Raw genomic sequence first — 72,089 nt, forward strand, 5'->3', positions numbered from 1 at the left:
AACACAAGGGTTTGAGTCAGATCATTCACAGAAACTTACATTGATGAATCATCTTGATTTCACACAAATAAGGGGAAAATGTCTGTGTACACTATGTATTGCAAATACATTCATAATATATAAATTAATGTGTACAATTGTTACACCCAGCACGCAGAGGAAATCGTTGCCAATATATTTTCAACTAAAGCGACAAGTGATCTCTTGTCCCTGCAGGAAAAATTAGACACATCCCACCCACTAGATAAATAGTATCCTAGAAATTGGGTCACACTGTATCCCATCTCTGGTGCGTGTGTCCTGCTGGTGGGACAGGACATACACAGAGATGAAAATGGAGGAGTCTGGGGCATTAGCTGATAGGTATAATCCTATAAATGTCATTATGTCAGGCTGTTAATTAACCACTCTACAGGATGGCTCTCCTAATGTTATTATCAGTCCCAATATGTTAATGAGGAACTCTTTGCAGAGTCCACTGGGCTGGCTTTGTTATCAAATCCTGATCCAATAGCTACCTTGAAACCAAATGGATCATCCGGTTTTATTCTTATTATTAGTCTTGTAGCAATTTGATACAACTGAATGGCTTGCTAGACCATTTCAAAGGACAGTTAAGAGTCAGTTTCATTTATGTGGGACTGGTGTCAAATATAGACAGGGTAAGCACAAGTTTTCTCCCCGTAAAGGACATTAGTGAACCATTTCGGTTTTTACAAAAATCTGACAGCTTCATGGTTACTTTTATTGATACCTGTTTTTTATTCCAGATTTTGATGGCTGGTTTGGAAGTTACATTTGTAAAAATATGTCCCTTTGTGGAGGTTCCTTGCTCATACTCTGGGAATAACTCTGCAGTGGGGTTTTCAAATAGGTACAGTTCCTGGGATAGCACTACACTCTGAAAAATCCACCAACATTTTCCCCCTTTGTCTACTGGGGTAATATCAAACAATAACAACTAGACAATACTTTTGTTGCAACCCAAAGTTTAATCAATTTTAAAAATCAATATTTATGGAAAAAGAGTTTTATAATCAGATGGCGATTGTTTTATTATTGTGTCCTCACCACCTCCCCAACTGTGATCAATTAACTCAGCACAGGCCAGAGACCTTGCTATCTATAACTAGGAGCACAGCACATGGATTTTCCAGTGAACTATGGGGGAGGCAGGGTACAATTCAAAGAACAAAGAACAAAGAAAATTACAGCACAGGAACAGGCCCTTCGGCCCTCCAAGCCTGCGCCGATCCAGATCCTCTATCTAAACATGTCGCCTATTTTCTAAGGGTCTGTATCTCTTTGCTTCCTGCCCATTCATGTATCTGTCTAGATACATCTTAAAAGACACTATCGTGTTCGCATCTACCACCTCCGCTGGCAACGCGTTCCAGGCACCCACCACCCTCTGCGTAAAGAACTTTCCACGCATATCCCCCCTAAACTTTTCCCCTCTCACTTTGAACTCGTGACCCCTAGTATTTGAATCCCCCACTCTGGGAAAAAGCTTCTTGCTATCCACCCTGTCTATACCTCTCATGATTTTGTCCACCTCAATCAGGTCCCCCCTCAACCTCCGCCTTTCTAATGAAAATAATCCTAATCTACACAACCTCTCTTCATAGCTAGCGCCCTCCATACCAGGCAACATCCTGGTGAACCTCCTCTGCACCCTCTCCAAAGCATCTAAATCCTTTTGGTAACGTGGCGACCAGAACTGCACGCAGTATTCCAAATATGGCCGAACCAAAGTCCTATGCAACTGTAACATGACCTGCCAACTCTTGTACTCAATACCCCATCCGATGAAGGAAAGCATGCCGTATGCCTTCTTGACCACTCTATGTACCTGCGTTGCCACCTTCAGGGAACAATGGACCTGAACACCCAAATCTCTCTGTACGTCAATTTTCCCCAGGACTTTTCCATTTACTGTATAGTTCACTCTTGAATTGGATCTTCCAAAATGCATCACCTCGCATTTACCCTGATTGAACTCCATCTGCCATTTCTCTGCCCAACTCTCCAATCTATCTATATTCTGCTGTATTCTCTGACAGTCCCCTTCAGTATCTGCTACTCCACCAATCTTAGTGTCGTCTGCAAACTTGCTAATCAGACCACCTATACTTTCCTCCAAATCATTTATGTATATCACAAACAACAGTGGTCCCAGCACGGATCCCTGTGGAACACCACTGGTCACACGTCTCCATTTTGAGAAACTCCCTTCCACTGCTACTCTCTGTCTCCTGTTGCCCAGCCAGTTCTTTATCCATCTAGCTAGTACACCCTGGATCCCATGCGACTTCACTTTCTCCATCAACCTACCATGGGGAACCTTATCAAACGCCTTACTGAAGTCCATGTATATGACATCGACAGCCCTTCCCTCATCAATCAACGTTGTCACTTCCTCAAAGAATTCTATTAAGTTGGTAAGACATGACCTTCCCTGCACAAAACCATGTTGCCTATCACTGATAAGCCCATTTTCTTCCAAATGGGAATAGATCCTATCCCAGTATCTTCTCCAGCATCTTCCCTACCACTGACGTCAGTGACGTCAGGCTCACCGGTCTATAATTACCTGGATTATCCCTGCTACCCTTCTTAAACAAGGGGACAACATTAGCAATCCTCCAGTCCTCCGGGACCTCACCCGTGTTTAAGGATGCTGCAAACATATCTGTTAAGGCCCCAGCTATTTCCTCTCTCGCTTCCCTCAGTAACCTGGGATAGATCCCACCCGGACCTGGGGACTTGTTCACCTTAATGCCTTTTAGAACACCCAACACTTCCTCCCTCCTTATGCCGACTTGACCTCGAGTAATCAAACATCTGTCCCTAACCTCAACATCCATCATGTCCCTCTCCTCGGTGAATACCGATGCAAAGTACTCGTTTAGAATCTCACCCATTTTCTCTGACTCCACACATAACTTTCCTCCTTTGTCCTTGAGTGGGCCAATCCTTTCTCTAGTCACCCTCTTGCTCCTTATATATGAATAAAAGGCTTTGGGATTTTCCTTAACCCTGTTTGCTAAAGATATTTCATGACCCCTTTTAGCGCTCTTAATTCCTCGTTTCAGATTGGTCCTACATTCCCAATATTCTTCCAAAGCTTCGTCTTTCTTCAGCCGCCTAGACCTTATGTATGCTTCCTTTTTCCTCTTAGCTAGTCTCACAATTTCACCTGTCATCCATGGTTCCCTAATCTTGCCATTTCTATCCCTCATTTTCACAGGAACATGTCTCTCCTGCACGCTAATCAAACTCTCTTTAAAAGCCTCCCACATATCAAATGTGGATTTACCTTCAAACAGCTGCTCCCAATCTACATTTCCCAGCTCCTGCCGAATTTTGGTTTAGTTGGCCTTCCCCCAATTTAGCACTCTTCCTTTAGGACCACTCTTGTCTTTGTCCATGAGTATTCTAAAACTTACGGAATTGTGATCACTATTCCCAAAGTAGTCCCCTACTGAAACTTCAACCACCTGGCCGGGCTCATTCCCCAACACCAGGTCCAGTATGGCCCCTTCCCGAGTTGGACTATTTACATACTGTTCTAGAAAACCCTCCTGGATGCTCCTTACAAATTCTGCTCCATCTAGAACTCTAACACTAAGTGAATCCCAGTCAATGTTGGGAAAATTAAAATCCGCTATCACCACCACCCTGTTGCTCCTACATCTTTCCATAATCTGTTTACATATTTGTACCTCTATCTCACGCTCGCTGTTGGGAGGCCTGTAGTACAGCCCCAACATTGTTACCGCACCCTTCCCATTTCTGAGTTCTGCCCATATTGCCTCACAGCTCGAGTCCTCCATAGTGCCTTCCTTCAGCACAGCTGTGAATTCATCAAATAATTTGTCTAGCAAGAGCAATTTCTTGAAGACCATTTACTGGTGAGTGGGCCATAGTTTGTGTTGTGTCTAATAATAGCAAAAATGTAAAAGTGAAAATATAGTAGATTTCCAATAAATGAGTGCTCTTTCAAGTGAATCTATAAATTATTATGTGGGAGGTGCTGAACGTAAAACCAATTATGTGTGATGTGAACTGAGGAAGCAGTGGTGGGAGGAGCTGATGGTTGTGCAAGTGGTAGCATGAGACAAGAGAGTGGTATCAGTGTGGTGTGAAGAGAGGAAAGGAGAGATGGGCATGGCAGTAATGAGAAATAAGTGTTGCATGTGCCCTTGTGACTGAAGAGAGAGAATTGCTGTGGGGGAGGAGGTGAAAAGAGTTGCCCATGGCGGTTTCCCACCTGTACGTACCCTGCCCATCCCAAACAAGTCCTGAATTAAAATTGGGGCTTTACCAACAGTTTGCCCCTCATCCATTAATCTGTTTCACCACACAACATACTGCTATAGTAGCTACGGCATGATATACAGTGAGGTTTTTAATTAAGTGACAGGGCCAAGTGATGGCATGAGAACTTTAAATTCTACTGACAGTTTAACAGCCCTTGAGTAATTGAAGAAGCAAGTTTTAACAAAGCAATAATTAGATGTGAAGAACAGATCAATTTAGCAGAGCATTTCTGCACTTAAACTCCATTTAACTTAGTTTAATTGAGCATTCAGGTTGTTACAGGACATGGTGAAATATACAAAGGTGGGTTTTGTATGTTTAAAGCATAAATGTGGACTACTAAAACTTGAGATGTATTTTACTTTTAAGTTATTAGATGTTAAATAGAATACAAAGTATTTTCCCTACCTTTATCTTAAAACATGTAACAACATTTCATAATTTGAGGTGAATTTATCATTTTTGAGGAATATTTTAAGGATTAACTATTTCAGGCCTTTAATCCCCTCCCAAAATATTTAAATGTTGTATATTAGTGATTTTGAGTGTCTCCAGATAGACTCCCAGACTACTCTGAAGTGCAGGCTCCCATTGGAATGAATAGGCTGCTTTAGGAGTGTGGAGCGAATTGCCTCACCATTTTCAGCACAACAACCTAGTATAAATGTGGTGGATTGTTTTTAGAAAGGAAATTCGGGTGGTAGTCATTTGTGGGTCTAAAAAAAAAGCTCCCCCCGAGATTCCTCATACTTTCTGAACCTTCCTGTGATCTGTTCATCGAGACCCACTTGCCTCATTTCTGTGCATCTGAGGCATTGTAGCTGTGAGTTTCCTGAGTTTACACTGCTAATGCACTCTGGGTAAATTGCAGTGAGACTTATGAGGCACAGCAGCTGCTAGGGTCACCTGATAGAGAAGGAAATGAGGTGTTCCTGACATAGGAATGTCTGCAGATTTTTTTCATGGATTTTTTTTACAGCTGGGAACTACTTTTTAAAGGAGTTTCTTTTGCCATTCTGCCTACAGAAACCTAAACTTGCTTCTCACAGGATGAGACTATCGCATATTTCCAGACCGCTCCTACCCATGGTCATTGGGTTCTGAGAAGCAAGTATGATATTCCCGATGGGCATATGTTTAATGCCATTATCATGGAGGAGGAGGAGAATTGCAGGATGGAGCGAAGGCGACTCAGGCAGCATTTATGGCAAGAGACACCACAGTACTCCCTCCATCACCAGTGCACCGTGGCTGCTGTGTGTATCATCTAGCAGTTGCACTGCAACAACCCGCCAGGGCTTCTTCCATAGCACCTAGCAATTCCATCTACCACCTAGAAGGACAAGGGCTGCTGGTGCATGGGAACACCACCATCTCCAAGTTCCCTCCAAGTCACACACCAGCCTGACTTGGAAATATATTACAGTCCCTTCATTGTCACTGGGTGAAAATCTTAGAACTCCCTTCCTAACAGCACTGTGTGGGTCCCTTCATCACACGGACTGCAGTGGTTCAAGACGGCAGCTCATCACCATCTTCTCATGAGCAATTAGGGCTAGGCAATAAATGCTAGTCTTGTCAGTGATGCCGATATCCCGTGAATAAATAAATAAATACTTTCTTTCACTGAGATTTCTGTGGGACAAAGTCTACCTTTAATACCAACAGCCTTACTTTCTACTTCATCACTTTCAAGTAAAGCAACAATTTCTCAAATTGCTATTAATCATAACACACGATAACACATCAGCCCTCTTTACCCTTACCCTTTACCCAGAGAGTAGTTAGAATGTGGAAGTTGCTACCACATGGAGTGGTTGAGGTGACTAGCATTGATGCAGTTATGGGAAGCTAGCTAAGTACTTGAGTGAGATCAGAATAGAAGGACATGTTAAGTAGGATTAGATGAAGTACAGTCGGAGGAGGGTCCAGTGGAGCATAGACACTGGTATAGACTAGTTAGACCAAATGGCCTATTTCAGGGATGTAAATTCTGATACATGACTGTGCCAATCATCATCACCTGAGTGAAGATATCAGCACCATAGAAGTGTGCACTCTCTGGTCTGACTCTAACCACTATCAATAAAAAAATGCCATGTCATTACACATTCTATTTTAATATTATGGTGAATTCCAAAATGCATATAATTAGTCTATTATACCTTAACACCATGCTTACCCCTGGTGCCTAGATGTGCCTTTCCTTAAAAAAAACATATTCTTGTCCTTCTTCTAGCAGTTGCCGAAGGGCCAGGATTTCAAGAAGTGGTTGGCTGTTTATACTTGACAAAGGGATCAGAGGGACTCATGGCAGCTGGGTCCTAGCAGGGAAGCACTGCTGGCTACATCTCTGGAACATGCTCCTGGGCAGCCCAGTCTTGCCTCCTATGTTCCACTGGTACGGTGCTGTAAGGTGCGAATCCAGAAGTCTGGCATGTACTGCTATCCTGAGTGATGGACTACAGCATTCATCATTGAGTTTAATTTGGGATCAGTGGCTCCAATGATTAACAGCATGACTGGCTGTATGGTAGGTATCAGGTGCTGATGACCCTGAGACACAGTGGTCACCAAGGTCTCAAAGGCAAATTTTATGCTGCTCGCTAACCTTTCCCCTCTTGCCTCCAGAGCTGCAGTCTGTGTTTTGCTTAGGTGGAGGCACCAACTAGTTCCTGGCTATATCTATCTGGGGATCAGATTCCAATGAAGCTGCCATTTTCTCCATTGATTCCCACAACAAAGACAAAGCTTCTGTCTTCTCTTCTGCCACAAACAAGAGCTGTTGTGCTGAATGTCTCCCAATGGCCAAGTTCCCCTCTGCACCATTCGCCTTTTCATGGAGTCCAGATAATTTTCTGGGGTGGCCTTGACTAGCCCCCTACTGTGTGTCTGCTCCATTCAGCTGCCCCAGACACCACATGCAGCCCCTGTGTCTCTGTGAAAATCAGAACATGCCCCTTATTGAACTCTCAACGAGCTCTTTAACAACCTTAATTGGCCTTCATAATGCATCGTGTAGGATCTTGTGGCCGCCCTGCCCCCCAACCTGGTGAAGTTCGCCTCCATTCCTGCCCCCAGGAGGACCCCAAAAAGTCGGGTGCTTATTTTTTCTAAATCTTTTCAATTTCACAAATACTGTGACAATAATTGTCAAATCAAGCCCATTAATATATTCACATAAAGGAACATCCACTTCAGCTAAAAAAAATGTTGAAATCAGTATTGAAATAAATAAACTTCATGTAAGACAACAGCCAGGCATGCCCCAGGAAGTTTTAGAAGCTGCATCTTGGCAGCTTATTTGCTATTTATAACTTCTTTGGTTACAGACACGAGACAAACACTGGAACTCTCAGAACCCAACAGTTCAATTTTATTTTTTTCTATCTCAAGTTCATGCACAGGTTTGTATGGAAAAAAATAACTTTTGATTGATTGGAAGGTGGAACTAGAATCAATCTTATTCTGAGAGACTCCAGTCCCACCTTCTATATTCTTGTATTACCGACAATCTCCAATGTCAGGGAAAAAGCTGCCAAGCTGATACATAGGATGAAAAGCTGATGTCAGCTTGAAAAGTTGCCAGTTGGCACATATAAATTGAATTGTTCCTTTCCTCTGTCTAATGAAGATTTAAAGTTTATTGCGATTTGTTACTACTTAGTATTTTGCCACTTTATATGTAATTAATAATTAATTAGTCTAAAACTGAAAGGAGATGCGTCTCATTTTAACACAATTACACATCACTCTATGGCTCACCAGTCACTCTCAAATTTATTTATTTAGAGATACAGCACTGAAACAGGCCCTTCAGCCCACCGAGTCTGTGCTGACCAACAACCACCTATTTATACTAACCCTACAGTAATCCCATATTCCCTACCTGCACGAGGGGCAATTTACAACAGCCAATTTACCTAACACCTGCAAGTCTTTGGCAGTGGGAGCACCCGGCGAAAACCCACGCAGTCACAGGGAGAACTTGCAAACTCCACACAGACAGTACCCAGAATCGAACCCAGGCCCCTGGAGCTGTGAGGCTGCGGTGCTAACCACAGCGCCACTGTGCCGCCCTAAATACATCAAGCTGATGTTGAAAACATTATTCCCCAAAACAGAACAGACTTTGAGAAGAATATTGTTTAATCATAAACAAAAGCAAAGCTCAATGGTCCTAGAAGCCTTCATTTGTGCAATTCTTTGTGGTGATAGCAGCTGATACCCACATATCGCATATGCAGTCAGAGGCACCAGGAGCAAATCGGGCTTACGAGGCTCTTCTTAAAATAAATGGAACACAATCAAGTACTCCATATCCAGCATAGGTGTTTAAGTATAATCTTCCGTCTTTTTTTCTGTCTACTTTCACTCTGTAAGATTATTTCCTGAAATGAATGGAGTTTTATTTCCCTTTTTTTAAATAACTCTCTGAAAGTGCTCCATCACTGATTCTCTGTATTATGCAGTTTTATAGAATTCCTTTCAGTAATGCTTTATTAAATCCATTCAGCTGTGCAATATGGGGCTGAATTTAGTCAGGGCGATGGGGGTCCTGACAATGGGCCAGAAAGCCAGGGGCAACCCTACCTCGCCCATTCGTGGGATCCCCAGCCACATTTTTGGCCCATTATTTAGTTGCTGCCAGGATTCCCTTTCCTTTAAAGGTCGCAAGCCCGCCTCCAAGAGCTGTCGGCCAATTGGAGGGCTGGCAGCTTTTCAGTCTCAGCAGCTCCACTGGAAGCGGTGGCCGTTGCTGGAACTGCACCCAGCTGAGAGGATGCAGTGATGGATGCCACCCTCGCAACGAAGTGAGTGGGATCTGGAGTCGCTGGGGCCAGCCAGGCAGGCCCCAGTGAGACAGTTGGGGGGGGGGGGGGCGCGAGGTGGGGTTGGTGAGGGTGGGGGTGCTGTTTCCTGGGGGGCCCGATTAGGAGTGTTCCCCCACCGAGCCCACAGGGAGGCCACCAGGGTTCACCTCGGGGCTCCCCACGAGGTGGAGAGCCCTTCCGCAGCTGGTAAAATGCCAATAGCGGCAGGAAGGGGCCTTTAATTGGCCCAAAAAAGGCTCAATTGCTCTCTTGGTGGGAGGGCCATGATCCACCTTCCCACCCACTGGTAAAATGCTATGGCAGTGTGAAGGCAGTGGGCACTCCAGCCCCCACCTTCCCTTGCCATTTTACAGGCTCCCCCACCTCCCAGTCCATCCCTGGAGCACTGGTAAAATCCAGCCCTTGTCACATCAAGATGCAATTATGACCAGAATCTTTCACTTGTACAATTCCTCAAGACCAACACAGACCTCATTAATGGACAGGTTATTGCCTCCTTGGAAATATTGATAAGACTTGTGAGGACTTCAATTCAAAGCTATATGTTGCTACTCAACAGATGTTAGACTAATTTAAAAATACCCAACCAAAAAGACTAATGAAACCTTGAGGGATCAAAAAACCTAAAATTAGTTTAACATTCTTTAAAGAATTGATTTCCTCTTTACTCCCCACCTCAGTGTTCTTCTGTACCTATGCTGTCCCCTGCACACATGCTATTCCATTCTCTTTTATTGAGAGCATGAGAGGCTCACATTCATATCATTTCCATGGGTATTCATGATCAGCAAATGAGGGTGTGCACTTGAGTAGGACATGTATTCATCTGTGAGCTCTTTCCCCGATAGACTGTAGTCAAATCTGGAGAAGCAGCCTATGGGGGAACATCAAGTGGCATGATATTTCAATGGGATTCAAACTCAGATATACCAGTGGTTTAATGGTCCAGGGTAATAGAGAGTTATACAGCACAGAAACAGGCCCTTCGGCCCATCATGTAATGAACTGCTCCAAACAAGGTATCTTAAATAAATCTGGTTTGCAGGAATTCACATTAACATTTGCTCTGGTTTTGTACTATTTGGATATGATTTTCTGCTGTCTGTACTGTTTGGAATCAATAAGCAGGACTTTAATGTGCAGAAGAATGTAAGCTTTTGTGTGGGAAGAGCAGGGTTAAAACTGGCAAAATTGACTGTGTATCAGGAAGCTGGCTTCAACATGTTGACTCCTAGGTTTCACTGTAGTGCATTAAACTGCTTGCGAGCAGCCCCCTCAGGAAAGGCGGGTTGCTACTTAACATATATTAATCGCTCCATTAAAGTGATATTGACATGAATTTTTAATTTTAACTTTGGATCCACGGGTTTCCTAGGCGTCCTGGAACTCTCCAGTGAAAGCAAGGTAAGTACCTATCAGCAACTGTGGGAGCTGAAGCAATCCCAGGAAAATATGCCAGTACTCCTAGTTGCTTACTTAACTGCCTGTGTGAAAGGGTTTGTTCACAGTACTTGTGCAGAGAAATTGCTTTACATACTTTGGAGGATTTTCAAATACTTTGGAGGTGTCATCGATACTTCAAAGGTTTGAAGGTCTGATCTGCACTTTGGAGCTCTGATCTATCAGATCAGTATGGGTGCTGCTTATAGAAACATAGAAAAACAGGAGCAGGAATAGGCCATTCAGCCCTTCAAGCCTGCTCCGTCATTCAATACCATCATGGCTGATCATCCAAACTCAGTAACCTGTTCCCACTTTCTCCCCGTATCCCTTGATCCCATTAGCCCAAAGAACTATATCTAACTCTTTCTTGAATATATTTAATGATTTGCCTCAATTGCTTTCCGTGGTAGAGAATTCCACAGGTTCACCCTCTCTGGGTGAAGAAATCTCTCCTCGTCTGAGTCCTAAATGGCTTGCCCCTTATCTTTAGACTGTGACTCCTGGTCCTGGACTCCCCCGCCATCAGGAACATCCTTCCTGCATCTAGTCTGTCCAGTCCTGTTAGAATTTTGTAGGTTTCTATGAGATCCCCTCTCATTCTTCTAAACTCTAGCGAATACAAGCTTAATCGACCCAATCTCTCTTCATACGTCAGTCCTGCCATCCCAGGAATCAGTCTGGTGAGCCTTCACTGCACTCCCTCCATAGCAGGAACATCCTTCCTCAGATAAGGAGACTAAAACTGCACAAAATACTCCAGATGTGGTCTCACCAAGGCCTTGTATAATTGTCGAAAAACATCCTTGCTCCTGTACTCAAATCCTCTCACTGTGAAGACCAACACACCATTTACCTTCTTAGCTGCCTGCTGTACCTGCATACTTACTTTCAGTGGCTGGTGCACAAGGACACCCAGGTCTTGCTGCACCTCCCCTTTCCCAATCTATCGCTGTTCAGGTAATAAACTGCCTTTCTGTTTTTGTCACCAAAGTGGATAACCTCACATTTATCCATATTATACTGCATCTGCCATGTATTTGCCCACTCACTCAACCTGTCCAAATCACACTGGAGCTTCTCTACATCCTCCTCACAGCTCACACTCCCACCCAGCTTTGCGTCATCTGCAAACTTGGATATATTACATTTAATTCCCTCATCTATATCATTAGTATATATTGTGAATAGCTGGGGTCCTAGCACTGATCCCTGTGGTACCCCACTAGTCACTGCCTGCCACTCGGAAAAAGACCAGTTTATTCCTACTCTTTGTTTCCTGTCTGCCAACCAGTTCTCTGTCCATGTCAGTACCTTACCCCCAATCCCATGAGCTTTAATTTTGCACGCTAATCTCTTATGTGAGACCTTATCGAAAGCCTTCTGAAAGTCCAAATACAGCACATCCACTGGTTCTCCCTTATCTATTCTACTAGTTACATCCTCAAAAAATTCCAGTAGATTTGTCAAGCATGATTTCCCTTTCGTAAATCCATGTTGACTTTGTCCGATCCTGTCACTGTTTTCCAAGTGCTCTGCTATTACATCTTTTATAATGAACTCTAGCATTTTCTCCACTATTGATGTCAGGCTAACCCGCCTATAATTCCCTGCTTTCTCTCTACCTCCTTTTTTACATAGTGGGGTTACATTAGCTACCCTCCAATTCATTGGAACTGTTCCTGAGTCTATAGAATTTTGAAAAATGACCAGCAATGCATCTACTATTTCTAGGACCACTTCCTTAAGTACTGTGGGTTGTAGATTATCAGGTGCTGGAGATTTATCGGCCTTCAATCCCATCAATTTCCCGAACACCATTTCCCTACTAATTCATACAGTTCCTCCTTCTCACTAGACCCTATGTCTGTCATTTCTTTGTTCCCCATTATAAATTCCCACATTTCTGACTGTAAGGGACCCACATTTGTCTTCACTAATCTTTTTCTCTTCACAAATCTATAGAAGCTTTTACAATCAGTTTTTATGTTCTCTGCAAGCTTATTCTCATACTCTATTTTCCCCTTCTTAATCAATCCCTTTGTCCTCCTTTGCTGAATTCTAAGGTTTGCTGCTTGTTCTGGCCATTTTATATTTCTCCTCCTTGGATCTAATACTATCCCTAATTTCTTTTGTAAGCCACGGTTGAGCCACCCTTCCTGTTTTATTTTTGTGCCAGACAGGAATGAACAATTGTTGTAATTCATCCATGCATTCTTTAAATGCTAGCTATTGTCTGTCCACTGTCAACCCTTTAAGTAACATTCCTCAATCTATCATAGCCAACTCGCGCCTCACACCTTCATAGTTTCCTTTATTTCGATTCAAGACCCGAGTCTCGGAATCAACTCTCTCACTCTCCATCTTAATGAAGAATTCTATCATGTTATGGTCGCTCTTCCCCAAGGGACCCCGCACAACAAAATTGTTAACTAATCCTTTCTCATTACACAACACCCAGTCTAGGATGGCCTGCTCTCTAGTTGGTTCCTCAACATATTGGTACAAAAAACCATCACGTATGCATTCCAGGAATACCTCCTTTACAGTATTATTGGTAATTTGGTTTGCCCAATCTACACGTAGATTAAACTCACCCATAATTACAGTTGCACTCTTATTGCATGTGTCTATAATTTCCTGTTTAATGCCATCCTCTACATCACCATTGCTGTTTGGGGATCTATATACAACCCCCACCAACATTTTCTGCCCCTTGTTGTTTCTTAGCTCCACCCACACAGATTCCACATCAAGATTCTCTGCGTAATATTGTTCTTCATTATTGTATCGATTTCCTCTTTTACTAACAATGCTACTCCACGTCCTTTCCCTTTTTGCCTGTCCTTGCTAAATATTAAATACCCTTGGATGTTCAGTTCCCATTCTTGGTCACCCTGCAGCCATGTCTCTGTAATCGCAACTATATCATATCCATTTACATCTATTTGTGCGGTTAATTCACCTACCTTATTGTGAATACTTCACGCATTGAAACACAATGCCTTTAGGCTTGTCTTTTTAACATTCTTTGTCATCTTAGCATTATTTTGCACTATGACCCTATTTGTTTCTTGCCCTTGATTTCTATGCCTTACACTTTTGTCTTTTTGTTTCCTGTCTTTCGTTTCTATCCTTGTTTCCTCCTCCTCAGTCTCCCCACTCAGGTTCCCATCCCCCTGCCAGTATAGTTTAAATCCTCCCCAACAGCACCAGCAAACGTCCCTGCGAGGATATCGGTTCTGGTCCTGCCTGGGTGTAACCCGTCCCGCTTGTACAGGTGCTGCCTTAGATTGGACATCTGATAAGGACTAAGATGACTAGACACAGGAGCAGCAGCAATGACACCAGCAACAGCACTAGCAACAGTGGCAGTAGCAGCCCACAGGCAAAGGATTAGCTTTCTTGCCATGTCTGAGGAAGGCTTCGGATGTCACACCAGTGGGTAGCAGATATTTGCAGGCTGCTGCCTGCTGGTTGCAGGTTGCTACTAGCTGGACCTGGTGGTCACGCTTTACCAGTGACTTTCAAAGTCACCACTGCCCTCAACTTTTTTGCCACTGGATCCTTCCAGGACTCTGCCAGAGACATTTGCAGGGTCTCCCAGTCAGTGGCATGCAAATGCAGAAGACAGGTAACCGCTTCTTTGCCAGGGCAATTTCGCCTGGGATGATGACAGTCAGAATGAGCGAATAGTTGGATTTGCAGCTCTGGTTGGGCATCATTGACTGAACACATATGGCAATTTGGCACCCATAGATCACCCAGAATCAACTGCAAGAGCTTCCAGTCCATCAATGTGCAGCTGGTGTGCAACCACAACAAGACCTTTATGCAGGTGAGCACAAGATTCCCAGACAGCTGGCCTGATGCTTTCGTCCTGCAGCAGTCCACCCTCCCAAACTGCTTCACACCTGGAGGCAGAGACATGGGTAGAGCAGGGGCAGGAATGGATGTTGCAGGTTCCGGGATTTAGATGTTTCAGTAAGAACAGAGAAGATGGTAAAAGAGGGGGGGGGTGGCATTGTTAATCAAGGAGATTATTACAGCGACAGAAAGGACGTTTGAGGACTCGTCTACTGAGGTAGTATGGGCCGAGGTTAGAAACAGGAGAGGTGAGGTCACCCTGTTGGGAGTCTTTTATAGACCTCCGAATAGTTCCAGAGATGTAGAGGAAAGGATAGCGAAGATGATTCTCGACAGGGGCGAGAGTAACAGGGTCGTTGTTATGGGGGACTTTAACTTTCCAAATATCGACTGGAAATACTATAGTTCGAGTACTTTAGATGGGTCAGTTTTTGTCCAGTGTGTGCAGGAAGGTTTTCTGACACAGTATGTAGACAGGCCAACCAGGGGCGATGCCATATTGGATTTGGTACTGGGAAATGAACCCGGTCAGGTGTTAGATTTAGATGTAGGTGAGCACTTTGGTGATAGTGATCACAATTCGGTTAGGTTTACCTTAGCGATGGGCAGGGACAGGTATATACCGCAGGGCAAAAATTATAGCTGGGGGAAAGGAAATTATGATGCTATTAGGCAAGATTTAGGATGCGTAGGTTGGGGAAGGAAACTGCAGGGGATGGGAACAATCGAAATGTGGAGCTTATTCAAGGAGCAGCTACTGTGTGTCCTTGATAAGTATGTACCTGTGAGGCAGGGAGGAAGTTGTCGAGCGAGGGAGCCGTGGTTTACTAAAGAAGTTGAAGCGCTTGTCAAGAGGAAGAAGAAGGCTTATGTTAGAATGAGATGTGAAGGCTCAGTTAGGGCGCTTGAGAGCTACAAGCTAGCCAGGAAGGATCTAAAGGGAGGGCTAAGAAGAGCAAGGAGAGGACACAAGAAGTCATTGGCGGATAGGATCAGAGAAAACCCTAAGGCTTTCTATAGGTATGTCAGGAATAAAAGAATGACTAGAGTTAGATTAGGGCCAATCAAGGATAGTAGTGGGAAGTTGTGTGTGGAATCAGAGGAGATAGGGGAAGTGTTAAATGAATATTTTGCGTCAGTATTTACAGTAGAGAAAGAAAATGTTGTTGAGGAGAATACTGAGATTCAGGCTACTAGACTAGATGGGATTGAGGTTCACAAGGAGGAGGTGTTATCAATTTTGGAAAGTGTGAAAATAGATAAGTCCCCTGGGCCAGATGGGATTTATCCTAGGATTCTCTGGGAAGCTAGGGAGGAGATTGCAGAGCCTTTGTCCTTGATCTTTATGTCGTCATTGTCGACAGGAATAGTGCCGGAAGACTGGAGGATAGCAAATGTTGTCCCCTTGTTCAAGAAGGGGAGTAGAGACAGCCCTGGTAATTATAGACCTGTGAGCCTTACTTCGGTTGTGGGTAAAATGTTGGAAAAGGTTATAAGAGACAGGATTTATAATCATCTTGAAAAGAATAAGTTCATTAGAGATAGTCAGCACGGTTTTGTGACGGGTCGGTCGTGCCTCACAAACCTTATTGAGTTTTTCGAGAAGGTGACCAAACAGGTGGATGAGGGTAAAGCCGTGGATGTGGTCTATATGGATTTCAGTAAGGCATTTGATAAGGTTCCCCACGGTAGGCTATTGCAGAAAATACGGAAGTATGGGGTTGAAGGTGATTTAGAGCTTTGGATCAGAAATTGGCTAGCTGAAAGAAGACAGAGGGTGGTGGTTGATGACAAATGTTCATCCTGGAGTTTAGTTACTAGTGGTGTACCACAAGGATCTGTTTTGGGGCCATTGCTGTTTGTCATTTTTATAAATGACCTGGAAGAGGGTGTAGAAGGATGGGTTAGTAAATTTGCAGATGACACTAAGGTCGGTGGAGTTGTGGATAGTGCCGAAGGATGTTGTAGGGTACAGAGGGACATAGATAGGCTGCAGAGCTGGGCTGAGAGATGGCAAATGGAGTTTAATGCGGAAAAGTGTGAGGTGATTCACTTTGGAAGGAGTAACAGGAATGCAGAGTACTGGGCTAATGGGAAGATTCTTGGTAGTGTAGATGAACAGAGAGATCTTGGTGTCCAGGTGCATAAATCCCTGAAAGTTGCTACCCAGGTTAATAGGGCTGTTAAGAAGGCATATGGTGTGTTAGCTTTTATTAGTAGGGGGATCGAGTTTCGGAGCCACGAGGTCATGCTGCAGCTGTACAAAACTCTGGTGAGACCGCACCTGGAGTATTGCGTGCAGTTCTGGTCACCGCATTATAGGAAGGATGTGGAAGCTATGGAAAGGGTGCAGAGGAGATTTACTAGGATGTTGCCTGGTATGGAGGGAAGGTCTTACGAGGAAAGGCTGAGGGACTTAAGGTTGTTTTCGTTGGAGAGAAGGAGGAGGAGAGGTGACTTAATAGAGACATATAAGATAATCAGAGGGTTAGATAGGGTGGATAGTGAGCATCTTTTTCCTCGGATGGTGATGGCAAACACGAGGGGACATAGCTTCAAGTTGAGGGGTGATAGATATAGGACAGATGTGAGAGGTAGTTTCTTTACTCAGAGAGTAGTAAGGGCGTGGAACGCCCTGCCTGCAGCAGTAGTAGATTCGTCAACTTTAAGGGCGTTTAAGTGGTCATTGGATAGACATATGGATGAAAATGGAATAGTGTAGGTCAGATGGTTTCACAGGTCGGCGCAACATCGAGGGCCGAAGGGCCTGTACTGTGCTGTAATGTTCTAATTCTAATTCTAATTCAGAGTTACATGTTGGCTGTTCAGAGATGAGGGTTACCCACTTAAAACGTGGCCGATGACATCTCTCAGAAACCTGAGAAATGAGGCGCAGGAGTATTACAGTCAGTGCCAGATGATGACTGATGTGTCATCAAATGAGCCACAGCATGCTGAAGATATGTTTCAGGTGCTTGGACAGATCTGAAGGGATATTAGTGCAAACACCAGCAGGGTGTCCAGAATGGTTATGGTGTCCTGTGCTCTGCACAACATTGCTCAGCAGTGAGGTTTGGTCCTGCAGGAGGACCAAGGCAGAGAGCCCAGTGCCTCTTCGGTGGCTTCAGATGAGGAAGGCGAGAAGGTGGGGTAGGAGGAATACAAGGAGGTGGAAAGTGATGAGGGAAATGCACCCCCAGAGGTGCACATTGCTGCCCAGTATGCCCCGATTTTTGTGAGGTTCCCTTAGGTTTCAATCGTGCACCATCTCACAGTTTCATGCAAATCCCCAACCCACCAATACCGCTAACACAGAGAAATCCTGAAAACAACCAAGCATCCCTTTCACAGCACCCCGATTGGTCGGCATCAATTCATGTCTCCCATTCATCATCAGACAACTGAAAAGGCTACTTGCCAACAGTAACCAAGAATGGACAAGGAGAGGAAAGTGCTGCAAAAGAATAATATTTATGTGCATCAAATGATGAAAGAACACTTAACAGTAAAATATGTATAATATAACCATAACCATACCCTTGTGTAACTACAGATCTTTATTCATCTTTTTCCTATTGCTTCAATGTGGTGCAACCCATGTGGATTCAGCAAAAGTCGAGACGGACTGCTTACATCCTGCATAGACATTTGAGTTGCTCTTGACCAACGTCCTCTGGGTTCTGGAGACTGTGAGGGCCCTGCCAAAGACTGCTTCACCTGTACCTGTACAGGGGCAGATTCACCCTTGGAGACACAAGGCGGTATGCCAGCTATTTACTGAAGTCAATGCGGTGGGGGGTGGGTGGGAGGTGGTTGGTGGCAAGAAATGAGCAGAGTTCCCTCTTCCATGCCCCCTTACACCATCGTCTCTCGTCTGGCCCAGCTGCATTTCCCTGCTGTGCTGAAGAACACTTTGCTGCAGATTACTGGGGTGATGAAAGGCCAAGGCTAGGGCATTATTTATCCTATTGAAGGTGGTATCCACAATGTGCAAGCCCCTGTTGAAGGCCTGCAGTCAATTACCACAATTGATGCTCCATGCAGCTGGCCACTCTATCCATGGAAGAAGACATCATTGCAGTGGCCTGCGACAGCATCCCATTCGTGCTTGAGGCGAACTCCTCCAATCTCCCTGCAATCATGTACAATGTGCTAGGTATGATTGTCAGTACATCACACAGTTCCTGCTGCTCCTCACTGATTATCATTTTCATTGTTGGTCCCCAGGATACAGCACCTGAGTCAAGCAGAGCAGAGTTTGGAGAGTCCTGCACCCTCTGACGTGGACTCTCCTCTGCTGTCCCTAACTCCATCATCCACTCCTGCTCACTTGTGAAGTGAAATTCACCAGGTGAAAACCCAACACTCTCTGTCACTGGTCCCACAAAAGTACATGTATCTGAGCTGGTGCATAGTCTGCATAAGTCCTGTGCTGATGCACCTTTAGAGGGAATGACATCCTCTGAGTCGTTGTCATTGTCTGTGACCTGGACCATCTCTTGCTAGATGAGTGAAGGCCCTGTGGGAGATAAAAAGCATAAATGTGTACTGTCAAGGTAAAAATGTTTGATGTTATCGTTCTGCACATAATCATATTTTTCTCGCTGTTGACATCACATCAACATGAGTGAGTGTTGTACATTATATGCCTGTCTAGCTTTCAACTCTGTCAGCAGGTAGCTGGATTGCCCCCAGCTCCAATGGCCAAGAATGCCGAGACTTCTCTGGTCTCCAGTACCCTCTCCCTCTCCTCTATAGTTAACAATTGCAAAATGGTTGGAGGGATACCTTTCATTCTCTGTGTCTCCCTGGTGTTCTGAGTTCTTTTCTCATGCAAGGAGGGCAAGAAGTGACTTAGGAGTTAGAGTAATGGCATGTGTTCACTCGATGCCTTTGGTGAGGATGACTATGGTGGAGAGGCCTTAATTTACATAAGGATGAGGGTGTGTCAATGGTGGATGGGTAGATGGGGATATGAGCAACCACATGGACAGAGAAGGATGGGTGCACCTGGAAGGTAAGATGGTGTGAGGAGTGATGTGCTGGAGTAGGCTTGAAAAAGCAGAGTGAGGTGATTGGGATGATACACACATCAGGCTGAAGGTGACTGTGCCACTTCTCTCACCTTCTGCACCCTACTTAGATTATTAAACCACTTCCTGCATTGGATCCAGGAGTGTGGCACCACACTCCTGCAGCTGACCTCTTATGCCATTTCTAACCAAACCTCCTTAGTTTCCCTTGCAAGCTTTGACCTCCCATTTCTAGGGATCACTATCTCCCTTTGGGTCCTTACAGTCCCCTGCAGCACATCAGGGAATCATCCATGAAGCGAGGCACAGCCTTTGACCTTCTATTGCAACACTTACTTCTCTCTCCTTCCTAAATCCAGCTGCTTCAACCTTTAAATACTGGAGTTGAGATCACTTTGGGACATCATCATATTGCTAATTCGAAGGGAAACTCAGAAATCAAATGGTAATGAAATGGCCGTGTAAAATACCATTAACAGATGTGCTTCATATATTTCTGGGCTTCTCGCACCCCATTGGGAAATATCAGATTGGTTGCTGTTAAGCACTTCTCCTGTTTTCTTTTACGTTTACATCAACAATAACAACAAAAATTTGCATTTATATAGCACCTTTACTGTAATAAAATAACCCAAGGCGCTTTGCAGGAGTGCTAGCAAACAAACTTTGACACCAAGCCACAGAAGGAGATATTAGAATAAGTAACCAAATGTTTGGACAGAAAAGTAGGTTTCAGAAACATCTTAAAGGAAGAGAGAAAGGGAGGGAGGCAGAGAATATTAGGAGAGAATTCAGAGTTTAGCTGAGGCAGCTGATGACTCAGCTGGCAATGATGGAGCAAGAGGCCAAAATTAGAGAAACGCAGATATCTTGGCAGGTTGTAGGGCTGGAGAAGGTTACAGAGATAGGGAGGGGTGAGACCATGGAGGGAGTTGAAAACAAGGATGAGAATTTTAAAATGAATGCGTTGCTGGATGGGAGCCAAAGTAAGTGAGCGAGCATAGGGTTGATGGAGGAACAGGATTCAATGCGAGTTAGGATACAGCAACAGAGTTTTGAATGAACTCAAGATTACAGAAGACACAAGGTGAGAGGCCAGCCAGGAGAGCACTGGACTAGTTGAGTCCAAAGGTAACAAAGTCTTGGGTAAGGGTTTCATCAGTGAATGAACTCAATGGAAAGGCAAATCAAAAGTGGGGTTTAACAGGTGGTTAATCTGATATTGGCAGATTTACACTATAAACAAAGGTTAAAATTATCCCAATGGAATGAGATTATATACTCAGTGAAAAGATACTGAGGGTGTGGATCAACAAAAGGGGTTGAAATAAATTTCCTGAAAATGCAGGTATATAAGGTCTTATATTAATTCCTGGATTCTATGCTCCTCATTCTCAGGCTTCCTGTGTGTTCCAGCATCCTTTGTCCCAGTATCAGGAGCAGAACCTTCAGTCACCTCAGAACTACTCTCTGGAACTCACTTCCTAAACTCCTCAACCTCTCCAACATTCTGTCCTGATTTAAAAACCTTCTCATAATCTACTGTTTCTAACCATTTTCTGTCATCTCTCCTATTCTCTCTATTATAGGTCCCTGTCTGTTCCTCTTGTTACTAGTTGTAAAGTGCCTTAGGATATTTAGTACATTAAAGGAACTTTATAAATATGTAGTGTAGACCTGAAGTAGTTGATTCAAGAAGCTCAATCCACCGATCTATTCCTCAATTTATATGGCTTGATACCCTTAATAAAAACCTATTGATTTCAGTTTTGAAATTTTCATTGACAGAGCATCCACAACTGTTTGGGAGAGAGAATTACTGATCTCCTTTGTGTAAAAAGAGTTTTTTCTTTTCACTCCTGAAAGGTATGGCTCTAATTTTAAGATTATGCTGCCTTTTTCTGGATTCCCCAACTAGAGGGACTAGCTTCTCTGTATCTACTCTATCAAATCCTTTTATCATTTTAAACACCTCAAGTAGATCACCCATCAACCTTCTAAACTCAAGGGAGTACAAACCAATTTTATGCAAACTGCCCTCGTAATTTAGCCCTTTGCTCTCTGGTATCTTTCTGATGAATCTGTACGGTACCAAGGCCAAAATATCTATCGAAAACTGGAAGCAGTACTCCAGATGGGGTCAGACCATATAAATGAGACATAACTTTCTCCCCTTTGAATTCCAGCCCTCTTGGGATAAAGGCCAACATTCCATTAACCTATTCAAATTTTTTTTTAACCTCTGCACTAGTTTTCCATAATTTGTGTACCTAAACTCCAAAATCCCTTTGCTCTTTCACAATTCCTAGTCTCCTGCCATTTAGAAAATATTCCACTTTTTTTTTAACCCATAGTGGCGACCTCACACATCTCCACATTGAACTCCATCTTCAACAGTTTTGGCTACTCACTTTATCTGTTTATCTGTATCTTTTTGCTCCCATTGCACAACTTATAATGTCTCCTCACACTGCCATCTGCAAACTTGGATATACAGCTTTCTATTCCTTCATCCAAGTGAATTGGGTTCTACAATGGGCCGGTGATCAGTTCTACCAAGTTACTACCCTAATAGCAAAGTTGAAAATTACCCCAATATCTCTTTGGTTAGACAGAGGTTATTTCCATTCTATGTCTTGCTTGTTGCCCATTTAATTAAACTGCGTAATAATTTAATCTTTTTAGCAAGGTTATACAAGTAACAGAATAAAATCCCTGAAACTCCTCTGATTGCATGCTAGGCAATGATAAGGAATTTCAATTGTTCTGTGAATCACTGGATTAACAGAATACATCTGGTAGATTTGTTACTGAGCATTTAGGGAAGGCATTAGCCCTGCTTGAGATGGACTTTATAGTGCACACCCAGTGCACAGACGTAATTCAAAGTGACTGATTTATTTTAGCCAGGTTGCAACAATTGATTTGTTTAATTATTGATTTAGTATGTGTATGGAAAATCATTAAACTTGTAATTAACAGTGCAAATTATGGCTCAGCAGAAACCACTCCAGAGAGATATTCTGTTAAATTGCAAGCAGACATGATTTAAACTTGGTGCACTCGTGTTGTTCCATTTACATTTAGCGCTCTGTGCTTTCTGACTTGCTTCTGCTAAGGAGGTTTATTCCCTCTGCTTAGCTCTTTATTTATTTTGTACTGTAAGTGATTGGAAACAGTTATTCAAATGAAACTTCCATTACTGATGGCTCCTAAAATAATTTAACATTTTTCTAAATGTAGCTTTTACTTAATTTCTATAAATATATATGCACTTGATCTAATAAAAATTGACCTACAGTACAGAACTGGGTAATGACCATAACCACTAGGGAAAAACAGCATAATTTTACTATGTCCCACATTTTCTCTATAACAATAAATAACAATTAATTTGACCAAAGCACAAGTCTAATTTCTTCAATGACATCAATCCAAGGGCTATTTATTTTAAACTGAAGTTTTCTCTGCACATGGATTTGTTTTATTCCTCCTTGATTAAAATGTTGTACCATGGGAACACAATGAGCTGAATTTCCCTCCATATTACTGCCCAATTTCAGGCACTTTCAAGGCAGCCAAAGAGAAAATGATTGGTGAGGCACTTTCTTGAATCCCTTGGGATATCTCAAATATTGAGATAAATTTTATTATTGATATGTTCTCAGCCCAATTAGAAAGGAGGCATTTCTGGATCGGGTGGGCCAAGTTGACCAAGTGACTGTGGGGGAGCACTCGGGTAAGAGTGATCATCATATCATAAGGCTTAGGCTAGTAATGCAGAAAAACAAGAAATTATATAAGGTAGAACAGTTAGATTGGAAGAGGACTAATTTCAATGCAATGAAAAGGGATCTAGACAGGATAAAATGGAAGCAAAGACTGACAGGAAGAGCTGTATCGGAACAATGGGTTATTTTTAAGGAAGAGATGCTTCAGGTACAAGCTATATGCATTCCAACAAGGACAAAAGATAGGGAAACCAAAAACATGGCTCCTTGGATGACAAGGGAGGTAGAGATTTTGACAAAACAGAAAAAGAGGGTGTATGATTCATGCCAGGTGAATTCTTCAAGTGAGAATCCAGAGAAATACAATAAGTTAAGCGGGGAAATGAAGAGGAAAAATAAAACTGGCAAAGAGAGAATATGACCCTAGAATGTCAGTCAACATAAAAGGGAACCCAAAAATCTCTTACCAACATGTAAATAGTAAGTGGATAGTAAGAAGTGGAGTAGGGCCTATTAGGGACAAAGAGGGTAATAAATGCTTAGATGTACAGGGCCAGGCTAGAATGCTTAATAAGTGCTTTGTATTGGTGGTTACAAAGGAAGAGGAATCTGACAAAATATTAGTAGAAGAGGAGACAGTAGAGGCAATGGATAGGGTAAAAATTGAGAGAGGAGAAAGCACTAAAAAGGTTGGCTATGCTTAGGGTAGATAGGTCACCTGGTCCGGATGGCTTGCATCCCAGGTTGCTAAAGGAAGTGGGGATGGAGATAGCAGAAGAGTTTGCCATAATCTTCCAATCTTCCCTAGATATGGGGGAGGTGCCAGAGGATTGGAGAGTGGCAAATGTGACACATATATTGATGAAAGGATGTAAGGACAATCCTAGAAACTACAGGGCAGTTAGTTTAATATCAGTGGTGGGTAAAGTTTTAGAAACAATAATCAGGAAAAAAAATTAACAGGCACTTAGAGAGGTTTGAGTTAATTAATGATAGCCAGCACAGATTTGTAAAAGGCAGATCATGCTTGACTAATCGAATTGATTTTTTTGATGAAGTAACAGAGAAGTTTGTTGAAGGGAACACAAGAACACAAAAAATAGGAGCAGGAGTAGACCATATGGCTCATTGAGCCTGCTCCACCCTTCAGAACTATCATGGCTAATCTTAGGATTCAACTCCACTAAGTGTTACCAGCGGACAAATTAAGGACCTATAGGACAAGGAGCTTTAGGATAAGCAAATAAAGTTCGTAATTATCCTTCCTTAGATATCTTTTTACTTTTCTTCATGACAAATGCAGAATGTTACAGAAGATTTCCAAGAAAAATGAGATTTCTTTCAAGGAGTGGAACAAAAACAAGCATACAATCAATCGCGTGGGGCCTAGTAAGTAGAGCAATCAATCTCATCCAGGATACTGTCATGTGAAACAACCTGCTTCTTCATAGAATACTTCAGTGACACCATATTTATTACACATTAAAATATTGAGGGGGTAGGGTGATTTCTGATGACTCAGATGTGACCGGACTGCCTAATATCTTACAGAATTATTGAGACAGAAGGTTTCTCAGTTCCATCTCTGGTTTGTGCTGCAGCCATTAATCTCAGGTAGAAGAATCCTGCAATTGTTTTCAATTTTCTCAAGCTATGGAGAGTAAAATTGGCAGGGTTTCCCCTTTGTGCTTACTGTTCAATGAAACCTACTGGAAAGTATGTTTGTGAGCATAAGTGAGCACAGGATTGCTTTCTGATCCTCCAGTGATCAAACAATCTCATCATACTCACTACCTTTGTTCAAATGAAGTATGGCTGCTCTGGTGTGGTGCTGAAGATCTGGAGCATCCTACACCAATATGAGTCACAACCTTAAGGAAATGAGCGCTGTGTTGTATTAAGCTCAAAGTGGTACTGAGCTTTTCAGTGTTGAAAAATCCAGCACAGGAATTAGTTTATGAGGCATGGACACTGACTCCTGCTCAGCTACGTTTAGCTGCTCAGTGACATATCATCAGATACACCATCTTTTTTATTCATTCATGGGATGTGGGCATCACTGCCAAGGCGGGTATTTCTTACCCACCCCCAATTGCTCTTGAGAAAGTGGTCGTGAGCCACCTTTGTCCATGTCGTGCAGGTATATTCAAGGCTGTTAGGTAGGAAGTTCCAGGATGATGGTGGAATGGCGATATATTTCCAACTCAGGGTGGTTTGTGACTTTGAAAGAACTTACATGTGATGGTGTTTTCATGTACTTGTTGTCATTGTTCTTCTGCGCAGCAGAGGTCGTGGGTTTGGAAAGTGCTGTCGAAGAAAATGTGGTGAGTTGTTGCTGTGCATCTTGTAGATCGACACACTGTAGCCATAGAGCACTGGTACTGGAGGAATTGGAAGTTTGAGGTGGTGGATGAGGTTGCTTTGTCTTGGATGTTGTTGATCTGTTTGAGAGTTTTGGAGCTGCATTCATCCAGGCAAGCGGAGTACATTCCTGACTTGTGCCTTGAAGATGGTGGGCAGGCTTTGGGGAGTAAGGAGGTGAGTTGCTTGCCATAGAACTCCCAGCCTTGGACCTGCTCTTGTAGCCACAGTATTGATATGACTGGTGCAGTTAAGTTTCTGGTCAATGGTGACTCTCCAGGATGCTGACGGTGGGAGATTCAGCAATGGCAATGTTGTTGAATGTCAAGGGAATATGGTTAGATTCTCTCTTGTTGGAAATGGTTATTGCCTGACACCTGTATGGCATGAATGTTACTTGCCACTTATGAGTCCCAGCCTGAATGCTCTCCAAGTCTTGCTGCATGTGATAATGGATTGCTTCATTATCTGAGCAGCTGCGAATGGAACTCAACATTGTGTAATCATCAGCAAACATCCCCACTTCTGACCCTATGAAAAAGGGTAAGTCATTGATGAAGCAGCTGAAAACGTTTAGGCCTATGACATTACCCAGAGGTAATCCTACAGCGATGTCCTGGGCCTCAACAACCACAACGATCTTCTTTCGTGAGACGTATGACTCCAACCAGTGGAGAGTTTTTCCTCTGTTTCCCATTGACTCATCTCACTCACCAACTGGTATTCTGTTCTGAATACTACTGAGAGTAATGGCTCATCTGGGATCTGCAGCCAGAGCCAAGTCCATGGCACCATGGCTGAATCGACTGTACATGGGTGTAGGAGGAAAATTGCACAGGCAATGGTGATGGGGGATTTGATAGTTAGGGGAACAGACATGTGTTTTAGTAGCCGCAGACATGAATCCAGGATGGTTTGTTGGCCTCCCTGGTGCCAGAGTCAAGGATGTCACTGAGTGGTTACAGAGCATTCTGAGGGGGGAGGGTGAACAGCCAGCAGTCATGGTCCATATCGGTACCAATGACGTAGGTAGCATCATGCAGGTCCCCACCTGCTAAGAATGAGGCATATTAATTTTGTCATATGAACATTAATTTCAAACTTGCTGGGAAGAAGAGAAGGCCTGTTACAGAGGCTGCCAGACACTCAGCTGAAAAACATTTGCATACTAACAGACAACGCTTGTGGAGAGAAAAGGACCATTCCCTGACATATTCAACCCACAATGGATTTTGATCACCAGACACTGAAGGTGTAAGGAACAGCATTCCAGAGACTGCTAAGGTGATATAATCCACAAAAGCCAGGACTGGTTTAAACCAACTGGTCACATGACTAACTGCCAACTGGGTTTTTTGAACTAGCCACAGAGTTTTTGAACTCAGAAAAGACTGTTTGCTCCTGGAGTGAGAAGATCTCTCCTGTCTGCTCCCATCTCTTTCGCGCAGAACTCCAAACCCACTGAAGACACGTGAACCTCAAGAGAGAAAAGTCTCCTATATCGAACAAGATTTAAGAAGAATACTGGGCCCCAACGAAAAGCAAGACTGACCTACAATCAAGGACTCTACAGCGAGCTCTAAGAACAGTAACCAAAACCATCTTCAGATATTGCCTCAAACTTTTCCACTTTATTTCTTCTGCTTTTTTCTGTCTCTGCATGTGTGCATCGTGTATGTATGCTAGCGTGGACATGTCGTGTATCCATAGGCGAATAAAATAAATGAGTTAACAGCGCAAATAGAGATGAATAGGTATGATTTAGTGGCAATTACTGACACGTGGTTGCAGGGAAACCAGGTTCGGGAATTGAATATCCAAGGTTACTCAGTATTTCAGAAGGATAGGCAGGAAGGAAAAGGAGGAAGTGTAGCTTTGTTAGTAAAGGAAGAGATCAGTGCTGTAGTGAGAAACGATATAGGCACTGGAGATCAAGACGTAGAATCAGTCTGGGTAGAAATAAGAAATAGCAAGGGAAAGAAGTCCCTGGTGGGAGTAATCTATAGGTCTCCAAACAGTAGTTCTGCAATGGGGAACAGTATAAACCAGTAAATACTGGGGGCTTGTAAGAAAGGAATGGCAATAATCATGGGTGATTTAAATATGCATATAGACTGGATTAATCAAATTGTCAAGGGTAGCCTCGAGGGAGAGTTCGTTGAATGTATTAGAGATTGTTTTTCGGAGCAATATGTTGTGGAACCAACCATGGAGCAGGCTATTCTAGATTTGGTATTGTGTAATGAGGTGGGATTAATTAATGATTTCACAGTTAAGAATCCTCTAGGGATGAGTGATCATGGCATGCTAGAATTTCAACTTCAGTTTGAGGGCGAGAAACTGGAGTCCCACACTAGCGTTCTGGAATCAAACAAAGGTAATTACAGAGGCATGAGGACAGATTTGGCCCCAGTGGACTGGGCAGGAAGACTAAAAGGTAGGACAGTTGATGAGCAGTGGCAGGTGTTTAAGGAGATATTCAATTCCTCCCAACTAAAATATATTCCAGAGAGGAAGAAAGATTCTAAGAGGGGGAAAAACATCCATGGCTAAGCAAGGAAGTTAAGGATAACATAAAGATAAAAACTAAGGCATACCATATTGCAAAGGCCAGTGGCAGGCTGGAAGATTGGGAAACTTTTAAAGATCAACAAAAGGTTACTAAAAAGTAATAAAAAGAGCAAAGGTAAATTATGAAAGAAAACTAGCACAAAATATCAAAATGGATAGCAAAAGCTTCTATAAGTATATAAAAGGTAAGAGAGCAGCTGAAGTGAATGTTGGTCCCTTGGAGGATGAGACTGGGGAGTTAATAGAGGAACACAGAAATGGCGGAGACATTAAATCAGTATTTTGCCTCAGTTTTCACGGTGGAGGACACTAGTACCAGCCCAATAGTAACAGGTAATGCAGAGGTTATAGAAAGAGAGGAACTTAGAAAAATCATCATCACTAAGGAAAAAGTACTGAGCAAACTGTTGGGATTGAAGGCAGACAAGTCCCCAGGGCCTGATGGCTTACATCCTAGGGTCTTAAAGGAAGTGGCAACAGAGATAGTATTGCATACAGTTTTGGTCCCCTTACTTGAGGAGGGATGTAGTTGCATTGGAGGCAGTTCTGAGGAGGTTCACTAGAGTGATTCCAGGGATGAGGGGTTTGTCTTATGAAGAGAAATTGAGCAGTTTAGGCTTTTACTCTCTCGAGTTTAGAAGAATGAGAGGAGATCTAATTGAGGTATATAAGATGATTAAGGGGATTGATAAAGTAGACGCAGACAGGATGTTTCCTCTTGTGGGGCAATCTAGAACGAGAGGTCATAGTTTTAGGATAAGGGGTAGCAGATTTAAAACAGAGATGAGGAGAAATTACTTCTCTCAAAGGGTCGTGAGTCTGTGGAATTCACGACACCAGAGTGCAGTGGATGCCGCGACATTGAGTATATTTAAGGAGGAAATAGACAGATTTTTAATTAGTAAAGGGTTGAAGGGTTATGGACAAAGGGCAGGAAAGTGAAATTGAGGCCGAGATAAGATCAGCCATGATCGTATTGAATGGCGGAGCAGGCTCGAGGGGCTAAATTGCCTACTCCTGCTCTAGTTCTTATGTTCTTAACTGAATTAGAGTTTAAGTTTAATAAAGTTCAACCTTTTTTCTTTAAACCTAAGAAAAGCTGTTGGGCTAGTTTCTTTGCCTTATAATTGGAAGTTAGTGAACAAAGATTCACTAACGGGGAACTAAACAAAAAAACGGTGTGTTTAAAATTAAACCCTGTTATGGTAAGACCAGGTGAAGGCTGAGAAGGAACCCTAGACCCCCTTTCTCACTGGGTTGTAATAGTAGAAAGGAGGATAAGGACCTACAGGCAGAGTTTAGGGAGCTAGGAAAGAAACCAGCAAGCGGGACCTCAGAGGTATTTATCTCCAGATTACTCCCAATATCACGCACTAGTGAGTACAGAAATTGAAGGATAGAGCAAACAAATGTGTGGCTGGAGAGATGATGCAGGAGGGAGGGCTTTAGATTCTTGAGACATTGGAACTGATTCTGAGAGAGATGGGACCTGTACAGGCCGGACGGGTTGCACCTGAACAGAGCAGGGACCAATGTCCTTGCGGGGTGATTTTCTAGTGCTATGGGGGAGGGTTTTAACTAACTTGGCAGGGGTGTGGGAACCAGAAGGTAATATTAAAAAGTAAAATACAGATGCACAGAGAAATGGGAGAGACAGATAGCGCTGGAGTAGAAAAGAGTAGAAAAGAGATGGTGTCAGTATAAGAGGGACCGTAATAATGTCTAAATGAGGTTTAATGGGAGCATGTATATGAATACGTGGAGTGTGGTAAATAAGGTTGTTGAGCTGCAGGCACAGATATCCACATGGTAATTTGATGTTGTGGCAATAATGGTGATCTGGCTCAAAGAAGGGCAGGACTGGAAACTAAATATTTCTGGATACAAGGTGTTCAGGAAAGATATGGAAGGAAGGGCATGAGGAGGGGCAGGAACATTCAAACAAACAAATTAGGAGCAGAAGTAGGCCATTCGGCCCCTCTAACCTGCTCCGACATTCAATAAAATCATGGCTGATCTGTTTGTGTCTCGAATTCCACACTCCCATCTACCCCCAATAACCTTTGATTCCCTTGCCTAACAAGAATCTATCTACCTCCACCTTAAAAATTTTCAATGACCCCACCTCCACCACCAGAGAGTTCCAAAGTCGCACAATCCTCTGAGAGAAAGAAATTCTCCTCATCTCTGTCCTGAAAAGGCAACCCCTAATTTTAAGACAGTGCCCCCTAATTCTGGACTCACCCATACGAGGAAACATCCTTTCCACATCCAAGGAGGGGTACATTACAGAACTGGTAAGTGATGATGTCGGAGAGGAGTCAATGACAGAATCCATCTGGTTGGAGCTAAGAAACAAAAGAGGCACCATTACATTGCTGGGTGTATTCTATAGGCCATCAACTAGTGAGAAAGATATAGAGGAACAGATTTGCAAGGAAATTACAGAGAGGTGCAAGAATTATCATTATAATGGGGGACTTTAATTATCCTAATATAAACTGGGATAGTAATAGTGTAAAGGACAGGGAGAGGCAAGGGTTTCTGTGTTCAAGAGTGTGTTCAGGAGAATTTTCCACATTAATATGTTTCCAGTCCAATGAGGAAGGATTCATTGCTGGATCTGGTTCTGGGGAATGAGGTGGGTCAAGTGAATCAAATGTCAGTGGGGGAACATTTAGGGACAGTGACCATATCATCATAAAGTTTAGATTGGCTATGGAAAAGGACAAGGAGAAATCCAGAGAAAAATAATTAATTGAGAGAGGGCAAACTTTAATGGAGTGAGCACAGATCTGGCCCAAATGAATTAGAATCAAAGATTAGAAGGCAAAACTGTAACTGAACAATGGACTGCCTTGAAAGAGGAGAATACTTGGGTACAGTTAAGATACATTCCCATGAGGGAAAAATGTAGGGCAAATAGATCCAGAGCTCCCTGGATGATGAAAGAGGTAGAGAGTAAGATAAAGCAGAAAAGGGGTGCATATGACATGTCAGGTGGCTAATACAGTTGAGAACCAGGCTTAATATAGAAGGCTCAGAGAGGAAGTGAAAAAGAAAATAAGATAAGCAAAGAGACAGTATGGAGAGGAGACTAGCAGCTAACATAAAAGGGAACTTAAAAACTCTTCTATAGGCATATAAATAGCAAAAGGGTAGTAAAAGGAGGAGTGAGGCTGATTAGGGACCTAAAAGGGGATTTAAGCCTGCAAGCAAAGGATATGGCTGAGGTATTAAATGAGTACTTTACTAAGGAAGAAGAAGCTACCCAAGTCATGGTGAAAGAGGAGTGGTTGAGACACTGGATGGGATAAAACTTGCTAAAGACGAGGTACTAGATGGGCTGGCTGTACTTAAAGTTGATAAGTCACCAGGACCGGATGAGATGCATCCAAGGATACTGAGAGGAGTAAAGGTGGAAATTGTGGAGGCACTGGCCATAATCTTCCAGTCATCCTTAGAACAGGGGTGGTGTCAGAGGACTGGAGAATTGCAAATGTTACACTCTTGTTCAACATAGAGTGTAAGGATAAGCCCAGCAACTATTGGCCAGCCAGTTTGACCTCAGTGATGAGAAAGCTTTTAGAAACAATAATTCAGGTAAAATTGAGCCATTTGGACAAATGTGGATTAATTAAGGAAAGCCAGCATAGATTTGTTAAGGGCAAATCATGTTTAACTAACTTGCTTGAGTTTTCTAATGAGGTAATGGAGAGAGTTGATGAGGGTAATGCAGTTGATATGGTGTACATGGGCTTCCAAAAGGCATTTGATAACAGGTTTGTCAGCTAAGCTGAAGCACATGTAATATAAAGGACAGTGGCAGCATGGATACAAAATTGGCTGAGTGACAGGAAATAGAGAGTAATGGTGAACGATTGTTTTTCAGACTGGTGGAAGATATATAGTGGGGTTTCCCAGGGGTCAGTGCTAGGGCCCTTGCTTTTCTTGATCTATATTAATGACCTAGACTTGGGTGTACAAGGCACAATTTCAAAATTTGCAGATGACACAAAACTTGGAAGTATTGTGAACTATGAGGAGGATAGAGATAAACTTCAAGAGGACATAGACAGGTTGGTGGAATGGGCAGACAAGTGGCAGATGAAATTTAATGTAGAAAAGTGTGCAGTGATTCATTTTGGTAGGAAGAATGAGGAGAGGCAATATAAATTAAAGGGTACAATTCTAAAGGGAGTGCAGAAGCAGAGGGACCTGGGGGTATATGTGCACAAATCATTGAAGGTTGCAGGGCAAGTTGTGAAAGCAGTTAATAAAGCATACGGGATCCTGAGATTTATAAATAGGGGTATAGATTACAAGAGCAAGGAAGTTATGATAAACCTGTATCAAACAATGGCTCGACCTCAACTGGAGTATTGTGTCCAGTTCTGGGCACCACACTTTAGGAAGGATGTGAAGGCATTAGAAAGGGTGCAGAAAAGATTTATGAGAATGGTTCCAGGGATGAAGAACTTCAGTTACATGGATAGATGGGAGAAGCTGGGCCTATTCTCTTGGAGAAGAGAAGATTAAGAGGCGATTTGTTAGAGGTGTTCAAAATCATGAGGGGTCTGGACAGGGTAGATAGGGAGAAACCGTTCCCATTGGCTAAAGGATCCAGAACCAGAAGACACCGATTTAAGGTGATTGGCAAAAGAACCAATGGCGACACGAGGAAAAGCTTTTTTATGCAGCGAATGGTTAGGACCTGGAATGCTCTGCCTGAGAGTGTGGTGGAGGCAGATTCAACTGAGGCCTTCAAAAGAGAATTGGACAAATATCTGAAGAGAAAAAAATTGCAGCTTTACAGGGAGTGGGACTAGGTGAGCTGCTCTTGCAGAGAGCCAGCATAGACAAGGATGGCCAAATGGCCTCCACCTGTGCTGTAACCATTTTATGATTTATTAAATGCCACCCTTGATGTCAAGGACAGTCACTTTCACCTCACCTCTAGAATTCAGGTCTTCTGTCCATGTTTGGACCAAGGCTATATTGAGGTCTGTAGCTGAGTCTTTCAGGCGAAACACAAACAGAGCATCAGCAAGCAAGTTATTTGCTGAGTAAGTGACGCTTGATAGAACTGTCAACAACACCTTCAATCACTTTGCTGATGATTGAGAGTAGACTGATGGGCCGGTAATTGGCTGGATTGAATTTGTCCTGCTTTTTGTGGACAGGACAAATCTGGGCAATTTTCTACTCTGTCAGGTAGATCCCAGTATTGTAGCTGTACTGCAACAGCTTGATCAGAGGAGCGGTTAGTTCTGGAGAACAAGTTTTCAGCACTCCAACCGGAGTGTTGTCAGAGCCCATAGCCTTTTTTATACCCAGTGGGTTCAGGCTGTTTCTTGATTTCACATGGAGTGAATCGAGCTGACTGAGGACTGACATCTCTGATGCTGGCAAGCTCAGGAGGAGGCCAAGATAGATCATCCACTTGGCACTTTTGGCTGAAGATGGCTGAGTGGGTCCTTTTGGGCTTAAGATGCCTCCTTTATTATAAAGTACTTCCCCACCAAAGATATATTCCAAGTTAAAATGAATTGTTCCAGCTGTAACCAATGTTTTGTGCTCTTCTGTTTTACTTTACTCTCATCTGAAACATATTTTTACAGTGCCTTCCAAACCTGTGACCTCTAGCACCTGGAAGAACAAGGGCAACAGACGCATGGTCACACACCAGCCTGACACCATCACCATTCTTTCACTGTCACTGGGTCAAAATCCCTGTCTAACAGCATTGTGGGTGTACCTACACCCCAAGGACTGCAGCAGTTCAAGATGGCAGCTCAACACCACCTTCTCAAGGGCAATTAGGAATGGGCAATAAATACTGGCCTTGCCAGCGACTCTCACATCCAATGAACAAATAAAAACAAAGATTTTTTTAAGCTTGACTTGTCTTGCCTTTGTGAAAAGACTTCCATAGACAGGGAAAGGTATATCAATCTGGTTTAACAAGATCAAGTAACAACCTACATCATTCATTACATTAAATTTACTTCTTATCGCCAAATATATTTGCTTAATTTGATTAAATATTTTAAAGTAAAAGAAACTTTCCTCTGAACTCATGTGACTGCAGAAATTTTCATAAGATTAATGTAATATTTCAGATACTTTTAACCAATGGAATATTTTTATTTGCTCCATTAAAACTTATGACATCCATATTTGGGTTGGAAATATGATAGAATCATAGTATTGTCTGTCTTGCTTTGGTTTGCTAGCTGTTTAAAATGGTCACAAAGCATAAGAGGGGCCAATTTTCATTTTAGGTAAAGATCAGGCAGGCAATGGGGCAGAATCATTGCATAGCCCATCTGATGGCGCCAATGAGAGGTCTGAACCATTTTCATGGGCTGCAATTGAATACTATTGGCAAACTGCCAATGACTGAATGAATGCTGACAAACAGCTGATAAGGAGGCAGGAAAACGACTGACTCCTCCATGGAACTAAGCTGAAAATAAACCCTTAAAGGGAGAGAAGGCATGGAGGGACTGACAGAATATGTTTAGAGCATTTATGCTTCTCCTGCCCCCAGAAAAATCATTGGAATAACTAACTTGCAATGTTTCTGGAACCGTTTCCAGCCGTTGTCATAAGTCACTAAGCTAAGAACATAAAATTTCTCCGGAAAATGATTACAATCTAAACTTCATGGTGCTGAGTCCTGGTAGATGCTGGAACTGAGCAACAATTCCTGCACTGAACAAACTATGTGAATGAAACATGGAATAACAAGTTTGCTCCAAACTATTTCTATGCATTTCCAAATGTTCTCACTGCTTTATGCAGCATAATACTGCAGCAAAGTCATAAATTATAGCTTTATACCAGAAGAGGGTGCAAGTAGTCTTTGTCTTATTTTTCATCTAAATTTGAAACCTTATTATTCTTTAACTGATTAAGTCTATCACCAATTCTTCAATAGGCAAGTTCACATTCTATCTCTATTAATTCTAAATCTTTCTTTAAACCTCAGCCACCTTGGCTGATATTAGTTAACTCAATGCAGACTGGGCCATCTGGGACCATTTGGTTGAGTTATTCATTGAATAAGCGCTCTGAGCCATCAGGGAAATAAATCAATCATAGTATTCACTGCCATTCCATTAGCTGATGTACTCTTCTCCATATTATACTTCCTTCAGTGGTTTCACATAACATAAAACCTGTTTGACGTATATTGTGACGTAAGTAGCCTCTGTTTTGAGTACATATTGGAATGGCTGTTTTAATGGATTAGTGCTTCCCTCTGGTCATTCCTGTTTCTGTGGTTGGACATGACCTGGACATTAGTAGAATGGTAGCCCTCCCTGTTCACGAAGGCTGCTGTGTGATGCTTTGATGTCCTGATGGCAATATGTGTGGAGTTAATAACTTCCTGGATGTGATGGAAGCCAGTCACTTCTGCAAAAACTCAAGCTCTCTCCTTTTGATGATTGAGGTCACTGGGAAGGTGATTGACTGGTTAGTCCTGGCAAACAGGTCACTTGTTTAATACAGCCATGTACTGCAGACTGGGAGACACAGCTGACGCATCCTATAGCAGATTGAATACAGCTATTGCCAAAGAAATTATGTGCTGTAGCAACTTTGACAACTACTAGCAAAGTATAGACCTTTGGTCCAGCAGATCCTGTTGCAGGAAGCTATGGGGGTTTAAAACAGCCTATTTGGAGATGCACTGCAACTTCGGATAGACCCAAGAAAGTGACTCTTGGCCTGTGCGCCTTGTGTGTCAGGGTATGACCTCCGACAAGGACTTACCCAACTCCCGACACCCTGCACCCCCTCCCCACCTCATCTGTTCTCTTCCAATAAGGTCAGCTGCCAATCGTTACTTGTTCCTGTGCTCCTGCTCCTGCTGTTCCTGTTCCTCCATCCAAATAAAGCTGGAAATAATAGAACTCACAATAGATAGAGTTGTCTGAGGGTGAGTGAAATAATCAATTTGAGAAAAAAATGATCGGGAAGCTGGAAACTTGCCTGGCAACCTGAAGAGCACAATGACACATAAATCCTGATGAGTGCCCCTTTAACTACTGCATTAGTGCCTGAAAGAGACCAATCCCGCTAGGTTTTACTGATGTGTTGGGCATTGGATGGAAAATCTACGATTTTGTATCAAAATGCTGTTAGTGTCCTAATTATGTCATAGAACCCCTATTTGACACAATTTGGCATCCACGTCGACTCTGAAAGCTGTGTAGTTAAAATGATGGTGGCCGGAATGCATCAATAGCAAAGCAGTAAGTACTTTGCAATGATTTTAACCGTCTGCCCAGCCATTTCCCATCGGACAGGGTTAAAATCATCTCTTTACATTCAACAGTATTTTGTTACTTGTAGTAATTGGAGTGGCAGCAGGAACCATCCATCATAACTGGTTTAAGCAAAACACGCATTTGGTATCAGAATTTTTCTCCACAATTGGTGTATCATGCACATATGTTAAAAATCACACTATTTATTTCTTGAGTGTTTAATGGCACTGGGCTAGTTTAGTAACTGTGCTTGCTATAAAACAGGGGAAAAAATTAGTTTCTGCTGTTCAGTATCTTTATTTCCTTCTACTCATGTGTCTCATATTAACATTTTTGTGAATGTTTAAAGGGATCATGATTTCAATTATATTCTGGAGGAATTAACCTTTTTTTTTGTTTTCTTTAAATCCAGTAGGAACAGTCAGTGCCAATCAATAATTTCCTTTGCCTGCAGAGCTAGAGGTAGGGAGATATTACCGAAGGGGCAGATTAGAATAATTGAGGCAACGTAGCACAGATACTGACCCATCACTTGATTTTCTTTTTCTGAAATGCTGGCAAAGAGAATAACAGCTGGAGGTTGGCTTCAATGAAACACCGTCTCTCAGACTGCCACAGCAGGACAAGAGTTCAGCTGGAGCCTCTTCTCGTTGTCACGGCAATAGATTCCTGTCTACAATTGGTTGAAGTTCAGCTACCTATTCAACATGCAATTGGGACAGAGAAGCTAAAAAAACTGTTGTGCCTTACTACATTTCTTCATTTGCCACTCATGCAAACTTCCTGTTCTCTGAAGCAATAGTTTTTAAGTAGATTGCCACATAAGAACAAAAGAAATAGGAGCAGGAGTAAGCCATTCAGCCCCTCAAGCCTGCCCCGTCATTCAATAAGATCATGGCTGATCTGTCACATGCACCACCAGTGGCCAAATGTTTACAAATTCCCCATCTGGAAGTTAACCCTCATAATGAAAACACACAAAAACATTGCCACCTGTCCAATTCCAAGCCCAGGTCGTAGTTATACATTTTTTTTTAATTTCACAATGGTGGAGTCGATTCAGTGTTTTATTTTATCCCCTGCAGACCAATGATTTGAAAAAAAAAGTAGCTTTTCTCAGTCAGATTGCCTGGCACAACATATATCAGAAAATCTGGTGATTTCCTTTTACACGCATGCTGTCTGGCCTGCCGAATTTTCTGATATTCTCTGTACCCAGGCAGTCCAGTGTACCTGGGTAAAGACTTAGGGAAATCTTCCCTTTGTTTTCATCGACTTCGCGGAGTGAAAAAAATCAGGAGAAATGTGCTGCAGTTACTAGAGATCAAAAGTAGTAACTACTATTAAATATTGCACTTCTTGATAAGCAAAATCTTTTTATGCCCTTGCATAAAATTGGTGTTGAGTTATTATGCAGGTCATATGGGATTGGTGCTTGCCTTGCTCTCTCTGACGGAATACTGAAACCAGTTGTGAACTCACAACTGCTGCTTGCCTGTTAGCTGGTCCCTTTTAAAATAATCTTGTCCCATAGAGGCAGTAACAATTAACGAACACCAACCTGTTTTGATCTAAAATAAAAACAAGAAATGCTGGAACCACTCAGCAGGTCTGGCAGCATCTGTGGAAAGAGAGGCAGAGTTAACGTTTCAGGTCAGTGACCCTTCTTCGGAACTGTTCCGAAACGTTAACTCTGCTTCTCTTTCCACAGATGCTGCCAGACCAGCTGAGTGGTTCCAGCATTTCTTGTTTTTATTTCAGATTTCCAGCATCTGCAGTATTTTGCTTTTATTAACCTGTTTTGATCATTTGTTCTGATCGAAGTTACACACCAGAAGTCTCCTAACCCATCTTTTCTCTTTACAGACACTGGAATTGGTCACCTGTTGTAAACAACTGCCCTCCCAGCACCAAGCTTTCCTTCCATTGACTGCAACGGAAAGGAAAAGGGGGGGGGGGGGGTGTAAAATGGGCAGCTAATTTTATCGCCTAAAGTAAAAATGATCTTCTCTAACTGAGCTGCTGTGCAGTTCCAGCAGTTTTTTTTAAATTTCAGTTTGTTAGCATTTACAGCTTTTTTTTAATTTGTACTTTTTTGATAAATTGATCAGTCAATTATCACTAACATTGTGTTAGCAGATGCTAACCGCTGCAGCTGACTGTTTACAGTTTGTTTCAGGAAGCTTGGGTTCTGATAAGTGGCCAAGGAAAGCAATCATTTCTACACAGGAAATCTTAAACCTGTCACAAGAAATGACAATGCGTTAAAAGATAGATTCAAGAAAACTCTTTCAGTGCAGATAATTTAAAATGCTTTAAGGGAGTTGAAAAAGCAAGGTCAAGAAACTGAGAACTTTTATAAATATAACTGAGGTATTTGACATCAAAAATTGTCTAACATGGAAAATTACTCCACAAACCCAACAAAGACAGCAAAATGAACAATGGGCCATGGAAAAAGATTTCCTCTGTGTGTTAAGTGCTGCTAAATTGTAAGTGCATTCTTTAAAATCTGGTTCACAAATTCACGTCACCTAGTGCACAGAGGAAATTCCACACAAGTGCTCCCAACAGCTACTCAGAGATCTACAGATACCTGTAGCATGAGTTACAGACAGGATTCTAATGTAAGAGTTTGAATCGTTTATATATACAGAATAATGGGTAACAAGTGGAGACTAACTATTAAATGATTTTCTCAGTGTTGGGGTATGTCTGTCCTTGGCATCAAGGCAGTACTTGACCGAGTGTGGCATCAAGGAGCCCGAGCAAAATTGATGTTAATGAAAATCAAGGGGAAAAATCTCCATTGGTTGAAATCATACCTAGCACAATGGAAGACAGTTGTGGTTGTTAGAGGCCAATGATCTCAGCTTCAATACATTGCTGCAGGAGTTCCTCACGATAGTGTCCTAGGCTCAACCATCTTCAGCTGCTTCATCAATGAACTTCTCTCCATCATAATCAGAAGTGGGGATGTTCACTGATGATTATGAGTATGATGGCCATACTTTTTCAGTCTTCCTTAGACTTGGGGATGATGCTAGAGGACTGGAGAATTGCAAACGTTCCACCCTTGTTCAAAAAAGGGTGTAAAGATAAGCCCAGCAACTATAGGCCAGTCAGTTTAACTTCAGTGGTGGGAAAACTTCGAGAAAAAATAATTTGGGACAATATCAATAGTCACATGGACAAGTGCGAGTTAATTAAAGAAAGCCAGCATGGATTTCTTAAGGGAAAATCATGTTTAACTAACTTGCTGGAGTTTTTTGAGGAGGTAACAGAGAGGGTTGATAAGGGCAATGCTGTTGATGTGGTGTACATGGACTTTCAAAAGGTGTTTGATACAGTGCCCCACAACAGACTTGTAAGCAACTTTGTAGCTCATGGAATAAAAGGAACGATAGCAACATGGATATGGAATTGGTTGAGTGACAGGAAACAAAGAGTAGTGGTTAATGGATGTTTTTTGGGCTAGAGGAAGGTTTTTAGTGGAGTTCCCCAGGGATCAGTGTTGGGACCTTTGCTTTTCCTGATATATATGAATGACCTAGACCTTGGTATACGGGGCACAATTTCAAAGTTTGCAGATGATACAAAAACTTGGAAGCATTCTGAACTGTGAGGAGGATAGTGCAGAACTTCAAAAGGACATAGACAAGTTGGTGGAATGAGCAAACAGGTGGCAGATGAAGTTCAACGCGACAGAATATGAAGTGATTTATTTTGGTAGGAAGCACATGGAGAGACAATAGAGAATAAAGGGTACAATTCTAAATGGGGTGCAGGAGCAGAGGGACCTTGGTGTATATGTGCATAAGTCATTGAAGGTGGCAGGACAGGTTTAGAGAGGGGTTAATAAAGCATACAATATCCTGGGCTTTATTAATACTTAAAGTAGCTAGAAGCGCTGCACAAAGAACAGCTAGGCGATGTGCAAATGACTACTGGCAACACCTATGCAGTCGTATTCAACTGGCCTCCAACACTGGAAACATCAGAGGAATGTATGATGGCATTAAGAGAGTTTTTGGGTCAACTATCAAGAAGATCACCCCCCTCAAGTCTGAATCAGGGGACAGGATCACTGACCAACGCAAGCAAATGGACCACTGGGTGGAGCACTACCTAGAACTGTACTCCAGGGAAAATGTTGTCACTGATATCGCCCTCAATGCAGCCCAGTCTCTGCCAGACACGGATGAGCTGAACGAACAGCCAACAAAATCGGAAGTCAGTAATGCCATCCATTCTCTAGCCAGTGGAAAAGCCCCTGGAAAGGATGGCATTGCCCCTGAAATAATCAAGAGTGCTAAGCCTGCTATACTCTCAGCACTCCATGAACTGCTTTGCCTGTGCTGGGATGAGGGAGCAGTACCACAGTACATGCACGATGCCAATATCGTCACCCTCGATAAGAACAAAGGTGACCGCAGTGACTGCAACAACTACCGTGGAATCTCCCTGCTCAGTATAATGGGGAAAGTCATTTTAAACAGACTCCAGAAGCTGGCTGAGCGTGTCTACCCTGAGGCACAGTGCGGCTTTCGAGCAGAGAGATCCACCATTGACATGCTGTTCTCCCTTCGCCAGCTACAGGAGAAATGCTGCAAACAACAGATGCTCCTCTACGTTGCTTTCATTGATCTCACCAAAGCCTTTGACCTTGTCAACAGACGTGGTCTCTTCAGACTACTAGCAAAGATCGGATGTCCACCAAAGTAACATCACCTTATTCCATGACAATATGAAAGGCACAATTCAGCATAGTGGTGCCTTATCAGAACCCTTTCCTATCCTGAGTGGTGTGAAACAGGGCTGTGTTCTCGCACCTACACTGTTTGGGATCTTCTTCTCACTGCTGCTCTCATATGCGTTCAAGTCTTTAGAAGAAGGAATTTTCCTCCACACAAGATCAGATGGCAAGTTGTTCAACCTTACTCATCTTAGAGCGAAGACCACTTTGCTGATGATGCTGCATTAACATCCCACACAGAAGAGTGTCTGCAGAGACTCATCGACAGGATTGCGGCTGCCTGCAACGAATTTGGCGTAACCATCAGCCTCAAGAAAATGAACATCATTGGACAGGACATCAGAAATGCTCCATCCATCAATATCGGCGACCATGCTCTGGAAATGGTTCAAGAGTTCACCTACCTAGGATCAACTATCACCAGTAACCTGTCTCTCGATGCAGAAATTAACAAGCGCATGGGAAAGGCATCCGTTGCTCTGTCCAGACTGGCCAAGAGGGTGTGGGAAAATGGCGCACTGACACGGAACACAAAAGTCCGAGTGTATCAAGCCTGTGTCCTCAGTACCTTGCCCTGCGGCAGCGAGGCCTGGACAACGTATGTCAGCCCAGAGCGACGTCTCAACTCATTCCATCTTCGCTGCCTCCAGAGAATCCTTGGCATTAGGTGGCAGGACCGTATCTCCAACACAGAAGTCCTCGAGGCGGCCAACATCCCCAGCATATACACCCTACTGAGCCAGCGGCGCTTGAGATGGCTTGGCCATGTGAGCCGCATGGAAGATGGCAGGATCCCCAAGGACGCATTGTACAGCGAGCTCATCACTGGTATCAGATCCACCGGCCGTCCATGTCTCCGCTTTAAAGACGTCTGCAAACGTGACATGAAGTCCTGTGACATTGACCACAAGTCGTGGGAGTCAGTTGCCAGTGATCGCCAGAGCTGGCGGACAGCCATAAAGGCGGGGCTAAAGAGTGGCGAGTTGAAGAGACTTAACAGTAGGCCGGAAAAAAGACAGAAGCGCAAGGAGAGAGCCAACTGTGTAACAGCCCTGACAACCAATTTTATCTGCAGCGCCTGTGGAAGAGTCTGTCACTCTAGAATTTGCCTTTATAGCCACTCCAGGTACTGCTTCACAAACCACTGACCACCTCTAGGTGCTTACCCATTGTGTCTCAAGACAAAGAGGCCAAAGAAGAAGATGATTTATAGGGGCAAAGAGTACAAGAGCAAGGAAGTTATGTTGAACTTATATAAGACACTAGCTCAGCCTCAACTGGAGTATTGTGTCCAATTCTGATTGCTGCAATTGAGGAAAGCATTGGAGAGAGTACAGAAAAGATTCACGAGAATGGTTCCAGGGATGAGGAATTTCAGTTTTGAAGATAGATTGGAGAAGTTAGGACTGTTTTAAAAGCAAAATACTGCGGATGCTGGAAATCTGAAATAAAAACAAGAAATGCTGGAACCACTCAGCAGGTCTGGCAGCATCTGTGGAAAGAGAAGCAGAGTTAACGTTTCGGGTCAGTGACCCTTCTTCGGAACTGACAAATATTAAAAATGTCACAGGTTATAAGCAAGTGAGGTGGGGGTGGGACAAGAGATAACAAAGGAGAAGGTGCAGATTGGACAAGGCCACATAGCTGACCAAAAGGTCATGGAGCAAAGGCAAACAATATGTTAATGGTGTGTTGAAAGACAAAGCATTAGTACAGAATAGGTGTTAACGGACTGAATATTGAACAGCAGCAAGTGCAAACATGAAAAAAACCCAAAAAAAACCCAACTGTTTTCCTTGGAGATGGGAAGACTAAGAGGTGATATGATAGAGGTATTCAAAATCATGAGGGGTCTGGACAGAGTAGATAGAGAGAAACTGTTCCCACGCGTGAAAGTATCGAGAATGAGAGGGCACAGATTTCAAGTATTTGGTAAGAAAAACAAAAGTGACATGAGGAACAGCTTTTTCACACAGTGAGTGGTTAAGGTCTGGAATTCACTGCCTGAGAGTGTGGTGGAGGCAGGTTCAATTGAAGCAATCAAAATGGAAATAGACAGTTATATGAAAGGGAAGAATGTGCAGGGTTATGGGGAGAAGGCAGGGGAATGGAACTGAAGGAGTTGCTCGTTCAAGGAGCTGGTACAGACATAATGGACCAAATTGCCTCCTTCTGCGCTCTAACGATTCTGTGATTCTGTGATGGTTGCACAGTGTTCAGCACTATTCACAAATCATGAGCTTAAAAAAATTAATATACTTTTAATTTAACATTGAATGCCCTCTCCCACCTCCCCCACTAAGTCCTAAACACATAAATCGACCTATTCCCCCCCCAAAAATACACTTTATAAAATTTTGAAATTCCCCTCCCCACACTTCAGTATCTTTGAACTTCAACCTCTTCTCACCATCCCCACAACCAATATGAATAGTTTCCCCCACACCGCCCTGATAATTTTATTCCCCCCCCCACCAGTGTCTCGCCTCAGAACTCCAACGGTTGGCCGTAAAATTGTCGTGGACAGCCGGTGGCGGCAGGTAAGTTCATTTGCATTTTAATTTAACTAAGTTCAATATTTTAATGAAGGCCCTGGCACTAAGTGGCATGGGGGGGCCGCACCGAGGCCTCGCCATCGCCACTAATATCTGGCGGGGCGTTCTCGGCGTCATGGATCGAGGCGGGCCGCTCCCGCTAGCATTTTACGGGCCTCCTCGCCATGACCCATGGCATCAACGGGCTGATAAAATGCAGCCTAGAATGTTACCGCCAAGTGGTAAAGGGTATGGGTGGCTACCTATGTTCACCTCCCAACTGACGACAGCAAGTGTTTTTGTTACTAGGGCTTTAATCCCTTGTATTTTATTTGTCAAATAAACAGAAAGTGACAGGTTTTCTTGTAGAGTTAAAACAAAAGATTAACTATTTATTGAGCAATATTCATTCCCGAAATAGTCACCACCGCACCCACACATGTATTCACTTGCGCACACACATGCGCGTGCACGCGCGCACATACACAGACACACAAGAATAGATAGGTAGAGAGGAAATGGTTAAGTGGTTTAAGGTGTCCGTGGTTCCTGGTAAACCTGTTGAATCTTCTCTGAGGGCACTTTCTCTTTTAAAGTTGAAGGTCTGGGTTGTTTGTAGTCTTTTCTGGTGGTTGAGACTTTACTCTGGAGATGATGATTACTTTCTGTTCTCCACTGCAACAAGTTAAAATGTAGAATTAATAGCAGGGCTCCTTCTTTGGCTTTTGCTGGATCTCTCACAGCTCTCGATTACACAGGCTTTGCTAAGGTTTGTTCTGATCTCTCCCTCTCTGTCCAGAGAGCTACTTTTTAAGGTCAAAAATCTCTCACCTGTTGCCTCTGTTGGGAGACGCAAAACCCTGTGCTGCCCAACAATGGACCAGGATGTAGCTGCTTCATACCTTCTTTGTTTCAGAAGAACCAATTCAATTCAAAATGTCTCTTGATGGGTTCAGGAGGGACGTAACTGACATCTCTGGCTTGAAATGTATCCTTTTGTCCTTAACAGACAGTAAGACAGTTCAAGTGTACAGGGCCAGGTCGCTTGACCTTCAGCGGCCATTTTGCAGCACATTGTCCACTTTTTTTAAAGGAAAAGTCAATTTTTTTATAACTCTTCAGTTTGGGCTCTTCAGTTTGGGTTCTGTATTTTCAATTGCTGCAATTCAAGTGAACGTGAGATGAAGCAGTCCATGTCCATAAGCAGCAAGACCTGGACAACATGCTGGCTTGGGCTGATAAGTGGCAAATAACATGCCACAGCACACAAGTGCCAGGCAATGACCATCTCCAACAAGAGAGAATCTAAGCATCTCCCCTTGACGTTCGACAGTATTACCATTTTGCTGAATCCCCCACCATCAATATCCTGGGCGCACCATGGACCAGCCATATAAATACTGTGGCTACAGGAGCAGCTCAGAGATTGAGGATTCTCTGGCTAGTAACTTACCTCCTGAATCGCCAAAACTTATCCACCATCTACAAGACACAAGCTAGGAATGTGATGAAATACTCTCCAATTGCCTGGGTGAGTCAGCTTCAACAACACTCAAGACACAAGACACCATCCAGGGCAAAGCAACCCCTTTGATCGGCACCTCCACCACCAGCGCATAGTGGCAACAGTGTGTACTGCAGCAACTCGCCAAGCCTCCTTCAACAGCATCTTCCAAATCCATAACCTCCACCACCTAGAATGATAAGGGCACCAGACACATGGGAACAACATCACCTGCAAGTTCCCCTCCAAGCCAAACAACATCCTGACATGGAAATACATTGCCATTCCTGAAGCTGGGTCATAAACCTGGAACAGGTCAAGAAGGTGGCTCACCACCACCCTCTCAAGGCAATTAGGAATGGGCAACAAATGCTGGCCTTGCCAGCGACACTCACATCCCATGAAAGAATAAAAAAAATTGCCTCACAAATATTGCCAGCTAGAATTGTATGAGCTAAACAGCACAGTACTAAAAAAGAAGCAACATGAAGTGAGCTATTGTATTATCAGATTCCACCATGAAGTAAAAATTATAAGAACTACTACTATTACTTTTACATTAAGCTTGGATTTGCACAATAAGTGGAATCTGGTAACTGTAATGAGGATATTATGTGTAGATTGTTCAGCTGATTTACTTGACAGGATATCGCACAGTGTTAATTGTGTGTCTTGATGAGAAATATGACAAGCTTGCAGACTGAGATAAGGGCCAGGACTTTATGTGACCCCTTGAAGCAAGGTTGGAGGTGGGGGGCATGGAGTACCTCGATGGGTGGAGGTAGGTGGAGGCACCGTCGCCTCCCCGTTGCCATGTGATCTTCTCGGGTGCAGGATAGGCCGCAACAGCCTTCCTGCCCAAAGGCCAACTGAAGTCCTTAAGTGGCCTATTAAAAGCCGATTAAAGGCCTCTTCCCACCCCCACTGGGATCTTACCAGCAACGAGGGGTGCCTCCGCCATGCAGAGAGGGAACCTTGTAACATGAGGGTTTGTGGGGGCAGGTCCCTCCTCCATGGGCAATCCGTGACCCACAGAGGAGCCCCACTGGGAATCACTTTACCCAACGCCCCCCAGGATCCCCTACCCTTGGGCAGCAGGACCACCCCCCACCCCACCTTGTCGTAGCCTTCTGGACTGGCCTTGGCAATGGTGCCTCACGTGCCTGAGGTCCGGGGTTCCAGTGCTGGGCCTAGGTCCAATGTCTCTGCAAGGATAATCCAGGAAATCATAGGTCGGTGAGCCTTACGTCAGTGGTAGGGAAATTATTGGAGAGGGTTCTTCGGGACAGGATTTACTCCCATTTGGAAACAAATGAACTTATTAGCGAGAGGCAGCATGGTTTTGTGAAGGGGAGGTTGTGTCTCACTAACTTGATCGAGTTTTTTGAGGAAGTGACGAAGATGATTGATGAAGGAAGTGCAGTGGATGTTGTCTATATGGCCTTCAGTAAAGCCTTTGACAAGGTCCCTCATGGCAGGCTGGTACAAAAGGTGAAGTCACACGGGTTCAGAGGTGAGCTGGCAAGATGGATACAGAACTGGCTCGGTCATAGAAGACAGAGGGTAGCAGTGGAAGGGTGCTTTTCTGAATGGAGGGCTGTGACTAGTGGTGTTCCGCAGGGATCAGTGCTGGCACCTTTGCTGTTTGCAGAATATATAAATGAGTTGGAGGAAAATGTAGCTGGTCTGATTAGTAAGTTTGCGGACGACATAAAGGTTGGTGGAGTTGTGGATAGTGACAAGGATTGTCAGAGGACACAGCTGGATACAGATCGGCTGGAGACTTGGGCAGTGAAATGGCAGATGGAGTTTAATCCGGACAAATGTGAGATAATGCATTTTGGAAGGTCTAATACAGGTGGGAAGTATACAGTAAATGGCAGAGCCCTCAGGAGTATTGAGAGGCAGAGAGATCTGGGCGTACAGGTCCACAGATCACTAAAAGTGACAACACAGGTGGATAAGGTAGTCAAGAAGGCATACGGCATGCTTGCCTTCATCGGTCGGGGCATAGAGTATAAAAATTGGCAAGTCATGCTGCAGCTGTACAGAACCTTAGTTAGGCCACACTTGGAATATTGCATGCAATTCTGGTCACCACACCACCAGAAGGATGTGGAGGCTTTGGAGAGGGCACAGAAGAGGTTTACCAGGATTTTGCCTGGTCTGGAGGGTATTAGCTATGAGGAGAGGTTGGATAAACTCAGATTATTTTCACTGGAATGACGGAAGTGGAGGGGTGACATGATAGAGGTTCACAAAGTTGTGAGTGGTATGGACAGAGTGGATAGTCAGAAGCTTTTTCCCAGGTGGAAGTTCCCAGTTACTAGGAGACATAGGGTTCAGGTGCGAGGGGCAAAGTTTAGAGAGGATATGCGGGGTACGTTTTTTACACAGCGGGTGGTGAGTGCCTGGAACTTGCTGCTGGGGGAGGTGGTGGAAGCAAGTACGATAGCGACGTTTAAGAGGCATCTTGACAAATACATGAATAGGATGGGAATAGAGGGATACGAACCTTGGAAGTGCAGAAGGTTTCAGTTTAGGCAGGCATCAAGATCGGCGCAGGCTTGGAGGGCCGAATGGCCTGTTCCTGTGCTGTACTGTTCTTTGTACCAGCAGTGGCCACCATTCTGGTGGCCTTTGATTGGTCAGCAGCTGTTGGAGGTGTGATCCCCATCTTTAAAGCGATGGGGTTCCTGGCTCCTGAAACGTAGTTATAAAAAGACCAGAGGATCGCTCCGGAGAGTCATGAAAAGGCAGATGCAGGATTTCCCCTGCCTTTTCGGCCCGGTGACTGGAGCCCCGCCTTCAACACAAAATCCAGCCCAACATTGGTCGCATTATTTACTAAGTCATGATCTTGTAGCTGGGGTAGGAGGAGTTAAAGTCACAAAATTTGATCGTTACCCCAAGCACACCACTTTTAATTCCAAGGGTTTTTATTTGTCAGGTTTCCTGCATGCTAGCCAGCCTGACTGACAGGTTACTTCTCTGTCTATCCGGTAGGAAAGGCTGTAGGTAGATTTAATGATGGTGGTGGTTGATGGTGGGGAGTGAGATCATGAGGATGGAGAGATAGAGGGGAGCACGGAGTTGGGGGAGCGAAGACATCGTGGGTGGGAGGTGTTGGCGATCATGGCTATGGGGTGGGGCAGGGTTTACTGGGTAGCTTATCTGTCATGGAGAAAAAATTCCTGCTCCTCTTGGCTCACAAGCAGTGCTGTAAAGTAATTTACTTTATGAATCCAACCATTATCACCTCCTTTTATCTGTCAGGTTTCCTGAGACCAAGAAACCCCAATTAACATGAGTTAGAAATAAAAACCTTGTTAAAATGGAAGCACATGATCTCTTTGAAGGTTTCAATGACTGACCAATACACAATAAAGGGGAGGATATTGAGAGGGGTAGAAGAACTGAGAGACCTTGGAGAGCATGTCCACAGGTCCCTGAAGGTGGCAGGACAGGTAGATAGAGTGGTGAAGAAGGCATATGGAATGCTTTCCTTTATTGCTGAGGTATAGAATACAAAAGCAGGGATGTAATGCTGGAACTATATAAAATGCTGGTTAGGCCACAGCTAGAGTATTGTGTGCAGTTCTGGTCACCACATTACAGGAAGGGCATAATTGCTCTGGAGAGAGTACAGAAGAGATATTCAAGAATGTTGCCAGGGCTTGAAAATTGCAGCGATGAGGAAAGAGTGGATAGACTAGGGTTGTTTTCCTTAGAACAGCGGAGGCTGAGAGATGACTTAATTGAGGTGTACAAAATTATGAGAGGCCTAGATAGAGTAGACAGGAAGGACCTGTTTTCCCTAGTGGAGAGGTCAATTACAGGGGGCACAGATATAACGTGATTGGTAGAAGGATTATAGGGGACATGAGGAAAAACTTTTTCACCCAGAGGGTGGTGGGTATCTGGAATTCACTGCCTGGATCGATGGTGGAGATAGAAACCCTTAACTTTTTTAAATGGTACCTGGACATGTATCTGAAGTGCTGTAACCTGCAAGGCTATGGACCAGGTGCTGAAAAGTGGGATTAGATTGGGAGGCTAGTTTTTTCAGCCGGCACAGGCATGATGGGTTGAATGGTCTCCTTCTGTGCCATAACATTTCTATGATTCTATGACTCGCCCTCCTGAGAGTTGATTGGTTACCCGCCTTCATCCCACCTCTGTTGAAACTGGAAGTTGTGGGTTAGAGGCGGGTTGGGTTCGGATTTGAAATTATTAACATTTTTACTTTCCACCTGACCCAAATCCACCCATTTTGGGTGTTAAAATTCCTCTCAATGTATTTGGAAACAGAAAGGCTGAAAAGTCTCATATTAATTTAGATAGTATTTATAATTCTATTCTGGTTCTACATCTTTTTACTGTTGTACTGGCCTCTCGTCATGGAAATTCTCGTCATTCCTCACTTATCTTTCCAGTGTGTAAATGTATGAAATTATCAGGGTTCGCAAAGATGTTTTACAGTTTTGAATTTTGTTTTTCACTCTATAATGTTTTTTTATTTTCCTTGCTGCATAATGGACCAGCTACTACATGAGATGACTTGCTCTGTGATAGCCATGCTTGAGCTGGCAGTGAAAGAAAACACAAGATTAATCCAGGGCAACTCTGTCTGTCTAACCTTTCATACCCACACTGTGGGGAGCATTTGGTTTGGCTCCGCTTTTACTTGGATGGGTTGGGCGAGATTATTATTCCACTAATTAATGATGCGATGGCTTGCAGTACCAATAAACTGTACTATCGTGGCCTCATTTAAGAACATAAGAAAATAAGAAATAGGAGCAAGTGTAGGCCATTTGGCCTTCGCAACTGCTCCACCATTTAATAAGATCATTGCTGATCTTCTAATTCAGCTACTTCTTCTCACATTATCCCCATATCTCTTAATTCCCTTTGTATTCAAAAATCTGTTGATCTTAATTGGTTTAACTCAACGACTAAGCAACCACAGCTCTCTGCAGTTGAGAATTTCAAATGTTCACAACCCTTTGAGTGAATTAATTTCACCTCATCTCAGTCCTAAATGGCCAATCCCTTATTCTGAGACACTGACCCCTAGTTATAGACTCCCAAACCAAGGGAAGCATCCTCCCAGTATCTACTCTATCAAGTCCCTTAAGAATGTTATAAGTTTCAATGAGATAGCATATACACGATGGGCCAAGTGGCCTCCTTCCATGTGTTAAACTTTCTATGATTCAATGAGATCACCTTTCATTCTTCTAAATCCTAGGAAATATAGGCCAGTCTACTCAATCTTTCCTCATCGGACAATCTGCTCATCTGAGGAATCAGTCAAGTGAACCTTTGTTGCACTCCCTCTAAAGCAAGTATATTCTTCCTAGGTAGGGAGACCAAAACTGTACACAGTACTCCAGGTGTGGTCTTACTAAGGCCCCATATAATTGCAGTATGACTTCTTTACTCTTATGCTACAATCTCTTTGTAATAAAGGCGAACATATCATTTGCTTTCCTAATTGCTTTCTGTACTCACATGCTAACTTGCAGTGATTTGTGTACAAGGACACCCAGATCTCCTAAATTACCAACATTTCCCAGTTACTTACCATTTAAAAATTATTCTGCTTTTCTACTTTTTCTACCAAAGTGGCAAACGAATGGTCTAATGAAAATGAAGAGCTTAAGAATATTATTATTATTAGCAAAGAAATAGTGCTTGAGAAATTAATGGGTCTTAAAGTCAACAAATCCCCTGGATCTGATGGCCTGCATCGTAGGGTTTTAAAAAAAAGTTAGCTACAGAGATGATGGATGCATTGGTTTTGATCTGCCAGATTTCCCTAGATTGCTTGGATTGGAAGGTAGCAAATGTAACCCCATTATTCAAGGAAGAAGGGGGAGAGAGAGAGAAAAAGCAGGAAACTATATTCCAGTTAGCCTGACGTCAGTAGTAGGGAAAATGCTAGAATCAATTATTCGGGGTGTGGTAACAGGACACTTGGAAAATCATAATATAAATAGGCAGAGTCAAAACTCTTCCTATTGTCTTTGGCAGTGTTGTCTGGAGGGCTTTCTGTCCCAACCCCTCTTCTTCTGTTCACTTCCTGAAAAAGAGCCTCCATAGCTGTTGTTCTTGCTACCATGTCTGCCAGTTTCTAGCATTTCCAGCTGCCTGCAGCTACAATGCACCTCCCCTTGAAGAAGTTCAGGCTGCCTTTGAATGGCATCAGTGACATCCAATGACCTACTCACCCAAAAAGGACCTCAGCTAGTAAGCAATGCAGGCACTGCTGGCTACATGCCTGTCTAATTATAATGATCTCCTGGTACAAATTTCAGGTGGTCCCTGTGACGGAAGTGTGCAGCGTGTTCCCTGTGTGCCATAGTTACACTTATAGCAAGCAACCGTAAAATATGCTTGAAATACTGAAATAAGCTCATTAGAAAGAAAAGGGAAAACTTACATTGATATTGTGCTTTCATGTCCTTAGGATATTACAAAATGGTTCATTGCACATAAATTCAAGCCCCCACCCCCGCCCGCCCCCAGCAATGCCTACATCCATCAATGAGCCTTCCAATGCTTCCACACTGACGCCACCATCCTGGCGATTGATGTCTGTCCCACTAACCACTCTCACACCCACCACCCACCTACTGTTACCTCTGCACTCAGGTAGCTATCTTCCACTCCTCCTGCGTACAGGATATACCCCGGTACTGCTGTGCCACAATATCTCTTCCACTAGCCTTACCAGACTTTGGTACTCACTTCCTAGTGCCCACAAACACTAGAACAACACTTTCCAGTGCTTCAACATTCCACAAACCCTCTTATAATTTTCCTAGATGTTTGCGCATCTCCCAGCACTTTCACACCCTGACTTTTGGTCCTAAGTGTCAGCACTACTATTCAAACTTTAACAATCCACAAAGCCCTCACCCATCCCTTCTCACATTACCAACTCACCACTGATTCTTCATGTTGTTCATATGGCCTGTCTCCTACCTACTTCTGCATTGGACCATCTTCCCTATGATCATCCTCTCTATCTTTGGCTATTTTTTTTAAAAGAGACTTTTCTGTGCTGCAAGCCAGAGAACTGACAGAAAGCCAGTAGCCAGGAGGCTGAGAGAGATCTATTCCAGCCAAGAAGAAACCTTTGCTGAATATCATCTTAAAAAATTACCTAGAGTTAGAGATAAAAAGATGACCTTTGAAAACTCCCCATCTGAGAGATTGAAACAGAATCTTCGCTAACAGATTGTGACTGAGATTTAACCAAAGAAATCTGCACCAAAGTATCCATCCACCTGAAACTCTCCAAAGCTTGACTCCAGGGAACCAGCAAAAAGGAAGAACAGGCCAGCATCATTTAAATTTTCCTCCTAGGAAAACAAACAAGGTTTCACAATGAACTCTTTGTAAAAACACCAGACCTAAGTGCATGCTATCTTTTAATCTCTATCTTTTCTTGTGTGTGTGCATGTGTGTGGGTGAAGTTGTACATTTTTGAGTTTTTTTATTTAATAAATGTTTATTTTTCTTTAAACCTGAGAAAAAACCTGTCACTTGTCTGCGTATTGACCAGTAAAACGCTCAAGGGTTAAAACACAATTCTAATAAAAACACTATCTGTGGTCAGTTGAGAGGTGAAATAGGGAAACCACCCCTATTATTTTCTCCCTATCCATAGCACTTATAAAAGGATAAGAGATAAAAGAAACTTAATAGTTAACTTCCAGTAGGAATCATGGCCATTGATTTACAATTTCCACACATGCACAAACTGAAACAGGTTTATTCAAAAAATTCTGCAATACTTTGTACCAAAATTAAAATTTGGCTCATTTATTCATTGTAAATAATGGCCCTCATAATATAATATGCTATGTATTCTCAAACAATGTATTCTGCAATCATTACAAACAACACTAGTAATGAAGCTGAGGTGGGTATAGATGAATTTGGAAATTTCAGCTACTTCACTCCTTTAAGAATAATGGGTGAATGTTTGATTGTCTAGCTAAAACCTGGTTTATATATATTACATGATGTTGGCATAATTTCCAAGCTAATAATATTCTTTGACCAGAAAATGTAACAGGTTTGTCAAGCAGATCAGCATCACTGTGAAAATATGGTCAAAAGGATAAAAATCTGGAAAGATATAATGGAATTTGGAAGTCACAGCATAGGATTAAAGAATTGGTCCCAGATATTCCAATTGAAGATTTAAGATTATCAATAAACCTTTGAAAAATATTTGTTTATATTATTTCCAAATATTTTTGACGATATCACTTTTGGACTTTCACTATTTAAAACTATTTCGGATACATTGGTTTGGATAAACTGAACAATGTTATAGCAAGCAGCTGTATAATTTGACAACAGGGCAGAGTAGATTGAATTTGCCACAAGTTACAAACAATGGAGAAATTCATTAGCTGAAGCTTTCCTTGAGACAGTGTTTATAATCTGAGATTTTGCAGCTGCTCTGTTTTGTTCCATTATTGCATTTTAGCTTCCCAGCATGTGACATCCATCCAAAAATAATGCTTTTGTTCCATGAGATCATCTGAAATGTTATGGAATTGGCTAGAAACTGCTAGCATTTTTTCTTTACACTTTTTAATCTTATATAATAACAGAGAAATAGAGATTGATCTGACACATAAACAATGGGTAATATACAAATCCACCACACAGTTAGCTAAAACATTTATATTTTTGTACTTTTGTGGGAAATAGTTCAGAATTTGATCTATTTTTCATTTTAAGCTATTTATCTCCCTTTACCTTCTTCTAGTTTCCTCTGACCAGGCACCATTTCAGTGAGAAGGCAAGTAAGTAATCTGCTTTCAGACTTTGTACCTTTTGAACCTACTGTACAGTACAAGAGCCATTTTGCCTGATATTTTCTGTTCTTTCATGGAAGACCTTCCGGTTTCCTTACAGTGTCTCTCCATAGTAACAGGTCTGAGAATGGCAACTCATGGTGTGAAGGACCATAGCTAGGAGCTCAATTCTAAACTCTTGGTTGTGCTATGCATCGGAGTTTGAACTCTGTATCACAATGTTAGAATTTTAATTTTTTTTCATTCATATGCATGGAAAATTAAATCTCACAGATTCAATTATTTTGCCTGATATTGCAAGTTCCTTTTATCCCCTTTCTGTTCATGAAAAAAGCCAACTTGTCAATGTCAAAGTTCACTTCTTTACTGTTATGGAAAAGCCTGTATTAAGCAAACATCAATTTTGTTGTTTAATTAATACAGGGCTTTTCCTGTTTTGAAAGCCTGAAGATTTTTAATTCTGGAAGGGAGGGGAAAGGGTTGTCCTTTAACTTTTTCCCATGCACACCACTGCACATCCTGCCCCCTTCCCCCAACCCCCAACCACCGCACCCCACCTTCCAGCCACCCCTCCCACCCCACCCCCATCTCTGCGCTGTCAATAAAACACCAAAGCCCCAATTGTTATTTCACTCCCACCTCATTTTTGCCTGCAAATTGGTCAATAAAGAGCCACGAATACGAAGAAAAAAAGCTGTTGATTTACCCTGGATAGTCGCCCATTCCAATACCTGGGCAGATCTACATCGAGGCAGTGCCCCAATTAAAAACGGGCAGTGGCATATAATATATTTGAGTAGGGGTGAGAAGACACTGTTGAGACCCCTGCATGATTGTCCTGTTAAGCCACGCCATCACCATGACTTTCTCAAGCTGCCCACAAATCATGGGCAGTGGAGGCCAGGAGGTGGCCATTTATTTAATGGGATTCTCACCTGCTGTAATTCAAAACTCTGCAAAGGTTTAGGAGACAATGTGCTGATAGTTTATCGAGTCTTTGGCATATTGTTCAATTGTAAAGTACATGTGTGGTGGGCACTGCTATCTCCTCAACATACTCATGAATCGCAGGCAGTATGGGTCAGGAGAAGGCCTTCACAGCATTATTTAACAGGATCCCTAGCTGTAGTCAGGGAAAGCTGAAAGTTGATCTGGCATTCATTTTTCCTTCAATCTCTTGAGAGTTTAGAGCCTTAAAAGCTTCCATAAGTTAATCTCCTCGCTGCTGTGTACACTCATAAAATTTCCCAGCCACTGAAATCTGCTGCTCCATTTAATCCCCAATGCTTCCAGCCCTCCTTTTAAGATGGTGCTTCAGGCCCATGATGAGCACCTGCTCTCCCAAACGGCAAATTGCTATAAACAGCACAATTCACACATACAGATTTTCATTAATAGGAAACCTCCTATCATCATTGGGTAGCTGGAGTGTTTGCCTCGCCTACTTCCTTCCTGATCTACACTCCAGATCAAAATTAATCCTATTATTTCAGCCTTCACCCAGTTCCTCTCCTTTGAAATTGAAAAGTAAAATCTGCTATTTCACTGTTCCTCTTCAGAGCCATGAGAACCTTTTGTTCAATGGGCCAGAATTTGCTTGAATCCAATGGGCTAAATTTTCTCGGCCCCATGGAGATGGGTTTGGAAGTGAGAGGGGGTCAGGAGAATTGGGGGGTGCCGCATCGAGACAGCTCCCGAATGCATTCCTGCCTCAAGGGACTTTCCCAAAGACTGATTGGGAACCAGGTTGGCTGCTCGCTCCACAGATCGGGCAGCCAATTAGTACATTTAAAGCCCCACCTAGGGGCCATTTTGCAATAGCACCAGTATTTTCCTAACATTGGAGCAGCCCCCTGCTGTTGCGAGGCCGCCAGCTCAATCGAGGTGACCTCCCAGCAGCAGGCCAGGTTACCATCAGAGCCAGTGGTCCCATGCCCCAATGATGAGGCCATGGGGATGATAGACAACAGCCCTGACCATCACTAGCCCTGTGAACAGGTTTCCCCTCCACCCCAATGTCCCTACTGGCTTTGGGCCTCTTTATTTTATGAATTCTATGCAGGCAACTGAGGGCACCTCCATGTTATGGTGACCTTGTGCTCGTGCTCGCCTGCCTCAGCAATGCCCACCTTTCCTGGTGGAGCTGCCAGCCTGATATCACTGTGGACTCTCTGATTGGGCCTGCAGCTCTAGGAGCCCACCCGCCATCCATGATAGGATGACAAGTGCAGAGGCGGACAATTAGGAGCCTGCCTCCTGGAAGGTTGTGTCAGTGTGAACGTTGATGACATGGGCAGGCTCAGGACCCCCATATAGGCCTGATATTGGGGTTCCGACGCCCGCCGGAAAATTCAGCCCAATATCTCCAAGCGTGACTGTTCAGTCAGACTTTTCCCTGCACTCTTCAGCTCCAAAACTTTTTGCCCTGTAAGTTGCCAGAAGTGTGAGCTGCTGATAGTACAGCGAAAGCAAATGGACATCTGAGAACTTGATGAACATAGGAACAAGAAACATAGGAACAATTGAACAGGGGTAGGCCATTCAGCCTGTCGAGCTTGCTCTCCCATTCAATTAGATCATTTACCTCAATGCCACTTTCCCGCACTATCCCCATATCCCTTTATGTCATTATTATCCAGGTATCTATCGATTTCTATAGGAACAACAGGACCAACACTATATCTTTTTAACCAATGAGCTTTAAGAATTGAGAAATAAATGGATGAAGGACTGAAAAGGAGGTTGAATTAGAATGGATGAATTCAATGTTAAATTAGGTACAGAAAGCAAAACAAAAAGATTAATAAATTATGTTTTAAAAACTTGGGCATTGGAAGACAGAGTAAAATTTCAAATTTTGCTGATGATACCACAATTGGATGTGTGGCAAACTGTGAGGATGATACCAATCGACTGCAACAGGACATAGATCGGCTAGCAGAATGGGAAGTCAAGTGGCAGATGGAATTTAATACAGAGAAGTGTGAGGTGATGCAGTTTGGCAGAAGGGATAGGGAGATGCAGACAGAGGGACTTGGGGGCTCATGTGCATAGTTCTTTGAAGGTAACAGGATACATTGAGAGAGTAGTTAGCAAAGCATCTTGGGCTTCACAAATAAAGATATTGAGTACAAAACCAGGTACGTTATGCTGAACATTATAAAGCTCTGGTTAGGCCGCAACTAGAGAATTGTGTCCAATTCTAGTCACCACACTTTAGGAAGGATGTGAGGGTCCTTGAGCGAGTGCAGAGGAGATTAGCCAGAATGATTCCAGGGATGAGGGATTTTAGCTATATGTTTAAGTTGGAGAATCTGGGGTTGTTCTCCTTGAAGCAAAAGGAGGTTGAGGGGAGATCTGATAGAGGTGTACAAGATTATGACAGGTTTAGATAAGGTAGACAAAGAAAAGCTATTCCCATTAGCTGAGGGTACAAGGACGAGGGGACATGGATTTAAGGTTCTGGCCAAGAGATAGGGAGGGATGTGAGGAAGAGCTTTTTTGCGCTGTGAGTGGTAATGACCTGAAACTCACTGCCTATGAGGGTGCTGGAGACGATCAATGATTTCAAATGGAAATTGAATGGGTACTTGAGGGAAATAACCTTGCAGGATTATGGGGACTGAGTATGGGAATGGGACTGAATGGATTGCTCTACAGAAAGCCAGTATGGACTCAGTGGGACAAATGGCTTCCTTCTGTGCCATAATAACTCGATGCCTCTGTGGGCAAGATTTTGCAAAGTGGTGGAAGTCCTGTCGTCAGGGTGGTTTTCAGGTGGGCAGTACGCTCAGGAAGGAGGCGGGACTTTCTCCGTGATATTGCAGCCGATTAAGGAAGGCAGGGGGGCCTTCCACACTGAAACCCTAATCAGAGGACCAGGAGCTCAGGAGCCTCAGAAGGGGAAACCCCTTCAGTGGCACCGTTGGGGGTGTCATTTTGCTGCCAGCAGCCTCCTCCGTGCACCATGGAGTCTCTGGTTCTGATGGCTCTCCCCTGGATGCCGCTGTGGAGCCAGCTCCACACAGCTGCCAGCTTCCCCACACAGTGGAGGGCCATTCTGCCACTGGCAAAATGCTAGTGAGCTGGGGAAATCATCCTTAATTGGGCCATTAATCATTTAAATTGGCCACCCACCGCCATTCAGCGGCCAGTTGAGCTGCTGCCATTCCCACTGCTTCCCCAGCAGCGGGATTGCATCGGGAAGCCCTCTTGATGTGACTCCCTGGCATTTTCCACCCCCCCCACCACTACCTGGGGGCCTATAAAATTTCATCCTATGACTCTAAGAGAAGGATTGAATTAAGAGATAGGGAGAAAAGGCAGAAAGGAAAAGTAAGAAAAATATTCTTAAATTAAAATTGAATATTTTTAACCATTCCAACACAGTGCATGACCTGAAGGAATGAGATTCCATGCGTTTAATTGCTGATTTTTGGGGCCAGAGAGGTTGATTAGTCAACATTAACAATTATCACATTGTTAAAAGGGTACTGTTAATTATTGAACTTGTGGCAATTCACAATTCAGGCTTTCTCTTCCTTGTCACCAGTTGCTGACTGATCAACGTATGAATAACTAAATGCTTTGTTTACACACCACTTCTTTTTAAATCAAATTCTGCTCCAAAGGCCAGAATTTTATGTTGTGGTGATGGTCCTGTCCACCAGCTGAAAAGTCGGGGGCAAGCCCGCCTCCGCTGAGCCTGGAAGCCACGCTGCAATTTTGCGTGGCCCAGGCCCTTAATTGGCCTCGGCTGGGAATTCCGCCCCTCTGAGGCAGGAAGCCCCAGTTCCAAGAGCTACCGGCCAATCAGAGGGCCAGCAGCTCTACAGTCCCAGCAGTGATCACTGCTAGGACTGCACCCAGCAAAAAGAGGAAGATGGATGTCACCCCTCAAAAAGGTAAGTGGGGTTCGGACCTGGTCGGGGCAATCGTCTGGGCCTGGCAAGGAGGGTGGGAGTCAGAGAGCAAAGCAAGGTGGGTAGTTTTAATGGAGGCAGTCTGTGCTGCTGGGAGGGCCTCTGTCTGGCACAGGGTGCCCAATCAGGAGGCCCCCACAAGCACGCAAGGAGGCCAGCAGGTATTACCAGGCGGCCTCCTCAGGTGCTAAAGTGTCAGTCCGCTGCTGGTAAAATATCAACAGCAGCGGGAGGAGGCCATTAAGTGGCAATTTATTGGCCACTTCAGGGCCTCAATTGGCCTGGGGTGGATAGCCATTTGCTGCCTCCCCCACCACTGGCAAAATAGCAGCGGGGGCGGGAAAGCGATGAGCATGGCACATCCTGCCTCCCACTCAATTTTATGCCACCCTCCCACCTTCCAGCCTGCACCCAGGGGGCGTAAAATTAGTTTTGTCTGTATAATCATAAACCTAATAATACAGGGATTAAAATAGCTGACACTGGAAATGTATGAATATGCTTGATAAAATATATTTAAAGTAAAGTAATTTTTTGAACCTGTCCCCTTCTAGTCTCATGACCTGAAGTATTTGCTTCCCTGATTCTATGGTCACCAGTACATTGGACTTGCCAATAAACATTACCATGTCTAGTCCAGCATCTTGGCTGTGGCAATCTGATCATACTCAAAAGAAAAATGTTGATCTAAGATAGAATAGCATGTATTTTATGTCCTTGCAAAGTCAAAAACAATCTTTGGGCATATTTCGCTTTCAGTCCCATTCCATGGAGCCAGATTGCCAACATCGGGATTCCCCCTCCACTAAGCAATATTTTTCAAATTGAGCATCCTTCCTCTTCTCTCTTCATTCAATGCATCACCAATAGCAAGATTCAACCACTCATCCCAACTATTCTTCCAATAATGCAACTAGTTTTCCTCAGATTGAGCAAGTTATTGGAATGCTGATTTCTACCTACCCCACTCAGCAAATTATTATGCAAATGGACCGACCACCCTACTCCATTGACTAAATAATCCTTTATGGCACAACTCCATGCCCATCAAATTTTCTTGAATGTAACCCATTGACTCCCCATCCACTGGTCAAACTATCCTGGCATTTATCCTGATTACCTGCAACCAAGGAGGACTGAAGAGGGAAGCATTAAGGGGGGGGGGGGGGGGTGGCATGGGTGGTGTGTGGGAGGCTGTGTAGGGGGAGGGGAAAGAGAGGAGGGAGGAGGAGACAGAGACAGAGACAGAGAGAGAGACAGACAGAGACAGAGAGACAGAGAGAGACAGAGACAGAGAGAGACAGAGACAGAGAGGGACAGAGAGAGACAGGGAAAGAGAGAGAGACAGGGAGAGAGAGAGAGACAGGGAGAGACATGAAGGAGTAAGGTGAGAGCAGAGGGTGGGGAGAGAAAAAGAGGGGGATAAGAAAAGAAAAGATGCAGTTAGAGAAGGGGATTGGGAAGAGAAGGAGGAAGAAGAAAGGGCAGGAGAGAAATGCGAAGAAAAGTGGAGGGGGAAGGACTGTGAGAAATAAGGGCAGGGTATTAGAGGTAAGGAAGTGGTGAAGAGGAAATAGCAAGTGGCAGTGGGAAGAAGAGATTGGAGGAGAAGAGCAGGGAAGAGTGATGCAGAGAGAGAGGGTGACAGAGAAAGAGGGGGCAGAGGGAGAGGAGAGAGAGGTAGAGAGGGTGGAGCAGAGAGAGAGGAGGGAGAGAGGGGGGAAAAGAGAGGGGGAAAGAGAGAGGGGAATGGACAACACGGAGAGTGGGTCACAGAAAGGGAGGAGGAGAAAGCGAGAGAGACAGACAGACAGAGAGAGAGGGAGAGAGTGATCAAGATCACTCCTGATAATGGACATCGATCCAGAAAAGTCCGTATCACTACAACAGCTCTAGAGTCTCGGCTGGCCCACCGAGACAGGTGGACGCTGCTGAGCCACGTGGGAGAATGCAAGGGCGCCTCAAAATGGAGGCGTCCTCAGGGGGTGAAAATTAATGTTTTTTTAGAGGGGCCAAGCAGACAGGCATCTCTGATCAGAAGGGAAACCCCTCTGGCAGCAATGTCTGGGCTGCGAATGTGGCTATTTCTGACGGTGGCCCTCTCATTGGGGGATGACACCCGGCATTGCCAGAGGGATGCTGCCTCCATTAAGCTGGCAGCTTCCACACGCAGTGGGGTGGGGTTGGGGGGGGCGCTCCACCAGCAGGGAAAGCTGTAAATCGTCCATATTTGGAGTCTTAAATATGCAGATTGGCTGCCCGCCACCTTGCAGCAGGCAGCCGATCCACGTGCCAGCGCACCCCAGAGCAACTTTCCCAGCGGCAAGAATGCATTGGAGAACTGTCCCAAAGTGACTCTCCACTACCTTCCCAGCAGCATCCTCCCCTCCCCCACCTCCACTCCCACCACCCAAGGCTGGGAAAATTCTGACCAATCTGTTTGGTTGATGTACCTTCCATAGCTGAATAGCAGGAGGTATGTGGAGGCTGAGAGAGGTGGGTGTGAGGCTGGTATTGGTAAGTGTGTGAGGGTGAGGTGGAGCATCTGAATGTTAGGCAAGACTCTTAATATACTGATGGATGAGTGATGGGGCTGTCGTGCATTGAGCAACTTGAGAAGTGGGTTGCGTGGTGGGTAAGTGATAGCATTTGAAGATGCATTCACTGACCTTGACCACGCATGAGGTCATTGAATTTTTTCCAGCACTACAGCCAGGGGTCAGAACCTGGGAATTGATCTCCCTGACCACCTGCTCTGATTCCCTTTTCAGGGTAAGCCTTGAGGGCCTCCTGGCTGCCTGTGAAAACATGGCCTCTCTCCTCCTTTCGACCTCCATCTTTAAGGCCTCCAGTGATGTATCTGAGAACCTGGGCGCCCTCGCTCTGCTCTGCTGCTCCATTACCAGTCCTCTTCCTGCCACCATCGCCTTCCTGACACTTTACAGCAGCTACGGTAGCCTGGGTGCATCTCACCTTTAAGAGGGGCAGTCTGCCTTTAAGAAGTGCAGGCAAGCCCTGCTCGGCTGCATATTGCAATCATGCCGGATGAGCAGGAAGCATGAAGTGTGCATGCTGCGTCCGCCAGTGGGACCAGGCGCGGGGTAATCGCACATTGCACTCTCTGCACCCAATATTGGGCCAGTCAAATAGATCCCCCTCAATTTTCAAAAGAACAGTAGCCGGAGAATTGTTTGAGTCACTGACTGTGCAAATGTCGAGATATAGCGAATTGTACATAATGCTTTGCTTACCTCACTAGGAAACTATATTGATCCAAGAATATGCAAGTGGCTTGTCTTGTTCCCAATATCATTGCATTGCAACTACAAAGGCCAACTGCCAAAGCTCAGTGCATTAAGCCCCTCACAATGGGCAGGTGAAGTTCAAGGGGGGAGGTTAAAGATCACATTTGCATAATGGGAACCAAACCTGCAAGGTACTCACTCACCTGCTGCCATTTCTATGGTGGTGGGTTCCGGGCCGTGTTTGTGCCGTGCTCTCAAGAGGCAAGACACTTCATTATAATATGTAAATCAGGTACCCAGTGCAGTTGGAAGCCTGATTTAAATTTAATGCTGGCCGGTCAAGTTTCCTAGGGCCCAGGAAACCCAGCAGCTAAATGGAGACCAGATCAAGCAGTTAAGTGCTTTTTATAACACTGCCTGTGAGCCAGGAGGAGCAGAAGTGCCCCCTTCCCCCACCCCACCCCTTGGTCCCTCTAGCAAGCCTTCTGATCGTAGCCTGTCGGCAGACACCACCCCACAGTCCCTAATCCAAGCCACCCCTCATATACCCAAACTACCGCATCCACACCCCCCGCACCCCACCACTAGCATGTCACGATCTTTGCCTGCCTCCCTCCTGATTGCCAGAGTCTGAGCCACTCCAACGCACCCTGATCTTTTCTGATTGCTTGTTCCAATTCCAATTTCTAGGTTGTGATAAGAACAAAGAACAAAGAACAAAGAACAGTACAGCACAGGAACAGGCCATTCGGCCCTCCAAGCCTGCGCCGATCTTGATGCCTGCCTAAACAAACACCTTCTGCACTTCCGGAGCCCATATCCCTCTATTCCCATCCTATTCATGTATTTGTCAAGATGGCTCTTAAACGTCGCTATCGTATCTGCTTCCACCACCTCCCCCAGCAGCAAGTTCCAGGCACTCACCACCCTCTATGTAAAAAACTTGCCTCGCACATCCCCTCTAAACTTTGCCCCTCGCACCTTAAACCTATGTCCCCTAGTAACTGTCTCTTCCACCCTGGAAAAAAGCTTCTGACTATCCACTCTGTCCATGCCGCTCATAACTTTGTAAACTTTTATCATGTCGCCCCTCCACCTCCGTCGTTCCAATGAAAACAATCCGAGTTTTTCCAACTTCTCCTCATAGCTAATGCCCTCCAGACCAGGCAACATCCTGGTAAACCTCCTCTGTACCCTCTCCAAAGCCTCCACGTCCTTCTGGTGGTGTGGCGACCAGAATTGCACGCAATATTCTAAGTGTGGCCTGATCTTCTAACACTAGTTTTCCCATCGGCAGCTGAACAGCCTCTCAATCTGCCCAACTGCTGGGCAAGAAATAAAACTAAAAAATGATAATTCAGACCTGAAGACCTGCTGTTACCCATTCCCATCCCCCCAACAATGCTCCCCTGCTCCCTCACCACCTCCCTGTTTGATGATAGATTTCATGGTCAAGTATTGTTTATAGCAAAACCATGGCTAATAACTCCCCTAAATAATCTACTAGCATCTCCTGAGCACAACTGTAATAGGTCACGTGGATCAAAAAGATCAGTATTTGAATTGCTGGAAGTATAATTACACGGCTTGACTGAGAGGTGTCCTTCAGTCTGCTTACAAAAATGAAATAGGATGGTTCTTTCAAATCGAATTTCTGACTGGCTGAATGAGTCAGTGCATGGTTTCTAGAGTGAAGGGACTGATACTGCAACGGGCAGCTGAACCGGGAAACTGGAAGGCGAGTTCGGAACTGAATCACAGGCCTCATCCAAATAATCTGTGTGCACTGCCAGCATCTGTCACGCATCCACAGGCAACTCTCACTTCTGCTAGTTTGAATTTCCGGCCACTATCAGAAGAGGTCAGGTAAGTTCCTGGGAGTAAGGGGTGAGGGGAGGTGGTTTGCTATGGGTGGGGAAGGAAGAGAATGGTAAGAACCTGGTCGCAGACCTATAGCAGGGCTATGGAGTCAGGTGGGGAATTCCCGCTCCTCCCAGCTCCACAAGAATTTTTTGAAAATTTATTTTTCAACAACCCTTCATTGTCAATCACTGCTGAGGCCACAGCAGCTACTGAAAAATCCTCATCATGGCAGGCCTAACTCTTTCCCTGCTTATAGCAGACTGACTTTGGCAAGGGACCTTAAAAAGGGTGGTAGGCCCATCATTTACATATATAAATATGTAAATAACCACTACCCTAATGACCAAGTTTTTGTCAGACCTTTTTGAGGCATCCCAGGACAAAGGACACTGGTCCCCAAAATTGAGCCAATTTGAGGCCTTTTTATGACCCTGTGTGTTTGTCAGAGAGTTTGTGTGTGCAAGCTCCCATGTTAGAATGGTGGTCGATATGTTTCTGGCAGGAACAGAGCAGCAAATTAATTTTTGCAATTCTAACTGCTCACCCGTCCTGTTCCAGGTTTGGGATAAAATCAGGGCTGTGATTCTATCGCTGGTCAAGTTACTTCCTCACAGTTTAAAGTGCTTTTTGGCGAGGCTCCAAAAATATCCCCATCCTCAATGAAGGGGAAGCCCAGTACATCAGTGCAAAGAAAAGGCCGAAGCCTTTACAACCACCTTCAGCCAGAAGTGGCGTATGAATGATCCATCTCGCCTCCTCCTGAGGTCCCCAGCATCACAGATGCCAGTCTTCAACCCATCCAATTCACTCCACATAATATCAAGAAACAGCGTGAGGCACTGGATACTGCAAGGGCAATGAAGATGTGCTGCAGAACTAGCCGCACCCCAGCCAAGCTGTTCTAATACAGCTACAACACTGGCATCTATCCGACAATGTGGAAAATTGCCCAGGTATGTCCTAGCCACAAAAAGCAGGACAAATCCAATTTGGCCAATTAATGCTCCATCAGTCTACTCTCGATTGTCAGTAAAGTGATGGAAGGTGTCATCGACAGTGCTATCAAGCACCACTTAAGCAGCAATAACCTGCTCACCGATGCTCAGTTTGGGTTCTGCCAGGGCCACTCAGCTCATAACCTCATTATGGATCCATACATGGACAAAAGAGCTAAACTCAAGAGGTGTAGTGAGACTGATTGCCCTTGATGTCAAGGCAGCATTTGACCGAGTGTGGCCAAACTGAAGTCAGTAGGAATCAAGGGGAAAACTATACACTAGTTGGAGTCATACCTAGCCCAAAGGAAGATGGTTGTGGTTGTTGGAGGCCAATCATCTCAGCCCCAGGACACTGCTGCAGGAGTTATTCAGGGTAGTGTCCTTACCCAACCATCTTCAGCTGTTTCATCAATGACCTTCCCTCCAACATAAGATCAGAAGTACGGATGTTCGCTGATGATTGTACAATGTTCAGCACCATTTGCAACTCCTCAGATACTGAAGCAGTCCATGTCCATATGCAGCAAGACCTGGACAACATTCAGGTTTGGGCTGATAGGTGGCAAGTAACATTCGCACCACACAAGTGCCAAGCAATGACAATCTTCAATAAGAGATAATCTAACCATCTCCCCTTGACATTCAACGACATTACCATCGCTGATTCCCCCACTGTCAACATCCTGGGGGGTTATCATTGATCAGAAACTGAACTGGAGCAGCTACATGAATACTGTGGCTATAAGAGCAAGTCATAGACCGGGAATTTTGCAGCAGGTAACTCAGCTAACCCTTAGGACCAAGCTTTTTTTTTATTCATTCATGGGATATGGGCGTCACTGGCTATGCCAGAATTTACTGCCCATCCCTAATTGCCCTTGAGAAGGTAGTGGTGAGCTGCCTTCTTGAACCACTACAGTCCATGTGAGGTAGGTACACCCACAGTGCTGTTAGGAAGGGAGTTCCAGGATTTTGACCTAGCGACAGTGAAGGAACGGTGATATAGTTCCAAGTCACGATGGTGTGTGACTTGGACGAGAACTTGCAGGTGGTGATGTTCCCATGCATCTGCTGCTCTTGTCCTTCGAGGTGGTAGAGGTCGCGGGTTTGGAAGGTGCTGTCAAAGGAGCCTTGGTGCATTGCTGCAGTGCATCTTGTAGATGGTACACACTGCTGCCACTGTGCATCGGTGGTGGAGGGAGTGAATGTTTGTGGATGGTGTGCCAATCAAGCAGGCTACTTTGTTCTGGATGGTGTCGAGCTTCTTGAGTGTGTTGGAACTGCTCCCAAACAGGCAAGTGGAGAGTATTCCATCACACTCCTGACTTGTGCCCTGTAGATGGTGGACAGGCTTTGGGGAGTCAGGAGGTGAGTTACTCGCCGCAGGATTCCTAGCCTCTGACCTGCTCTTGTAGCCATGGTATTTATATGGCTACACCAGTTCAGTTTCTGGTCAATGGTTGCCCCTAGGATGTTGATAGCAGGAGATTCAGTGATGGTAATGCCATTGAATGTGAAGGGGAAATGGTTAGATTCTCTCTTGTTGGAGATGGTCATTGCCTGGCACTTGTGTGGTGCGAATGTTACTTGCCACCTATCAGCCCAAGCCTGGATATTGTCCAGGTCTTGCTGCATTTCTACATGGACTGCTTCAGTATTTGAGGAGTTGCGAATGGTGTGGAACATTGTGCATTCATCAGCGAGCATCCCCACTTCTGACCTTATGATTGAAGGAAGGTCATTGATGAAGCAGCTGAAGATGGTTGGGCCTCGGGCACTACCCTGAGGAACTCCTGCAGTGATGTCCTGGAGCTCAGATGATTGACCTCCAACAACCACAGCCATCTTCCTTTGTGCTAGGTATGACTCCAACCAGCAGAGAGTTTTCCCCGTGATTCCCATTGACTCCAGTTTTGCAAGGGCTCCTTGATGTCAATCTCGGTCAAATTCTGCCTTGATGTCAAGGGCAGTCATTCTCACCTCATCTCTTGAGTTCAGCTCTTTTGTCCATGTTTGAACAAAGACTGTAATGAGGTCAGGAGCTGAATGGCCCTGGCGGATCCCAAACTGAGCATCATTGAGCAGGTTATTGCTCAGCAAGTGCTGCTTGATGGCACTGTTGATGACACTTTCCATCACTCTGCTGATGATTGAGAGTAGAGATGGAGCGGTAATTGGCCGGTTGGACGTGTCCTGCTTTTTGTGTACAGGACATACCTGGGCAATTTTCCACATTGTCGGTTAATTGCCAGTGTTGTAGCTATACTGGAACAGCTTGGCTAGGGGTGCAGCAAGTTCTGGAGCACAGGTCTTCAGTACTATTGCCGGAATATTGTCAGGACCCACAGCCTTTGCAGTATCCAGTGCCTTCAGTCGTTTCTTGATATCACGCGGAGTGAACCGAATTGGCTGAAGTCTGGCATCTGTAATGCTGGGGACTTCAGGAGGGGGCCGAAATGGATCATCAACTCGGCACTTCTGGCTGAAGATTGTTGAAAATGCTTCTGCCTTATCTTTCGCACTGATGTACTGGGCTCCCCCAGTATTGAGGATGGGGATATTTGTGGAGCCTGCTCCTCTAGTTAGTTGTTTCCTTGTCCACCACCATTCACGACTGGATGTGGCAGGACTGCAGAGCTTACATCTGATCCGTTGGTTATGGGATCACTTAGCTCTGTCTATTGCATGCTGCTTATGCAGTTTGGCATTCAAGTAGTCCTGGGTTGTAGCTTCACCAGGTTGACACCTCATTTTGAGGTATGCCTGGTTCTGCTCCTGACATGCCCTCCTGCACTCTTCATTGAACCAGGATTGGCCTCCTGGCTTGATGGTAATGGTAGAGTGGGGAATATGCCAGGCCATGAGGTTACAGATTGTGGTTGAGTACAATTCTGCTGCTGCTGATGGCCCACAGCGTCTCATGGATGCCCAGTTTTGCATTGCTAGATCTGTTCGAAATCTATCCCATTTAGCACGGTGATAGTGCCACACAACATGATGGACAGTATCCTCAATGTGAAGGCGGGACTTCGTCTCCACAAGGACTGTGTGGTGGTCGCTCCTACCAATAGTCATGGACAGAAGCATCTGCGGCAGGCAGATTGTGAGGACAAGGTCAAGTATGTTTTTCACTCTTGTTAGTTTCCCCACCACATGCCGCAGACCCAGTCTAGCAGCTATGTCCTTTAGTACTTGGCCATCCCGGTCAGTAGTGGTGCTACTGAGCCACTCTAGGTGATGGACATTGAAGTCACCCATCCAGAGTACATTTTGTGCCCTTGCCACCCTCAGTGCTTCCTCCAAATGGTGTTCAACATGGAGGAGTACTGACTCATCAGCCATGGGATGGCGGTAGGTGGTAATCAGTAGGAGGTCACCTTGCCCAAGTTCGACCTGATGCCATGAGACTTCATGGGGTCCAGACTCGATGTTGAGGACTCCCAGGGCAACTCCCTCCCTACTGTAGACCACTGTCCCACCACTTCTGCCAGTGGAACAGGACATACCCAGGGATAGTGATTGCTGTGTGTCTGGGACATTGTAAGGTATGATTCCGTGAGTATGATTATGTCAGGCTGTTGCTTGACTAGTCTGTGGGACAGCTCTCCCAACTTTGGCACAAGCCCCCAGATGTTAGTAAGGAGGCCTTTGCAGGGTCGACAGGGCTGGGTTTGCCGTTGTTGTTTCCGGTGCCTAGGTCGATGCCGGGTGGTCCGTCCGGTTTCATTCCTTTACATTGACTTCGTAGTGGTTAGGTACAACTGAGTGGCTTGCTAGGCCATTTCAGAGGGCATGTAAGAGTTAACCACATTGCTGTGGGTCTGGAGTCACATGTAGGCCAGACCAGGTAAGGACAGCAGATTTCCTTCCCTAAAGGACATTAGTGAACCAGATGGGTTTTTACAACAATCGCCAATTGTTTCATGGCCATCATTAGACTAGCTTTTAATTCCAGATTTATTAATTAAATTCAAATTGCACCTTCTGCTGTGGTGGGACTCGAACCCATGTCTCCAGATCAATACCCTGGGTCCCTGGGTTATTAGTCCAGTGATAATACCACTACGCCACCGCCTCCCCATGATGGTTTATAAGGCCTGTGTTCTCAGCACCTTGCTGTATGGCTGTGAAACATGGGTGACTTACAGCTAATAGGAAAAGAAGCTCAATAATTTCCATCTTCACTGTCTGCGGCGTATTATGGGTATATCCTGGCAGGACAAAATCACAAATGTGCCAGTTCTCTCAAAGGCAGAGTTCCAAAGTGTATTGACACTAATCAAACAGAGGTGGCTTTGGTGGATCGGAAACATTCGCAGCATGGAAGATGGTCGGATACCCAAAGACCTTCTGTAGGGTGTGGTAGCTGGGGCCAGACAACCAGTAAGGCGCCCAAAACTTCACATCAAGGATGCTTGCAAGCGTGACATGAAGGCCCTAAATGTCGACTATTGCTTCTGGGAATCACAAGCTGGTGAAAGAGGGAAATGGCGACACATCCTGTGGACTTATGTGCATTACCACGACGACCAGTTGCTACAGCAGCTTGGCAACAGGCGCCAATGTCAAAATCAACAACTCACAGCGTCACTTGGCAGCTTCACATGTGGCACCTGTGGCAGAACCTGCCTCTCAATGATTGGCCTTCACAACCTGCACAAAGGTGCACTAAGAGAAGACACCCCACTTAAATGGATTGTTTGCTGCGTGTCCATCATCTTTCGTAGATGGAAGGATGCCAACCAAACGAACTGACCCACCTCCTAACTCCCCAAAGCCTGTCCACCATCTACAAAGCACAACTCAGGCGTGTGATGGAATACTCTCCACTTGCCTGGATGCGCAGAGCTCCAACAACACTCAGGAATCACAACATCATCCAAAACAAAGCAGCCCGCTTGATCGGCACCCCATCAACCACCTTAAACATTCACTCCCTCTATCACCGATGCACAGTGGCAGCAGTGTGTACTTAATACAAGATGTACTGCAGCAACTCACCATGCCACCTTCGACAGCACCTTCCAAACCCAAGAAATCTTCCAACTGGAAGGACAAGGACAGCAGACTCATGGGAACACCACCACCTGCAAGTTCCCCTCCATGTCACACAACACCCTGACTTGGAAATATATTGCCGTTCCTTCACTGTCGCTGGATCAAAATCCTGGAACTCCCTCCCTAACCGCACTGTGGGTGTAACCTCATCAGATGGACTGCAGCAGTTCAAGAAGGCAGCTCACCACTATCTTCTCAAAGGCAATTAGAAATGGCAACAAATGCTGGCTTAACCAGCACCGCCCACATCCCATGAAAGAATTAAAAGAAAGTAAAATGATGTGTGAAATAGAAACTCCAAACAATCCTAGGGCATCACAATAGGAGCAGAGACCCGATAAAACAGGACTCCATCACTACTTTTTCTTCATTATGCCTGAGGAGCAGCAATTCCCCAGTGAAGGAAGAATTATCCTTTTGTGTCTCCAGTATAATAAAGTGTGTGCAACCATTGTTATGGCCAAAGTTAGAAGATCATTCATCACTGTATTTTCAGAATTTCTTCTACTGACATCTTGTAAAATACATAGAACCATTTTTGGGTTTGGCTTTGAATTTAATGGAATGAATGACCTCTGTAAAACGTCTGGCAGTTTTGTTGCATCATATTTTCCATTATTGTTTGATCCGACCACTTTCCCACATACAAAAAAAAACGACTTAAAGTAATATATTGAAGATCTAAATAGTGGATGTTAACCCTTCCTGGTCACAGCCCAGTTAACATAGAAACAGAGAAATATAGAAAATAGGAGCAGGAGTAGGCCATTCGGCCCTTCGAGCCTGCTCCACCATTCATTATGATCATGGCTGATCATCCAACTTAGTATCCTGTTCCCGCTTTTGCCCCATACCCTTTGATCCCTTTAGACCCAAAAGCTATATCTAACTCCTTCTTGAAAGCACACAATGTTTTGGCCTCAACTGCTTTCTGTGGTAGCGAATTCCACAGGCTCACCACTCTCTGGGTGAAGACATTTCTCCTCATCTCGGTCCTGAAAGGTTTACCCCATATCCTGAGACTATGACCCCTGGTTCTGGACTCCCCCACCATCAGGAACATCCTTCCTGCATCTACCCTGTGAAGTCTTGTCAGAATTGTATAAGTTTCTATGAGATCCCCCCTCACTCTTCTGAACTCCTGCGAATATAATCCTAACTGACTCAATCTCTCCTCATACGTCAGTCCCGCCATCCTTCGCTGCACTCCCTCTATAGCAAGAACATTCTTCCTCAGATAAGGAGACCAAAACTGCACACAATATTCCAGGTGCGGCCTCACCAAGGCCCTGTATAATTGCAGCAAGACATCCCTGCTCCTGTACTCGAATCCTCTCGCTATGAAGGCCAACATACCATTTGCCTTTTTTACCACCTGTTGCACCTGCATGCTTACCTTCAGCGACTGGTGTACGGGAACACCTAGGTCTCGCTGCACATTCCCCTCTCTCAGTTTATAGCCGTTCAGATAATAATCTGCCTTCCTGTTTTTGTTATCAAAGTGGATAACCTCACATTTATCCACATTATACTGCATCTGCCATGCATTAGCCCACTCACTCAACTTGTCCAAATCACCTTGAAGCCTTTCTGCATCCTCCTCACAACTCACCCTTCCACCCAGTTTCATCTGCAAATCTGGAGATATTACATTTAGTTCCCTCATCTAAATCATTAATATACATTGTGAATAGCTGGGGTCCTAGCACAGAGCTCCCTGCGGTACCCCACTGGTCACTGGGGCTTTGTCGAAAGCCTTCTGAAAGTCCAAATAAACCACATCTACTGGCTTCCCCTCATCAACTCTACTAGTTACATCCTCGAAGAATTCTAGTAGATTTGTCAAACATGATTTCCCTTTCGTAAATCCATGCTGACTCTGCCTGATTCTACCATTGTTCTCTAATTGCTCTGCTAACAAAA

The 72,089-nt window shown here is 44.2% G+C and overlaps 1 long non-coding RNA gene across 1 annotated transcript; it reads right to left on the bottom strand.

The window, feature by feature from the left end:
• Positions 1 to 18,007: 18,007 nt before the first annotated feature.
• Positions 18,008 to 37,074, bottom strand: LOC137375629 (uncharacterized). Its single transcript, XR_010976045.1, has 3 exons — positions 36,966 to 37,074; positions 30,406 to 30,509; positions 18,008 to 18,984 (listed from the first exon to the last, which is right to left on the bottom strand). It is a non-coding gene; the product is annotated as an uncharacterized lncRNA (long non-coding RNA).
• Positions 37,075 to 72,089: the final 35,015 nt, after the last annotated feature.

Source organism: Heterodontus francisci, chromosome 12 (assembly GCF_036365525.1).
Source record: "Heterodontus francisci isolate sHetFra1 chromosome 12, sHetFra1.hap1, whole genome shotgun sequence".
NCBI classification, from domain to species: Eukaryota; Metazoa; Chordata; class Chondrichthyes; order Heterodontiformes; family Heterodontidae; genus Heterodontus; species Heterodontus francisci.